This window comes from Coloeus monedula (assembly GCF_965178545.1).
Source record: "Coloeus monedula genome assembly, chromosome: 15".
Lineage (NCBI taxonomy): Eukaryota > Metazoa > Chordata > Aves > Passeriformes > Corvidae > Coloeus > Coloeus monedula.
Window position 1 is genome coordinate 12,164,299 of NC_138795.1, and position 72,089 is coordinate 12,236,387.

General features: G+C 37.0%; 1 protein-coding gene across 1 annotated transcript; it reads left to right on the forward strand.

Annotated features, from left to right (window-relative positions):
• Positions 1 to 10,236: 10,236 nt before the first annotated feature.
• GABRA1 (gamma-aminobutyric acid type A receptor subunit alpha1) lies at positions 10,237 to 50,616 on the forward strand (the record flags this gene model as incomplete). The annotated part of the gene is made up of 10 exons (XM_082291780.1): positions 10,237 to 10,294; positions 12,778 to 12,865; positions 16,543 to 16,655; positions 26,250 to 26,317; positions 30,796 to 31,016; positions 32,598 to 32,680; positions 37,224 to 37,367; positions 44,020 to 44,172; positions 46,798 to 47,000; positions 50,308 to 50,616. The coding sequence occupies 10 exons, from the start codon at positions 10,237 to 10,239 to the stop codon at positions 50,614 to 50,616; spliced, it is 1,440 nt and encodes a 479-aa protein (XP_082147906.1).
• Positions 50,617 to 72,089: the final 21,473 nt, after the last annotated feature.

A 72,089-nucleotide genomic window follows, 5' to 3' on the forward strand; every position in this document is an offset into this window, starting at 1 on the left:
GGGAAGGGAAAATGGGACTGGTACTAGGATCCCACAGAAAATCCTATATAGGACAAAAAGCAAATCTGATAATGCAAGAAACAATGACTATTTTACACAGCCAAGGCCTATTCTTGCAGACATGAGAAGAAAAAAAGTAAAAAAAAAAAAAAAGGAAAAAGACAAAGGTTGAGCTCCATAGGATGTTGGAAGCAGGGAGACAACATTCTAAATCAGAGAAACTCATGGCTGGCGTAACCATAAACAGATATATGCAGGTCTGCTCCCGAAAATAATTTTGAGTGCTGGGGACATGGATATTGGCATGTCTAAAATCTGTAACATCAGCCTCAAACATATGGCAAAAGGTAAGGTGGATTAACGTAAAATAAAATTTATGATGAATACTTAAATGTCATAGGCTGGCTTTGCATTAAGATGTACCGTAAACCAGTAGATGGAGGTATCCAGAGCAAAATAGCTGATGCTGTGGATCATCACCCAACCTTTATGCGTTTTGAGAGGGTTACTTCTAGTCCAGCCCTGTAGGCTGAATATGCATTACTACTGGACCATATCAGATACACACCTGGAGAACATCATTTGATTATGTTAAATCTGCAATGATTTGAATTTTGACATTTCAAGACTCCTCCCCAATGTGAGCCAAACTGCAGGGAATAGGAACAGCCACATTTGCTTCAAAAGGCCACAAGATACAAATAAGACATTAACATAAATCCTCATTTACATGAGGGGTTGATAAAAAAGGCTATCTTTGAAACATATTCTGATTTCATTTATTTTTCATCATTTAGATTGTAAGAACTTTTAAAATATGTGTATTCCTGCTATGCTATTAGAAAATAAAAACCTTTGAGCTTTAATGGAAAAATCTGAGCTACAATCTGTTACCTGCTCCCTGTATGTTTCTACAGTAATACATTAATGGAAAAGAAGTTTTAGCTTTAGACAGTAGGAATGATTATGCTTGATGAACATGTGTTCCAAAACGGGGAAAATGCCTGAGTTGCTTGGGTGACTGATACTTTTTCTATGTTACTTAATTTCAAGGTAAATGAAAAGATAGAACTAGAAAAATTGCACAGAAAAACCATGTGGGAAAAAGTGTGAAGAGTGCATATTCTGTTCTTTGAAGAGAAAATTGGTAGAAAAATAAAAATTATAGGCAGAATTATTTCCTTAAGCACCTTCTGGCTGATTCGCCTAAATTACAACAAAATTTGCCATTTTGACAGAACTTACATTTTACAGCAGATATTTTGTGATAGTGAATTTTTGCCTTCAGGAGACTTCTTTAGCTTCTCTCTTCTGTTTTGTTTCTTTCTGGGAAGAGGAGTAGTCCAAGGCTGAGCCCTTCCTAGTTGCTACCTGCCAAGATCAAGCATTAGGAGGTTGGAGTAACTACAATTCTGTTGACTGAACAGTTTTATTTACAGGCATGTGCTGGTTTGCTGTCCCACTTGATAAGTTTGTATCACTGTCTCTGGAAAAGGACCTCCAGTCTCTAGTATCCAAGGTAAAGCATACCTTGATATATTTTAGTTACTAAAGCAAACCACTCTGCATACTAAAGAAAATACCAGGAGTTTTGTAGTCATGGGGGCATTGGCATCCCCAGCTGATCAGAGAAATTCATGATACCACTACAGCTGAAGGTTTTGTCACAGAATTTTGGTAAAGCAAATGTCACATGCAAATTGTTGTATTGCAGCCTTAAGTAATTTCAACACTTAGATGTCTCAAATTATTGTTTGAATTACATATGTTAGTGAATAACACTGCTTTTAGTTTGCAAGGAGGAAAGTATTTCCACTCTTGACAAGAGATCCCATACACCGATATGGTTTAGGGTTTTGTCCTGAAAAAACAGAAGATATTGTCATGGCATCACACATGGCTCAGTATCAAAATATTGTTGTGTTGCATATTTGTCCTCAAACTCTCAGTTGATGAGATACAAATTTAAAAAGTGTAAAAAGCACAACCCACCAAAACTGCTACAAAATAGCAGCAATATTTTATAGGTCTGACTTTGCATTATTACATTTATGCAACTAAGTTTTAGCTAAATGTTTATTGGTATTGTGAGGGTACATCTCATTTTTTGTCAATTAAAAATGGTGTCTGCATAAGGCTTTTAGGCATCTAATTAGTCACAGCTGGAGATGGGTGAGATGAACCCTGCCTTTAATAACCAGCAGAACTGTTATACTTTGAAAATGAATAACTTACTGCTTTAGTGGTTACCTTCCCACAAAATGAGAAAGTCACAATAACTTTTTAGTCAGTCTGTGAAATATTGCTAATAATAGCATTGTGTTGTCCAAAGCCTGTGCAGTCTCATTCTCTTTGCTGAGAGTAGACCATGGCAATCAAGAGGATGGTTCCATAACCATGCCAACAAGTTACTCTCAAAAATACAGACCTCTTTTTCCCACAACTGAGCACAAGAGCAAAAGTGGCTTCCCTAACAGTAACACCAGTAACTGTTAGCTCAAATATTCCTCAAATTTCTACTTCCTTGCTCTTGATTGGCAGCAGTCAAAAAGACAAAAAAGCTCAATAACCCTTTTTAGGGAACCAATATGGACCTAGGAGGTACTGTTTCTATGCAGACACGTTTCCTAATTTTCATAAGAAACAGTTCAATTTCTAAACCAAAACCAAATTAATATTGGGAGTCTCAAAAGGTAAAAATGCACACCAATATCCCCACAGCAAAGACTTGGTAAATATTACAGTTTTTATGAAAGCAGCAAGTAAAGACTATGGAGGCTAAATGTGGCTCCATATGAACTTGGCTGCTGTTTCACATACTACCTGAGCAAGCCTCCTTGCTTTTTATCCCAGTTTGTTTGAACAGCGTGGTGGGTAGGAACCAGATCGAGCTGTAACAACCCAGGTGAACTCAGCTCAGCTGGGCCAGTTACATGTACGGGGCAGCTAATCCTTACACCTACAAAACTGTGGATACTACTCAACAGTAAAAAACAAAACAAAACAAAACAAAACAAAAACAAACAAACAAACCAAAAAAAACCCCAAAAAACCCCCAAAAACCAAAAACCAAAAAAACACTTGGATCATCTTGGATTATTAGAGACCTTCAGAAATTGTATTTCTAGAGTTCTCCCTTAGAATAAAGGGCAGAATTAGATTGCAAAACAGTTTCAATTCCAACTAAAATTTACATTCATTAATAATGTCCAAAAAATATTGAATTTCAATTGTTTGGGGTTTTGCCTCTATAGCCCAGTGATTATTTTGTCTGCTTCTGGGTGAAAACAATAATTTCCTAGTATAATATAAGCATCCATGCAAACTATCGCAAATGCAGATTTGATGTTGCAAAGCTTGCCATACAAATATAACAATTGTGAGGTATTTTTCTATGAATTAAATAGATGGAATAGGAATTGTAGTTGAGTCAGCATGGTTCAATGAGCAAGAAAAAAAAATTAAAAGTTCATCAAGCAGCTCTCTAGCTTATATTATATTAATCAATTTAAAAATTTCAGTACTGCCTGACTAACACTGGGGGCTCTGCAAGGAGATTCAAAACATATAAATCATGATATAATCTGTAACAGCCAAAAATAAGCTACACAAACTAGAAAATAAATCAGGAGAAGTCCACCTGAGAAGGCAAATGATTAGAAACAAGGAGCCCTGGGCAGCAGAACTTCCATCTACCCTGCCCTGCTCTTCTATTGCCTGTAAATGTCTGCCACTAACACCCGGAGCTTTCATTTTGCAGCAGAACTGTTCTGGAAAAATTACATAGGTTTTGCCTGTGTAATTTCAGTAGGTATAAAGCTAAACATGAATAATTTTAAAATAGGAGGAAAATGCAGAAGAGACTCTTTTAGATAAGGACTATAAAGGAGATGAGTACAAAATCTAAACTAAAAATCGTATCATTACATCACCCTGTTAATGATTGCCCCCGTGTATTCCCCATCTCCATTTGCTAACCCTCACTACACTTGGATTTTTTGCACTAAGCAGGTCATGCAAAAATTTAATTTGAAAATGTGAATATCACTTAAAATATTTATGTGGCTGTTTCTACAGCAGCCTTCAACCTCTAGAACAGGACAGTGCATGCAGGGGAACTCTGACAGTGCACTGCAGTTGAGCAAGCAGAGCTCTATGCAGTGACATCAGCAGTCAGGAAGCATATGGTGCTTCCAACTGGAAGATAAAATCATCTGATGAGTCTCCTTGTCACTATCTCTAGGAAGTGAGGAAGGCACTGGAGTAGGAGGAATGGGTGAATCAAACACTGTGCCTCTAACTGTGGGTGGGATCAGCACCTGATAAGGCAATGTGTTCGTTACCTTTGCTTTACAAATTTCTGTGACTTCAAAAATTTGCAGAAAAGTTCCAGCTTAACACTGCACCCACTGAAATCTACAGGAATTTGGGCTAATTGAACTTTACAGGCTGCACTCTTCTCAGTCCAGATAAAGGCACCAAGACAGGGAGAGACAGTAATTGTGTCTAAGGTCACCTGTGAAGTCAGCAGGGTATTTGGTTTCCAAAGCACACAGCAGCAAAATTCAGCCTAGAGGGACACATTTAAGTTTAAGAATATTTATAACCCATGGCCTTTAGTGGATTCTGAAATGTTTGGCTGAAAAGGAATGGATTTTAACATGTTTTAAGCATCTATCTGAACATAGATTGAGATATTCTGACTCTACATTTTTTAGTTCAATCAAACGTAAGTATTTATAGAAGGACAGGTGAACTGAAGTTTTTCTTAATGATTTTTTTGTTAATTTTTAAAAATATATTTTATTTTTTCTTATATCTGTTAATATTTATTTCAGTTTACTGCCATTCCTCTCATAGTCACTAATTTTCCTTATCCACAAATGATCAGTATCAAGGGCTTCTTAATGCACTAAACATTGTATGGTTTGATAATTTTTTTAAAGGAAAAAAGTAAAAGTATAGATCTTCAAGAATTTTGAGTAATCTAGAACTTCTCCTTACGTAGATTTTTGTCCTATCCAACTTTAGGAAAAATCATCATTACAGATCAATATTGTTACTTAAGAAGATATGAAGATACAGGTGAGTTCATTGGTCCATAGGAACATGAACTGTCATTAAGTACACCAAACTGCGAGTCATCATTTTAAGATCTGAGTCCTAAACTAATCTTTTCTTCCATCTGCAGATCAGGAAGGACAGTAACCCTCAAAATTATTTACTTATTTTTGAAATGTAACTGACTGACACACCACAATGCCAGGAATACCCTCTTCATTTTCTGTGGGGAGAGCTGCCTTGTTGTTTAAGGACAGCTGATCTTGTACTATGAAAGCTCCAGGAGACTGTAGATCTCTAGTCAAGACTTCACCTCAGCAGCAGAAGGGAGAGTGTAGGAGATAACCACATATGTTGCTTGTAGTCCACTGCAGATAAATCCAGGTGTTGGAGGAAAAGTCTCCTGACAAAGATCTCATCAGTGATCACCACTGGATTTACAAGTCTTGTGTAATCCCCAAAAGTTCCCAGTTGTGACCTTTGTTCTTTTTGGTGTTTTTTGTAAATTCCACAATGGGTTGTTTTAGAAAATAGATGAATATGCCATTCTTCCTTTCTGACACCAAACTAGAAATCCTATTATTATTTAGGAAAGAATACTCCATTTTTGCCTTTACAGATTAAACTTTGTGGTTATGTTTGGCAATAGCATGGCAAAGCATAATAAATTGTTGCCTCTGTGGATTAGAAAATCTGAGAAAATTGTCAGTAACTCTGTTTTCTGTTTGAAATACTGTACTTAAAGACTTTAAAGCTCAAGAGACAATCATCATCTCTGAATTTCTGGGCATCAGCTATTTTACATCTTTATTCCATTTTTAATAGATAATGAGTTCAAAGAAATGTCACTTCCAATTTTCAACACAGTTCTAGAAAGAACATCCAAATGTCTTTAATTGACATTGTAAGTGAGACTGACTCTGGAAATAGTGCAACTTGTTTTCATGAAGATTCTCAGTTGCATTTCCCTAAAAGTTTCTCTCTTTTTTCTCCCTCTACTAATTTTTTGAAGAGGAAAGAGATGATGAATAAAACCTTATTTTAAAATGAAAGAGGAATTAAAAGAGTGAACTGTTTTGTGTATCATTACTTGCCTTTTACAAAAACAAAACAAAAATCCACCACTAAGTGACAAGTATATGTCTTATTTTCTTTACTGTGGCTGTAAATTAAAGGAGGAAATAAAAGTTAAGCCATTGAATTTTTTTTATGTCTACTAAAGGGTTAACAACAGTGCTTTGATATATTACTGAAACATTAAATTGGAAATCAAATTGGAGTCATATATTTTACAAAATATTTCCATTTAATCACAAGAGCAGGACTTGTAAATAAGAGAGTTCAAAGCTTTGGAGCAGATGGTCTTTCTGTTTTAATTCTTCATCTGATCTGCTGTATGCCAGTAAATCTCTGAGTTTCATTTGCTTTATTCAAATCCCTTGGCTATTAAGGACACATTGTGTCAAAGCATTCTGCTGTGGAATTTCAGTTGTGTTATATATTCCTAAACTAAAATAAAACATATGCATATTTTGCATACACAAAGAACAACATGATAAAACCCACAAGACTGGAAAAATATATTCTTTTCAGGTGACCTATTTAAATAATATAGATACGTCTATGTGTATATATATCAAAGGAATAGGCCAGACTTCAAAAAGTGCTTACTAGAAATTTAAAAGCAAAAATAGTTCTAACTAGTTTGAAAATCTTTCTCTATGTCAATTTTAATCCACCACTTAATAAATATATTTTACCAAATTAGGATTCAATTGTTTTAACTTCACTGCTACTAATCACTTGCAATAACATCAGGGTTCAAAGCACTACACAGAGGAGTTGTGCCAAGCTGTTTAGATTTAATAATATTGTTTTTAAAGGATATAGTTCTACATTCCCATGTGACATGAAAGACATAACCTCTTTTGGAAAACTTTATGGAGTAATAAATCTGGCTTGAAAAAAAAAAAGTTAGCCTGACATCTTCCTTTTCCAAATGTGACCGTAAAACTGCAGAGATGCACATCACTTAGTATACTAAGTTACCTGGAGATATATGTTCAAAGGCATCTTTCCTTTCTCATTTGAACAATTTGTTCAAGAATGAAATCATATGACCCTAAGACTCACTGGCACTATGCACATTGCTATATATAGCTTGAGATTTCCAAAGATATCTTCTTAAGTTAGGTGCCTGAAATCCACAGATGGACTTCTTTGATAAATGCATTACCCTTAGTCATGTTTGGATTAGGTCAGTGGAATTCAGATGAAAAAGAGAAAAAGCAAGACACTTAGCTTTTTTCCTTCAAAAGAGCATTTTTGCTGGTAAAACCAATTCGTATTTATTTATTTATTTCTTAAGTATTTGTTTTGATAACCCAATCCATAATAAAAGAGCCTATCTGTTTGATATCATCCAAATATTCTTAGCCTTTACTATGGAATGACATTATAACTACGATAACAGCTTTTGAAAGGAAAAGAGAAAATCTGGGTTATATGTGAGCACTGATGGACAGGAATCTCAGCCATGGAGGAAAAATAGTTTTGTCCTACTTTCTGAGCAGATGTGAATTAGAGAGAGAATTAACAACTTTTCAATTTTAGGTCAATATTTTCACCCAGTGAGAACTCAGGAAAACATATAATCCTTTGGCACACAGCAAGTATGTCCATGGAGGCAAAGAGGCAAAGAACATCATGTGTAACCCTTGACACTTTAGTAAACTAAAAACAGTTGCCATTGTATATATACTAATTAAAATAAGTCAAGAAAACTATAGGATGCAAGGCTATGTCTCCTGGGCTCTGGAACTGCTTCAGCTTTCCACTTGCTCAGATTTAAGTGCACATAGGTACATGAATCTCTGTCCATTCAATCACCCACTTTTTAGCCCATCTTTCTGTCCAGATACCTATCACAGACACACACAAAGAGCAAATGTACTTACAACCTCTGTTCATGAGTAATGAAGGGGAAAATGAAATATTAAAGCTATGTTGAATATTTATTTATTTTTGCAAATACACACTATTCATCTAGAAAAAATAGTTTAAGGTCATTATAAGGATATAATTAATGCCCTATTGACAGGGGAAAGAATCTCAGCGGTTTTACAGCCACAAAATGTCCATGTCCTTTAATAAAAATTCATTGTGTTGTTTTTGTAAACTCAGGCGAGGGCCTCAGTTTACTTGTTGCTTAAGCAAAACTCTCTTGTGCTTCAGTGGAAGAACAAAAACATAGTAAATTGTGTTAGCTAAGAGCAAATGAAGGTGAAAATGTTGCATATTTAAAAACATCCCTCTAGGCACTAAGACTCTGTCTATGTAATAGTGATTTGAAAAGTCACTGCTTGTAATTTCCTTGGAAAGTGGGTAGGTTTTTCTGTTCCCTACTTCTCTGTGCACTGCTAACAGCCTTGAATCAAAATGAGATGAGCTACATTGGAAATGCCAAGAAACTAAGCAAAAAGTCCATTGCAAGCCTTTAAAATAACCTGTGGCTGTTCATCATTGATCATAATGACTGGGTAAAGTTGGTGCACCAGGGCACTCTGATAAGCAAAATTTCTATTCTCCTTGTGCTTAGGAAAATCATTGCAGTGTTTAGGCTGTTATGTCAGGCACTTATCCGAAATGATTGCCACCTTGGAAGTTACTGCCAGCCTTAGCTATGAATGTCATTGGTTTCTTGGGTCAAATCAAAACCTTCTTGTGCTGTTACAGAGACAAACAGATCATGCATTTCATGAGGATGCACAGAATGTGCAATATTTGATTTAAAAATCTGGATAAAGCTTGCAACAGATAGCTTAACTGTAATGCAAGATATCAATTCAGGTTATCTCTGACAAGATATATGGATTTTGATCTCCCTTGGAGCAGCATCATAGGAGGGAACAGAAACTAAATCAGTGATGGCATTGAGAAGAGGGAAAGTAGACGGTATTTGAAATCCAGTAGGTGCATATGATATAAAAAAATTCTTTTTTCCACCCCACAGATGCTGGTAGTGCTTTATAAGGAAGAGATACATTGATGAAGGACTTCATTTTATCTTTACATTAACCAGAGCAAGGACAGCTGACCACGTTGTGCTCGTGGCAGCAATGTCTGGCATCTCTGCAGAAGGCTTGGAGCTGGTGAAAGGCGCCTCGAGCTAAAGGGACCGTAACCTGTGCTGGGCAGGTGAGCGCTGCCTGCATTCCCCCGCACACCGACGCCTCTCCGGACCTGATGCATCCAACTTTCTCGTTGTTTCTCCGCAGAAGTGCCGTCGCCCGCCGGGCTCGCCCAGCTCGTTCCCACCTGAGGGGAGGAGGTCTGGATAGGGGTTAAAGTGACGTTAACGTGGGGCAGGACTGTGCCCCTCGGTCACCACGGGTGGGGCAGGGCAGGGCCACCGCGCGTGTTCGGAGAGCGGCTGAAGCTCCACCCGCCGCGGGAGCGAGCCAGGGGCTCCGCGGGCCCCGCCGGTGCCGGGAAATGTCCCGGCTCCGGTGCCCGGCGGGGCCCTGAGGGACAGCGGGACAGTGGGCAGGGGCTGGCAGCCCCCGAGCACAGTCCTCAGCTGAGCCCCGGGACCGCGTCGGGTGAACGTGGTACCTGCCGACTAAAGGCGTGTGAAAGTGGGGAAGAGCCGCCGGCTCCTGGAGCCTATCCATCTCCTACGGGTCTCGCCCAAAATGCGTGCTACCTACGTTTAATTAGTATTGCACAGCATCTCTGTCCCCGTCTGGTTACAGCCATGGTCTGCCGCCAGGTCCCTATAGGTGCATACAGCCTATAGGCACACGCTCGTAGTGCTGCATCCTCAATACCCCTGGCCAGCCTTCATTCATATTTATGCCTCGACTAAATACTCGATCAAAAGTTGAACGCTAACACAGATCGGTTATATTTTTCATGTACGACCCTTAAAATAGACTGTTTTGTAAACTGCAAGTGTCTATAAAGATGCTCAGCGCAGCCTCCCCCGGCCGCGCAGCCTCCCCCCAGTAATAATAATGCTGCAGATTGTAGAAGGATTTGAGTCTGCAGCCAGAGAGAAAGGGATTAGGGCGAGAGCACTGGAAGTTAAATTGTGCTGCATATAAAAAATGGGCGGATTGGTCTCTAGATGAGAGCTTGGTACCACCTTCCTTTCTAAAATAAAATCTCTCTGGCATGAAGTCACAGCCTATTTCACATCCGGTTTACCCTGGGACGTATTACTACTGTCTTGATAAAGAGAAAGCTTTTGTTGTGTAGCGGCGGTCGGAATACTGGGAAGCGAAATTTGGGTGCTGAGCCCGGAGGAGCGGAGCAGCGGCGGCGATGGCCGAGGCGGAGTGAGCGACGGAGCCGGAGCCGCGCAGCCTCCGCGCCGGCGGGCGGGCACCCGGCAGGGCAGCGCCGGGCAGCGGCGCCGCGGACCCGCGCCCGAGGGCTCCGGTAAGGGCGGCTGTTAGCTCGCACCCCCGGACGCGCGCGCGGGCACATACGGACCCACACGGACACACATCCGCACCCCTCCGGGCGCTCCCGGCTGCGGGCACCGCGTCTCCGCGCGCGGGCGGCTCCTCTCCCCTCTTTCTGCAGGTACCGCCGGGTCGGGGTGGTTTTTTTCCCCCTATCCCTCCAGCTTGAAAATCCGCAGCGATCGATGGGCATTGTCAATTATCTTATTTATTTATTTTTTAGCGCCGACTGATTTCCGCTGGTCCCTCGCAGAAAGGTTTTGGGTTTGGGTTTTTCCCTCCCGCGGGCGCGGTGGGAGGGGTGGCTGCTCCGGGCAGGGGGATGCAAAGTTGAAATGCCGGGAGGAAAACAAGTCTCGATTTGAGCCTCAGAGAGGAGCAAATCTCTCAATCTCTCACCGTGAGTCAAAATGCATCAAAATGCCCCCCTTTTGCCCCTGATTTTGTTTTTAATTATCCTGGTTTTTTTTTTTTTTTTTTTTTTTTTTTTTTTTTTTTTTTTTTTTTTTTTCTTCAGTGGGCGCTGCTGAAACGCTCCCAGAACCGTGGCTCTTGCTCCCATTTTGAATGGGAAAACCGGCGCTGGCTTGTCAGGCAGAGCGGGTGGGGGAGGCCGGGGGCTGTTGGGCTTTAACGCTCATTCAAAGTCTTAGTTAACATCTGCTTTTTCCAGCCGCAAGAAACTTTCCTTCTTCGGGATTTATAGTGCCTGGATGGGTTTATCGAAGCAGGGGGTGATGTTGGGAGGAGGGGGGCGAGCATGGAGCTCAACAGATCAAAATAGTTCAGAATAATTCACTTTCCTTTCTTTATCCCGAGGAGCCTTTTGCAAAGGCAGAAGTTGGCAGGACCGAGAGAAGGTGATTTTTGAAGCCACTGATGTTGTCTTTCCCTATGTAAGGGGGCCGATTACAGAGCAAGTTAAGATGCAGTCTCGTCCCTGAATATCTTTATCCACGCTTTCCTGCCACATCCAGCTCCTTCCTATCCAGTTAGATTAGCTCAGCTCCATTCAATGCTTATCTGATGATCATTTGGCTATAAAGGCATTAATTATATCTCATTGCTTACATACCGCTTTGTAACGGTATTTTATTGATTTAAATTGTCCCTGAGAGTGCACAGTGAATTGGGGAAGCTTTATTTAAAGCTACAACAACATTTTTATGTACGGTGCTTCATTTTCTTGGGCATGTAAAAAGCCCTCCAATTCACTGTTGGGGGAAAATGCAGGCTTCATATTTGTTAACCTTATTTAATGTAAGAAATCCTAAAAATCGGCTGTATCCCAGCACACATTGAATTGATACATAAAGGGACCTGCAACCTCTCCTGGGCAATTAGTTGAATCTGCCACACTGATTCCACAAATATCACCTAACTTTCTATTTTATGGTTTATTAGAAAGCAGAAGAAACTTTCTGAGTTGTGTTACTTTTTACTCAAAGGTAAACTGAAAGTAAGTCAGTGAAGTCTGGAGAGAGTACAGAAAATGCTTGGAGAGGAGGAAAAGGCTGCTAATGCAAAAACATTTCCTAGCAGCGTTCAGAGACTGGTAGAGATTTAGGAGATGATGTGTATGTCGTCAGCACATGGTTTCATTACTAATTGTGCCCTTTAGCCCTAAAGAAGTGCCTATGTAGCAGCAGATCACAGAGCTAGAATCTGCTCATTTTAGTCCTTTTCTGATGCTGTTATTTCAGGGAAGAGGAGGATTGTTGTATCTGTAGAAGAAAGTTGTTTCCGTCACACCAAAGCAGAGCAGTGGCTGTGAGGAAAGCATCACTTTCCCCAATCACACTACCATATACTGACACCTTCCCAGAGGTTTGGAAGGGCTCAGGCTGGTTCAAGTCAAACAAAAAACCAACTACATTTGGTTATCTGTAAATGCTGTGGAGGTGCCTTGAGACATTGTCAGCACAGGGGAAAACTGAGTAAGAATTGCCACAGGGTTTGGGGACAGCAGCTTTTACATGTAATTGTTTTTGTTAAAGTTCAATAGTAATGCAAAAAGAATACACCCTTACCACAAAATAAACCTCATCCTCAGTCTCTGGGTCTAAAAGTAAAAGGTAACCAGGAGAATAACCAAGGCCGTGCACCCTTATTCTGAATGCCATGAGCTCTACTGTTGTGAGGCCATTGCCTGACATCAAATTATTCTGCAGAAGTTTCCAATGTCAGATTTTTTTTCCCTAATACCTGTTTTAATCAGGGGGGATGTTAATGATTATTTTCCTTCTAGTTCCAGAGTCCACCATGAAGGGATTCCTGGTGCTTTGTGACTGCCTCTGGGCCTGGAGCCTTCTCCTGAATGCACTGACTGAAAGAAGGTGGGGAGATATTTTTAAATTTTTTCATATTTTAGGAACCTTTAATTTAGTGTAGCAGCATAAAACAAATTCTGCATGGGCTGCACTACCACTAAGTGTATTGGGGGAAGTTAATCCCTGTTCAAGTCCCAGCTAAATGTAAGGGAAGTTTAAAAGGAAACTACAATTTTTTTGCATGAAAATTTTTTGGTCAATATGGTGAAAAAATAAAGCAAAAGCTTTCTGAAACAAATTGAAACTAAACTAACTCTTAAAAACCTGTGCAATTTTTTTTCTATTCTTATGTAATGACTATTCAGAAATACAAGTTTCTTCAGAGGGAAAAAAAGTGTAATGAAGGGTTTTTTTAAATCTCATGTAAATGCTTTTAGTAACTTAATTGTGCCTGCAAGCAGAGGCATAATTTCACTTCTTTGTTGGTCGGGATTGTGTGCTTTCTTAGTAGTTGTATTGAAAATCTGAAGTAGACCTTCCTGGTGAAGGGAGATTGCTTGCATGAAGAAGAATTTGTAAGCTCAAAGCCCATGACAGTTATGTTTGAAAGACCATTCTGCACTTGTATTTGTGGAATATTTGTTGAAATAATAATCTAAAAATAACGTTAATTAAAGAACAATTTGTAATCATAAAACACCTCATCAAACAACTAGTAGCCTAACTAAAGACTATGAAGCAGTTTGAGGTATGCTTGAAGTACTGTCTCCAATTCAAAATTCAGTGAAGACATTTAAGAAGACTCTCAGATATATTTTTGTATTATAAAACACATTTAATATGCTTGAAAATGATGTTACCTAATGACCAGAAAGCAGTAGACTGTTGTTGTTGCCAATAGTGATCCCTAAAAGATCTATTTGTGCCTTGATCTCCACGGTTAGTCTTGTCTTCTTATGCATTCACAGTTCTAGAGGAACTTATTTTCTTACTGCCTTTGAAGATTTTAAATTTTTGTGGAGTGGGTGATTCATGTAACAGCTGCTGTATTGAATAATGTTTCAGAAACAATACATTTATTTTTATAATATATTAAAGGCAAGATTTGAAGTCTTCCTGAAGCACTTCATCTGACCTAGCTAGGGAATTTTTTGAAAACATGTTTATTCTATAGATGTGCAGGTTGTTAGTAATATCTATGCACAGATATTTATCGTTGCTGTAATGGGTGCATGTGCATTCTTAATGTGAGAATTAAAATGCACTGGACCAGAGTTTAAAAATCCGATGGTGTGTCAGGATTATAATGACCTGTAGATGGAGTCCCTGCACAGTTTTTTATGAGACTGGGGTTTAATGTGAAAACACAATTGCATACAGTCATATTTTTCTCAAAATGTACGCACCTTACAAGAAGCAGATGTGGGTTTAAAGCCATTTTGTCATAGCTAGTAGCCTTGCTTTCCCTCTGGAGTGCTGTGAATGCTTTATGATAAAAAACAATTGATAAATTAGATAAAGTGTGTGAGATACAGAAAGACAGTCTTCCCGTGTCACTCTTTTTATCATAAAAAAGCCCAGCAATAGGACTATTTTAATACGTGGTTTGAATGAAAAGTCACAATCACTCTGGAGTTACAGTCTAGCCCACATGTGCATAAATGTTCAGAATCTTCCTGTTGTGACCATATGCCAATTAAACCCAACCCTCATATGCCAATTAAACCCAGCCCTCATGGTGCTTTTTACCTTTGTTAAAATGGTGGGAAGAACAGGTGAGGGCACTGACAAATGTGACTCCCAGCATGGAAGTGGTGCACAGTATCCAACTGCGCTGCCTCCAGCCCATCTTCCTGATGCCTCCTCACAAACATACTCATTTATTTACCATTAACATTCTGAAGTGTTTTTGTGTCCTTTTTCCACCTTAATACTGATGACCTTCTGATATCCTTGAGATATGTATAAAGAGCAGCTTTTTTTCTGACAATGAGTGTTAATATAAAATTTAATCCACTGAAGGTCCTGTGTTGAAATTCTGGGGAAGCTTTATGAGGAAAGATCCTTTAAAAGATAAAATGCTGGCTACAGACAGCAGAAGAACTTGTTATTTGGTAACAGAGGAATCATAAAAAAAATTAGTATGTGTGACTTGAAATTCAACTGTAGGTATGATCAATAAATATAAATCAATTAATTTTTTTATTAAGTGAAGTTGTATGATACGGTTAGAGGAAATTCATAATGTTTTTTTTTAATTGTTAGGGATTTTGCCTTTTAATTGGAAATAGTGATTTATATGCATTAAAATACCACACCCTATGGAAATAAACCAAAAATTATTAAAACTTCTGTGGATGTCAGTGCTGAAACTGATTTAAATTTATAGTGTTAAATACTTAAACCTGTGCTGCAAAATAAACTTGGAAGCATTTCCAGAGTACCTATATTCAGAGCATCCTTCCTCCTTCTCTCTGTATTTGATCCAAGTGGAATGTAAGCGTAGGATACACAAAGGATGTCTGACTGATGCAGCACACAGAAAAATAATTTCATAGTTTAACAGAACCTGATCATTTCATGTAGCATCATATTCCTCCTGAGAAAGTCTTTGGTGGTTAGAGCAGGAAGGACTGGCAGGGAACCAAGAACCATGTACTCTGAATGGAGACAGGCTGACCAGTGGAAGAATCACTTCTGTCACTAGACCTGATCCTAAGAAGAAGTTTTGGTGCTGCACTGTTTCTCCAGTTCAGTAGTAATGTGTGCAACAAAATGATGTTTTGAAAAGCAGCTTTTAGCCCTGATGACTCCACTTGTTTGTAATGGAAGTCTTCCCAGCAATGAATGAAAAACCTCTACTGGGTTAGGATTTAATCTATCATGTAATCTATGATTAAAAAAATCATCTGTGGCAGAGTATTAGGTAAAGGTCTCAGATTTAAGAAAAAGGTTGATTCTTGTGTCATCTACAGCAGACAGAAACCCTTAAACCTAAGGATTTAATTCTGATTTGTATTGATGGAAGTTTAGATTTTGGTAGCTGAGTTCAAAGAGTTTAAATTTTATCCTTCTTCAAGTAAAATTTCAGGACCTTTGACTGAGTTAGAGACATACATAGGTATCTTTAAGGGAAGCTTTATAGACATGAGAGATTTTCATATCAACAGATGGTTTTGTTACGCATTTGAAAGGCAAAGATGGGGATATTCCTCCAAATATAACTGCTACCAAAAAATGAGAAATAAAAGCAAAATTATATGTCGATCTATGAAAATGCACACTCACTCAATCTACTTCTATATTTAAAAAGAAGATATCTCTATTTTTGTCAGTACTTTTCAGTGTTCTAAATTACTGTCTCTTTGTTTGTATGCAAACCGTTTATAGCTATTATGAATTAAACACATTACTCTTTGCTGACAAATGAGCATTTTCCTGAGAAAAACACATATTAGCACATTATAAACATTAAGGAGTAATGAGATAAACATTAAGGAACTAACATTCTACTTGCTCACCATTTATAGAGGGGCACTGATTTTTTAATGATTTTTAAAAACTTACAATTTAAGGAGAAAATGTAATCGTGCAAGAACTCTATAAAGCACTAGTCTTGTTATATGGAGGAGGTTATGTGACCATAGACCAGTATAAGCGAGATTAAATGGATTTTGGAATTACCATTTTCTAAGGTTATTGGTGGATTACTGTTTTTCAGTGTTAACTGTTGTGTATTTCAGCTACGGACAAACCTCATCACAAGATGAACTTAAAGACAACACCACAGTGTTCACCAGAATATTGGATCGTCTTCTGGATGGTTACGACAACCGCTTGAGACCAGGACTGGGAGGTGTGTTGTATTATGATTTTCAGTATTACATGCTGGATAAAAAATCAGTTAAAACATTATTATTTTTTCCATAATATACTTATTTAAATTCTTTTTATATATATATATAAAGTAATGCTGATACATAGCTTTTTTTTCCCAAAAGCCATGCCTTGCCTGTCTTTCACATACTTGGTTTTCTCACACTTGTACCTAAAAGAAGAAAATGGTTTGCAATTCAAGAAGACTGCTGAATGGGTAGTAAAACTTTGAATGTATAAAGAATAAAAGATAAAAAAATGCAACCTGTGACCTGACAAATGACAAGTTGATGAATGAGGCCTAAATAGCCCATATATCTATGACTATTTTCATAAAATGAATTGGGCTTTTTAAAGTGAAAGTATCAATCTAGATACAATCTAGTAGATTGTCTCAGAGAAGTTTTTAAGATTTTTTTTTCTACTTAGGTATGTAACAATTTGTTTCTGTAACATTTTTTTCTTCACAGTTTGGTAAAAATGCATTTATTTTTCTGCACTTGGTGCTGAATCCTGAGAAAGGCATAAAACCACATAGCAATTATGTCTTTATAAAAACATTGTTACAAAGCCTGGTCTTCATCAACATCTCTGTGTTCACTCTTTGAGTTGTTCTACTGTGACACGATCCCAAAATTGGGTCTTAAATGCTTACTGTTCACAAACATGGAAATTCTAAACAGACAAGCACAAATCTACAAATCTGTTCTTTCCAGTTCATGTAAAGGTTGGCTTTACTTCTTTCAGATTTTTTTTTCCCTTTTGGACCCTTCAGGTAAAATAAAACAGAGCAACCCCACAAAAGCATAGTTCAGATTGTTTTCCTTTAATCACTCTCAGAGGAACTGCAATATAAGGGGGTATTGCATTAAGAATTCTTGTATCATCTCCTGTGGATGAAATGGAAGGTAATTAAGCGTAAGGTTATTCTGTGGTTTGAGGCTACCATCTTGCAGCTGTTATTGAATTGTGAGCCAGGCTCCTCAATAAATTGACTTCACTGATTTTGAGGAATGGCTAAAGATAAAATTCTGTTCAAAAAGTATTAATTAACACATAAAAAAATGTCTTGGTTTGTAAATCTTTGTGTGCAATTTCAGGTAATATACAACAAAAGAGTAATTTTTCACTTTTTTCTACCAGTATTATTGCCTGCTTTCTTGTGAACCCTTGACCTAGGGTAGATAAATGCTCCTTTTTCTTTGTTTAATGGAACTGTAGAGTTCAGTCAGCTACTCTATCACAGTAAATAAAGCACAGAAGACAATAAATAAATGAGACTGTAAACTTTGTAGAGTCTGGTACATGTCTACAAGAAAAATCTGAGCGTATGATGATTTCCTATATGAGTTTTATAGCTATTTTGATTTGTTTAACAGATACTAGAAGAGAAAACAAAGGGAGATGCAGGGAAAGGATTTTCTCTAACTCTCTGGATTGCAATTTAGAGAACTAAGCACATCAGTATAAACTCTTATGTCTGTGTCTTTATCTATATGTTTCTGAATGCAGTCTTCAAAGGTGTACTCATGAAAGAATCATCTGGTCTAGTTAAAATTTACTCCTGACAGAAAGGAAATTAATCTCTTCACAAAGTTACATAGCAATTTGTATGGCTTTTGAAAGCAACAGTGAGTGATGGGAAATATGGGTTGGAGAGAAGGAAGAATTGAGTAATTTCTTTAAGGGTTAGAGAAGTTTGAATAATCTTTGCATCCTTCCTTTTTTGAACTGTGTTGCCTGCTCCTGCCTGTAACCAAGAACCTCAAATATCACAATTTTCCTCCTTCCCAGTATACTATATTTTCACAGTGTCAGTTCAGCAAATTTCTCTCTTACGTTTGTTAGCTTTGAACACGAGAAATAAGAGTACCATGGCTTTAAAAAATAATTCCACATCTGATTAAATTGTGGTCAGTAAATTAATGTTTTAAATCAGGTATAGTAAGAAGCAGATTTACTCTTTTAACTATTGTATAAGGCATTATTCAAAAGATATAAATTACAGATCTCAAAAACTAGAGACAAATACCTAGGCTGATGTTTTCGGTCCTGGTAGCAACTTATAATAAAGGATGTGCTCAGGAATTCAGAAATTCACATCTTCAATACCTTCTTCCTCAGGTATCTAAATCTAAATATGAGTGAAGCACCTCAGGATGACTCAATTGTGACAGTTGATTTAGATCCTTGGTATAATGGGGAAATGTATTCTGGAATGTTCTATGCATAAAAATATCCCGTGAGAAATCGAAATCAATATATCAAATGTAGCATGGGTTTTGGAGTCGGAAGTTCAATAGCTTTCCATGATATCACGACTTGTTACTGGAAATTTTAAAATGTATGGAAAAGCAGTGGTTTCATTTTTCTTCCCAACATAAGTGATGGTTTCTTGTTAAATATTTTGATCAGAACACAGTCTTTATCCATTCTGAAGCAAAAGTTAAGAAATCTACCAATGCTACAGCATTTTTAGATGTATAGAATTAGCTCTAAAACTCATTCCTTCCATATTAGCTGCAATGTAGCTATTTGAGAATTTAAGAGACCAGACAGCCTCCTTATATATTACGCTGATAAATGTTATGCTGTTAAGAACAGTGTAAATCTGTGTATCACTGAGTGCACTATAGCACTTTTCCAATCATCCAAAACGTCTGTTTTGTTCTTTCTATGCCTTCTGAGATACAGCAGATGAGGTAAAACAATGTGTGGTGTAATTACTTTGTCTTACGGAAAAGGGGACATTGCAGAAAACTCTGGTTATCCCGGTACGACCTCTCCTCCTGTAGTGCAGTTTTTACAAATTTCTACACCTACAGAAACAAAATTGTGTGCATGAACAGGAACAGAAACAGAAAAGAGACCAATTTATTTCTCACCTATGGGATAAAAGGGAGACGATAGAATTTCTTCAGTAAGATTTTTTGGTTTTCCTTCCTTGCCATTATGTGTATGCATGAAGAATTCAGTGATGAAAAGCTATCTTTTGTTACTGAAGAATTGTAATGAATTGTGAAAGGGGTTTGATCTTGATCTTGACTCTACTTATTTAGAGGACTAAATTAATCCTTTTTTGAAATAAACACCATGATATTTCTCAATTTCAAATTTGCAAGCATCCTGTTAGTGTGGTGAACAGTTTCACTGTTTGGTAGAACTATTCTGGTGCAGCTCATGAGGTACCATGAAGCCAAGAACAACCTTCTGGAGAGATCTCATTACAAAGATTTGTTGTAGGAGCTATAGTGTATATTCATGAGAAAGCCAGGGTAAAAGCTGGAGCATTAAGATAATGAAAAATTTAGAGGTGCTGAATTTTGAATTCCTCTTTGAGCATGCATAGAATAAGTGATAGATTAAAATTAACTCCACCCTTGCCTTTTTTAATATCTTCTTTTGAGGTATTACTTCAAAAGGGAAACTAAAATTCATATATGCTCCATAAAGAGTATGGGAATGGAAATTATCATTCATCAGATAACCCAATAAGGCCATATCTGAAATGAAATGAGAAACTCTGAACTTTTTACCATTAAACAAGGGGGAAAGAAGGAATTATTTCTCATTAACCAGAATATAAAACAATGGAATTGGTGACCCACAGGGAAAAATTATAGTGATTGAATATGCTCGTTATTCAAAAAAAGACATCATTGATAAAACTAATCTTATTCTTTTTTAAAAGAGCATGCAACACCATATTATGCATTAGCACATTTGCATTTCTTATCAATAATTATTGATATAAATTATATTATTTACTTGTTTTTCCTCCTTCGTGTGTGGGCTTAGTCACTTAGTCAGACACTGCTAGGAAATAGCATCTGTTGTACCCATCCATAAACATGAACAAGTAGTTACATTTAGTTATTTATGCATGGAAAATAGAATTTCCAAAATAAATGTAAAAATGTTGTGAATCATACTAGAGGACACCTATTGACTCTATGAGAGGATAATCATTTACAAAAAGCAAGGAGGAGCATTTGCAGAGAGTAATGTATTGAAGCTGAAAAGAGGAAATCATGTCAGACATTAGAGGGAAAAACCCAAGGGAAGTCATTGAGGTAATGGCATAATTTTCTGTGGGAACTACCTGGACTGTAGAACTAGAAGTGATCAAAATGGCTTAAATAATAAAGATGCTGATCTCTATTCAAAGACACAGTCCTGAAAAAAATGAAGGATCAAATGTGCTGGGAAGGAGTGAAATAAGAAAAAAAATTCACTTCAGTGTGTAGTGATGTCTCCTAGTGAAGCGCTGTGTCTAGATTAGGAGTTAAAAGAATTGAAGAGCAATGAAAAAGGGTGGGAAAAATAGGTTCCTCAGGTAAATGTATATGCCATTCCCTGTTCAGGGTTGTCTTCATGTGGGGCATAAAGATGATCCCTCGGTTGCCACCACAGCAGATTTGAAGTGCCACAGTGGAGACAGGGAAGACTTACTTAGGGCAGGTTGTATTTGGTGATGAGATTCATTAACATGAGATCAGGGGCAGCTACAGATTTTCTAAGACTTTCACGTTTTCATAGCACATCTCCTCTCCCTAAAACTAAAGGATACCACATGCTCTGGGGCCTTTTAAAATAGAATAATGGTAAATGTGGCTTATCCCTTTAATACAGAACAAACAACAATGGTTTGATTGATTTGACAGACCAGAATCTTCCTGAATTAAATTTGGTTTTATTGTTGGGTTGAATGCCCAGTAGATCACCCCAAGTAGATTATCAGCTTGAGTATTAAACAGAATTATACTTATTTTATGCTATTAGTAAAAGGTATTTATTGATGTCTCCTGTGTGATGTTTATCAAAATTGAGTGGGACTGCCCTTAAGTGGAACATCAGTCAATCTCAGGCAATTCTTTACTTCTGCAGAATGGAAGGGATGGGAAAATTAACCTCGCATGTTAATTAAATTTTAAGATTCAGTTGCATGAGAACATTACACATAAACATGATAAAATTTCCTCTTGGTTATTGAGGTCCAAATGGAAATTGTATTTTATTTTAACATATCTGAACTAATATAAAGTTTAGGGAAAATAAGGGGTTTGTTTGTATGCATAACCAAAAATTAAACTTAAGTGTTCCTCCTCTAAATGAAAAGACCTCACCCCCTACACATGATTCTGTAAGTAAAGGACCAGATGCTACACTTTGTAAAACTGAAGGGGCTGATTTTGGTCTTTTTTTTCCACTCTGTAGGCACCACACTAATGTAAAGACAACTGTAAAAAGTGTTAGAAAATCCTAGGAAAATTGATTTAATGAAGGAGTAGGGAAGTAGGTAGGATATGAGCAGGTAGGTAGGATACAGTTTTGAGCTGTTAATTGGCATGTGCAAGTCCCAGTAAATCCAGTGCAGGCTGCAGTGGGCGGTCACAGGACGGCTCCCTCTTCTCCCTTTTGGTCTCTACTCTTACTAAAGCAGCAGCACAAAATTCCTATGAGTGTATTTGTTGTGGTTCTTCAATCAAAACAGTTCACAGGACACAGATGGGCTGATTAGTCTAAGGTATCAAAATTCCTTTTGTTCAAAGCCAGAAGAAAGTCTCCTCCATATTAATAATTGTAGCACAGACGTACACAAGACATGCAGGAAGAACAATTGCATTACCAAAAAATGGAATTAACTTAAACCACTAAAACATGGAATTCAAATAAGCCTTGTGCTCAAATACCAACAGGTCATAAAGGAAAACAGTTAATGTATGGTCTCTCCTGATAAATAGGCTTATTTCCCGCTGTTTAAATAAATCTGTATTTCTTATTTTGTTCTCAATTTATAATCCAGTCACAATTCTAGCAATAATGAGATCCCTGGGAGTTTAAATCAAAATATTTATTGTTACTAATCTTGAGTTTACGCGAGTCTAGCATCATTAGCAAAACACGGTATTTGTGAACAGTAAAATTACAGTAGTTGATGTTGACTGATGCTTTCGTAGCTGTATGTGGATCAGTTGCCTAAAGCTGTGTTCCAGAGTGTCTGGGTATGGTATTCATCTGCTTTTTTGCTGCTCAGTAACTACTCAGACCCTGTGGTTGCCTTATAGTAAAACCAGTAAGTCATTAATAATTTCCTTAGGGTTTCCTACTTAAATAGTTACATGTTCTACAGATATCTCTACATTACTTACTACTGGTTCATGAGATAGACAGCATGATCAAGAGACATACTTAATGCATCTTTAGAACTGCTGGATTTCTCTTCAGCAATCCAGCCAGCTCTTGACCTGTGCCTGTTTTGGTCAATGACTAAGACTTTTCTCTAATTCTCAGTGAAGGTTTTGAAAATAACTCAGGATTTGTGGTTCCTGAAAAATGCATTCTGAGCATTTGAAGCACAATTTAAGCCTTCCCATGATAATCAAGATGCAAATTGAACATGGGTAACCTTGATTCTAAATATATATCCTAACTGTATGAGTAAACACATGTCCTGTGCAGGAATGACTCACAACTTCTGAAGCACTTAACAAAGCACAGTTGAATCATCTAATTAGTAAAACAGTAAACAAAAATTTCAAAACTTCCATATGATTTTGGAGTGGCTAATCTTTTTCTGTGTTGATACACACTTTTTCATTGGTCTTGAAAGTGAGGTACACACCAAAGGAAAAAAAAAATTGGTGGTTTGTATATTGGTTTATCTGCATTAGAAGTGATTAGGTGCACTGCAAAAGTGTAATCAGTGGGAAGACAACACAATCTCTTCTGAGTTCACAATCTGAATTTTCTAATTTTCATGTGATTTACATGCCACTTAAATTATTTTCAACATCATATAGAAATAAAAAGCATTATTTTTTCACTACCTTGGAAATCTTCCTTCTTGGTGCAAAAGTCTTAAGTCTCTGTTTTGTGTCCTCAAGTGATTTCTTTAAGCTTCAGCCTCTCTTCTATGACTACTTGTCTCCCAAAGCCAGAATTGAGGATAGCACAACATGGATTGCTGCTGACTCAAAGAGCATATTCTGTGTTTGTGCAAGGCAAACCAGCTGAATCATATTAAATAGAGCCTTGCTCAGAGCTGAGACTCTTAAGGAGCATCCTTTTGCGTCTGAAGAGCTTCTAGAATCTTCTCTCTCCCAAAGTGCCTCAGAGGAAAGAAGACAGAGGGGTGGGGAAGAACGATGAAAGATATAAAAGCTATTTGAGATTCACTTTTCAGTATTTAAAAGGCCAACAGATTTCAGGATGGTATCAGTTTCTCAGTCTTAAGAAAAGGCAGCTGGATTTGGTAGCTGGAGTCCATTCAGCAAAGTTTTACTGGACCCTGTGAAATCTCCATGTCCTTTTTCTGCCCACTATTTCATACATGACCATAGCCTCTTGAGTTTTTGTGACAGTGATGGGTTGAAAGACAGAATCCTTTCCTCTCAAGCCAAGTAATTTCTGAACAACCATATGCCTTTTTCAGTTCCAGAAAGTCAAATTCTCACCATGAACTTTTTTAAGTCCAGAGACCACTAGATGTCAAGAAAATACTGAAATTTCTTTAAGTCAATTGCAAAGTTTGTAAGCAACAATGAGGTCCCATATTAATTCAACTGGACACCTAAGGAGGAAATTTCACCTATCCAGTGCTTTTCTCAATACTCACTGTACTTTGTACATGTCTCAGTCACAGATATAAAGAACAAAAATAATATTAAGCAGTTCATCCACAACCCAGTATTTTACTTTCCTAGATTGTGAATAATAAATTGGAAATTTCATCCTTTTTATGAGTCCTGAAGATTAATATTGATACCACATAATTTTTGCATTAATTTATTAACAGATTATGGGTCATCCACTGCATTTCTAGATTGACAGTAGAATCAGATCTAATATTACTTCTTGATTTTTGCTGTCTCTCCTATATTTTACTGTATCTATACTAGATATTTATATGAATTCTTTTCTGGTTTTATATATTTAGAAGTTGCACACTTTTTTTGAATGAAAGACCTGTATGAGCATTGTGGAACACTGATTCTTATTAGAACTTTTGCACAGATATAGAAATGTATATTGTAACTGGCTGTTTAACGCTGATTCCTTATTTTATTTCCCTTCAGTCTAAATTTTCTTGTCAGATGAATTAAATCATATTTAAGTAGGCCAAAGTCTTTTGAATTCAGAGGGTTGTATTAAATTGGGGGGGGGTTTCATTAATTATTTTACAATATTTAAATAACATTATACAAATAGCTACCTATATATTTATTAGTCTTAGAAAAAATTTGTCTGCTGCATGTCTGCTTACTATACATGTACTATTGTATTTTCTTTAGGATTACTTTTAATATTCCAGATTGCTCAATTTATTTATTTTTTGAAAGTTATTTCAGAAATGCACACATTTGAAACTTCTACCAAAATCCCCATGCTGACTCGTGAATCACAATAGTAAATGTATTCAGTAAATGCATTCAGACTTATGTCACCGTAACTTTGGAAAGCTGATGGGGTTAGCTCCACTCAACACTGCTTGGATTCCTGCCTCCAGGTGGTGTTACTCCCTGCAGCTATATTTAATTCAACAGGGTTATTTTGATATATGCCATCCTGGGTGAATATTTTGCTGTGTGTGCCCTATAAAATACCAGTATGCTCAGAAGTGACTGATCCTGTGTGTGTGTAGAGGGAGAGGAGAGGAAGGGGGGAGGTGAAGCCTGGGTCTTTCTCAAAGGCTCTTTTGCCAGTCCATCTACAGAAGTCGGATGTTTGATCTCTTTCTTGAGATCAACACCAGTTTAGGTGTCTCAACACCTGTGACCACTAAAGTCACTAGTTTCTTCTGAAATGTCCAAAGGCATTGTGCCATGGAGCAAATGTACATCCTGGAAACCACAGAGGAGTCCAGCTGCATGATACAGCATATACATATAATCTGTGTTATGTACATGTTACAGATTTCTGAAGTATTATTTATACTAATCTATCATTGAGGCTTATAGGACTGGAGAGCTCACTTTCAAAAAACATTTACACAGATTATTTCAGTAGGGAAGTTTAGCTGATGTTTATTTGGAAAAGTTTAAACTCCTTTTTGTTTATTGACGTAAAGGGTAATACAGCCATTTCTAACTCATACCAATAAAGTATATTCATGTTTGTATACACCATAATGTATTCTCTCTTTCTTTCTTCTATGTTCTTGTGTCCCAATACAAAATACATAACTCGCAAGCCCAGGGTTAATTATTAGAGACCTTATTTTAGTTTGCCCAGAAACTGAGTACCCAATGAGATTATAGAGCACTGGTTATAGTGTCAGACAAGATGATTTATCAAATAGTGAAAAGATTTCCACAACAGCATAACTGCAGCTGCTGTACTGTTACATCTCAAAAAGTTCTGTGGAAAACCTCTAATAAAAAAACTGTTGCTGACAATACTGACTGTGAAATTACATCTAGAAGCATTAAATTACCAGGCCCATATTGCAGACCAATTTCAGAATGGCTAATCAAAGCCAGTAATTTTTCTATTTATTGTGAGAATTGGTAGTGGCTAGATCTAATGAAGACTGTTGATAGTCACTCACTGTCATAATTTCCTGCTTCATCAGAGCGTGTAACTGAAGTGAAAACTGACATCTTCGTCACCAGTTTTGGGCCTGTTTCAGACCATGATATGGTAAGTGATGGCCTATATTTCTACAGCACTCATTTTCTCTTTTTTTAATTTGGAGGATGAAAGATCTATGCAATAACTTATTTACCCCTTTTAAGGCTGGGCTTTCTTTAAGCCCTTGATCCAAAAATGCCATCAGCTTTTATGTGCTACCATTCCTGCTGTTGTCCCTGCATTTAAGTGCCCTGAAATTAGAAGCCTCAGTGACTTTAATAACATGATTTAACAGACTTTATATTTGCTACATAATATATTATGAAATGCATTAGGGTTTGGATCAGTATTCTTCTGAGAGTGATTGCTTAGGTCCTTGCTGGCACATCACTGATCCAATTTGCCAAGAAAGATGATCATCTTAAAACACAATTAACACACCTACGGTATGACATCTGTACAGTCTAACCTGCATTTTTATATTAAAAGCTACTGATCAATGGAAAGTGAATTTCCTAGATCTTGGCTGCTAAAGAGAGAAGAGAAGATTAATGAATTAGTGTCACTTCTTTACGGAATGAATATTAAAATCAAATTGCTAGATAACTGCAGGGAATGGAGAAGTTCAGAAAACTGAATGAAGATGCTGTGAGCCCTGGTCTTAAGAGATATTAAGAGTTGTGTAGAAATACGGATGAGGTACTTAAAATTTTGCATATAAATGAGGTTTGCACAAGGACATTGCTACTGAGAGGGAAAGCCTGGTCTGCAGCCACCAGTATCTGGTGGATGCTGTGAATGCTAGAAACATCCTTATTAATTTAAATGAAGAAATGAAAGCAGTTCAAACTTGTAGTTGGCTACATTTAGCTAAATACACTTACCAAAAGAAAGATTAAAAAAAAAAAAAAAAAAGGAAGAAGAAAAAATAATTAGAGGAAAGGAAACAAGTACCATTTCTTACTACAAAATTGTCGGCTGCTTAATTTGAACTAAAAATGTAGACGGGCCTTAAACACCAGGTTATTACAAGTTTCTGACTACTCAAAACAATATTAAGGAATGGAAAACCAGAAAAAGTAACTTTTACAAGACAAGTTTATTTTTCTAAGTGAACTTTATGAAAAGACACCAGTTTTTGATTGCTCGGAAAACAGCATTCATAAAACTACAGTCAAATTTATAATTGCAACCAGTGTCATGATACCCATACCACACTGACTCCTCTTTTTCAGTCAGTTAAACAGGAGAAGGAACCCATCATCCTCTTAGTAAAGTGTGTGGCAAAGAAACACAGAGGCAAGTGTTCATATGTTTTGAAAACTAAAGAATTCACAGAAAAGTATTTAGTCTAAAACTCCTACTCACCTCCCATAAAAAGTAGCATGTGCAGCCTACTCATGTTAAATCTTTTGCTTGAGGAACTAGGTGTGAAATCAGAGACAGAAAGATAAATTAAAGAGTTTACCAGAATGCAGAGTTTATATTAATTTCACTGCACACTTAGTGCAAAGTCCTCTGCATATTACAGGTTGGTTGCAGACATCCTCAGCTGAGGGCTCCCCAGATTCCCCCTGTGTTGCAGCCCAAACTGTGGGGTGTGGGAGGCTGCACAAGCAGCGGTTTCGGCAGGCAAAGGGAGGATGTGCTGTGTCTGAGCCCGGGCTGGGGCTGAGGCTGGCCAGGGGCTCTTCCAGCTCACACTGAGTGTAAGGAAAGCACAGCCACGCTGAGATGCCGGCACACTTCAGCCATCTGTTTGCAGGGAGCCAGTGAGGCACTTCCATGGATAAATCAGGGAGTGCGTGGTATTCCTACCCACTCTCAATACACTCTTCTAAGAGCAGCATAGATATAACCTGTTATTCTATAAAGAGACTGTCCTGGCTTGTTCTTGTGAATAAAGTTAAACAGGAGAAAAGCACTTTCTAAAATGAAACCTTTTTATGGAAGAACTTTGCAGGTTTTCAGGCATGTTCACATGGTGGATTGAACTGATCAACAGCTATTTGGCTGTTCTCATAAAAATCGGCATTTTTGTGAATTTTTTTGAAGTGTATTATTTGGAATAAGAAGCATTTTAAAATTAACTTTTTCATAAAGACAGATTTTTTTTTTCTAGTAACCCTTCATTCCCAGTTTTTCTGTACTGTAAGCTTTTCAGGAATGATTATCTGTCTTGCTATCTTCCTGTACAGCACCTCATGTAGACCACAGAGTGGTCTGTGAATAAAAAAATCTCCAGGTAGAGGTATTAGAAGAATAAATTAGAGAACATTTAAGTCAAAAATATTCAATACCATATAATTTATTCAAATTGCAGATAGGAATCTTCTTTTTTTAACCTGCACACTATGGAATGAAGAGTTTCCGCTGCGGAGAATTAATTCCAACTTCCATCTCACTCATATGTTTGAACATAGGCCACTGCTATTGTACACAGTCTGGAGAAAATCCTTCTGCTCCCTTGTTCTGTATGTCCCCCTGCTGTAGAAGAAAGCCCTAATCAGAGTATCTGACGGCTTGTCCCTAAAGATCAGCTGTCTGTCAGGATCCATTTGAGGAGAATTAATGTACATGCTAAAGTGGGTAGTGAAAGCTGAAAAGCTGAGATATCTCAGCCAAAATTAATTCATTCTATATAGTGCGATGGCCTGGGACAGGGAAAGATTCAGTCTGTGCCAGGCATGACCTGTCAGCTACTTTTTAGTTGATTTTTATCTTAAGCTGTCAGGACTGTTATCAAATCTTTCTGACTCCTTGTCCTTTTCCAGCAAATGAACCTTGTGTTTGTATAAAGTGAAAAGCCATACTCTCTTTTCTCAACCTATTCCACCTCCCACTCACTTCCTTTGCAGTTGAAAGAGAAAAAGGGAATGGCTAACATGCACGCTGAAATATATCACCTTCTGGGCATGTCTTTTACCTTTCCCATGTGTGTAGGAGGAAATGTTCTTTGGTGCTAGTAAAACATGGAGGAAATCCAAAATTTTAATGGTTGATACTGTCTTTTACACCTCCTTCTCTCCTACTCTGCTGCACACCTGGGACAGGATTTTGTCACAATTCAACATAAGGCCGTGACCCAGCAAAATTCTGAAGCAAGTAATTGGTTACAAGCGCAAACTGCTTTCACTGAAGCTGAATAAATTCAGGCTTCAGCAGTTCACTGAGCAAGTGATTAAAAAAATGGAAATACAACTAAGTATGCACCCAAATGATTCACAGGTCTGGGATATAAATAAAATAAAATAAAATTTAAAAATCCACCAAATGAACCCGAAATGATAACACCCCATGTAACTACATTTCCATGTCAACAAAAAATTTATTCAGGCATTTCATACCCTAAAAGCAGGAAAAATACACATCAGTAAGAATCACCATTTTTTCTTGCTAATGGTTGCACAAGGAATAAACAGCTCAAAAGTGCTTATGTAGTATAGAGTGTTGCTGGTTGTTAAAAAGAAAAAACCACAAATCTAAAGGAATTTGCTGTGGAGGCATTTTGCATACTCCTTTCTGAATGTTCTTCTTTACTTGCATGTGTATCAGGACAGCTCTTTTCATGATAGCTCTGTGTGCCTTCACACACGGAAGTTCTCTCTATTTCAGGATTTGTCATCTCCATTGGTGGGACATCTCAGCAAAGGTTCCATTTCTCAGCCAAAAGAGTCTCATTCAGGGTAATTTAGAACCACATTTAGATAACTGCTTTTGATGTTTATCACAATATCAAAGATGGAAGGGGCAGGATAATCCCATACTGAACTCCCATGTCAGGGTGGAATTTTTCCTTAGGAAAATGCTATATTGCACTGCATTCTGTTTTTCACATTTTCACCACACATACCTCTATATTTTGTGTAAAATATTCCAACATATCTTTCTTACTTTCTTTCATATTTCTTTCATATTGTAGTGAGTGTTGGTTGTTTTGGTTGTCCCCATGTCCACTGCTTCTCTCTGCACTGGCCCAGTCCATGTGGAATCAGATTGTAACTTTTGGCCCAAAGCTGTCCTCAGCTTGTGCTCTTTGTAGTCCAATGATTTAGCCCAATGCACCGTTCCACATCTCATCAATGAGACCACATAATTTAGTGAACTGTGAACTTTTTGCAGGTTGATTACGTGTTTATGCTAACGAGACTTTTAGAACAAAAGGTCCAGTCTCACAAGGCTTATTTTACTCTGACACATTTCCTGTGCCACGCATACTGGCCACCCAGCTGCAGCTTTAAATTACAGTTTAAGTGGGAAAAGGGTGAATTATTTTGTTTCCATTTTATCATATCTAACTCATGTGCAAATTTTGAAATACTATTCTTCCTGATGTTTATTCTGTTGAACACAGTAATGATACTGTAACTGTTTAATAACCAGCCTTAGGTACATTGTAAGTAATACAGAAAAAAAACATTCTGCTTATGACGAATTTCATTAATAGTCATCTTGCTTCTAGGGAATGGTAAGAACACACTTTTCAAGTTCTCATATTGCAAGACATGACATCCTAAATATTTCCCTTTTTTTCTGAATTGATGTAGGAATACACTATAGATGTATTTTTCCGCCAAAGCTGGAAAGATGAGAGATTAAAATTCAAAGGACCTATGACAGTTCTCCGGTTAAATAATTTAATGGCCAGCAAAATTTGGACACCTGATACCTTTTTTCACAATGGAAAGAAGTCAGTGGCTCATAACATGACGATGCCAAATAAACTATTACGAATTACAGAGGATGGGACGTTGCTATACACAATGAGGTGAGCCCTAAAAATTACATTGTTCATTTAGTTTTACAATTTAACTTGTGAAAGCATATTTTCCAGATAGGAAACTGGTTCCTTTTTGAGCATAATTTGATTCCTGCTTAATAATTATTTTCACAATAGACCTTGAGATGATGGGCCAACTGAGCTGTTTGCAGTGTTTATTTTTCCTCTCCTGCTGTGCTACCTCTATAGTCCTTGGATGTGTCTTAATGCTTGCATTTAAAAGAGTTCTTATGGTATTAGTAATCCATCAGTTTGCAGAGGATCTTAATCTGGCATTGCTTTCAAGGATTCCATAAGCAAGTATAATAAAACCTGAAAGTTTAATATAATCTGTACTCCTAAATTGTGTGCAAGAGTCTTTAATCTTTGGATCCCATAGAAAGCTGATTCTAACAACTAACAGATGCACACAGAATTCATTGACCATTCTTAATATTTCTTGTGCTTGGGATTATAAAGCATGACAGCATAAAAATAGACATTTCTTATTCCATTGATTAAAGCATTTGGAAAGTTAGGAGAAAAAATTATTTTTGTGCTGACAGCATTCATTGGAAATATATTATTCTCTTCATGGATAACTGAACTTTACCTGTCCAGTTGAGTTAATAAATCCTTTTGAAATAATGATGATATACAGTCATGTAAACATCCTGGATTAAAAACCTACAAATTAAAGAATGAAAAGAACAGTATGTTGTCTCTATAGAGCTGCACATCCCCCCTTTATGTCTCCCATGGAATCAAAACAAGGTATAAAGGGATTCTGTTGACTTCAAGTCAAAATGGATAACTTAGTACACAGGTAAACATTGAGTTTTCTTTAAAAAATTTTAAAGATGTTTTTAAAATCAGAGCAAGGGTTTGGAGAAAACAAAGTCTCCAGGCATTTGGGATGTTCAATTTATTGTGCAACATCTTTCAAGACTGCCTAGACTGAAGCAAAATCTGCTTGGCTGGTAGCTACACAAGCCTAGGTCAATCAATTTTTCTTGTCTTTCTAAATGCTCAGCTGTTAGAGATTTAATCCACAGGAGCACTACCGTGGCAGCATATTGTTCACACGTGTCTCTTCTTTTGATCATAAACATTTCTATTTCCTCACTGTAAAGACAAGTGCCTTAGTGCAATCTTCTGCCTACTATTCAAGTACTACTGTTCACTCCTTGCTGATGTGTGGTATGTGACTGTTTCCAGTTCATTTAATCTCTTTTGTTGAGAAACATGTTCACACTCAAGCTGATAGCAATGAAATGATTTCAGCAAATGTCTGAGCATCCAGAGTGGGCCAATTTAATGATGGCAGCAAGGAAGCAATTGCAGTTGCTAATAGATTTTAATACTCACACCAAGTTAGAAGCCTGAGACTGCCTCTGATGTACTGCGAGGAAGGGCAGAGGGGCAGAGCAGTTGTACCCCTAGCCGGGCAATTCAGGTCCCTTTGTAACTGCTTATGAATCACATAACATGTACTGTGCTATACTTATGCTATGTATCTTAATAGAAATCTATTTGCTATTTCTATGAAACTAGAATAAATGTATCCTTTTGCTCATTAATCCATTATAGATTGACTGTGAGAGCAGAATGTCCAATGCATTTAGAAGACTTTCCTATGGATGCACATGCTTGCCCCTTGAAATTTGGAAGCTGTAAGTTTATTTTAAATTGAGGTTTCTCCCTTTTTAGGCCACTTTAAAAGAGTGTTTTGCAACTGAGAAAACCTCAAGGTTTTAATCTTGTGTATTTTTCACGTTTTTGTCAGGATTGTATTTTTATTCTTTTATATATATATATTTAATATAAAGTATATGTATTATATATATATATTTAATATATATATATTTACTATAATGGAACTCTTTTATTTGTCTTAAATATCCTACAATGTGATGCCTGGACATTCACAAAAGATGAAAATGACAGTGCTTTAAGTAGCTAGAAGAGTAGTTTGTCACATAGAAAATGCTGTTAATCTTACAGTTGCTTTGTTTTGTTGAAACCTAAAGTTGACCTAAAGTTAAAGAAAAGTAGTACACGCCATGGATAACTGAATTGGTTTAGGTGAAAACAGTTCTGCTACCATAGTCTCAGTATGTTTAGATCAACATTTTTCCTAGGATTAGAAGATACTCATATTACACCATGAAACATTTTTGGAAGTGAAAAATCTCAGAAATCTCTAAATAGAGTCCTACACTTGCAGCAGCATACATAGCCCTAGATGAGAGAACATACTGAACAAAGTCATATAATTGAAATCAGTGCAATAACTGACAAAGCTTTTCGTAAGTTGAGAATTTTCCCCAAAATTTCAATTTAAATAGCAACCAACCTGACACTTGGTTAAACATAATATTTTTAGAAATTAAATGTAAAAAAAAAAAAGGGAAGGGGGGAGGGAGACTAATTTACTATAGTTCGTTTAACAGACAGGGAAGTTAAAATATATGGAAGATGTAAGTGTACAAATTGTTTCCTCAATGGCTACTTTTTTTCTAACAGAAATTGGTCGTTTCACTGATAATGGATACTTAGTGGCTTGATCAATTTCAGAAGTCAACAAACAAAAAACACAATTCATTCTTCACATGGTACCCAACAGGGTGATAATTTACTTTGGGCTGAACAGCTCTATGTTTGCCATGAGACAGCACTGATGTTTTGTTTTTAAAGAGCTGCTAATCTCCTAGATAAGGCTTAGAGAACAAAAAGCTCATACAACCTTGGAGTGTAACTGACAAGAATAGTTTACTCCTTGAATGTTTTCTTAGAGCACTTCTAATAAATCTTTCCAAATCTCCCGTGAAACAGAGGGGAGTGGGACGGAGCTTTACTCCAGCTTATAATAGGACAGATACTGCAGTGGGTTCTTGATTAATAAGAGATCTGTGCACCCGAGATCCCAGTGAGATCTGGGCTGCAGGATCAAATTTCTTCTGATGTCCTCATTAAAGTGTCCCTGTGGGCTCCATGCTGGAACTTCGAGGTAGGGAGATGGCTAATCTTGCAAAAAACCTGCTAATGACAATTTAACCAGGAACAGTTTCCAAACAAATTTGACTTACTAGACTAAATTATATAGACTTGACAAGACACGTATCACCACACCTGTGCATCACTGAACCATAGCCCAAATACCAGACCTTCCCTAGTATGAACAATATTTCCCATTCCTTTCCTACACTGAGTTCTTTCTGGCTCACTTTGTCCCAGATTAGTGTACTCTTCATTCTCAAAGTGCACGGCTTTCCAGATTACTGAGGATTTTGCCTCAGTTAAATGACTAAGATTTGCAGAAATTATTAAATAAAAGGGACAGATAATGTGGATCTGCATAAAGTCCAGAACCACACCAGAAGGCAAGAACAAGACAGCAGAAAATCATGCAAGTGTATCTGCATCTTTTGTATCTAAATTGATTTTTTCCTCAAAAAAAATTTTCATAATGCACATAATTTTCTTAATTGACCAAAAAAATCACTGATATTTTTTACCGAAAGACCATTTCTTACATCACTCAAAGGCAATAACTGACATTCTAAGCTCAGAGTACAGCTGTGGACTGTCATGTTTTACAGGTTTTTAAATTTTTTTTTTTGTTTGAACACTAATATTCCATGCAGCTGTCCTAAATTGGGCCTAGAAAAACAAGTAACTCCAAATGCTTGGAAGGATCATTAGACAAAATCAGGGAGTTTTCAGGGTAACTTTGCATTCACCCACTAAATTCAGACGAGCTCCTAATCTGGCATCCTCATGGGGAGGAGTTCCTTCTGTAACACGGTTTTACTGCAAACACTGCATGAAGAATTAACTGTCTAAACCAGCCTTTAAAGCTGGATTTATCCCTTCCTTCTCATCAGATCATATGCCATAATTATCAAGTTACAGAATATTTCTCTCAATATTTATCGATATAAATAGAAATATCTCCCACAGGACAAATGGCTGGACCCAAGCACGTTATGAAAGTGGGACTCACTGTTATACATAGAAAAAGAACAGATCTTATAATTATTTGCCACTTTTTAAGTGAGAATCATATTTAAATACATTTGGGACATTTTTGTCAAACTAAAGCAATTAACTATAATCATCTTAATGGACTGGAAAATTTACTGAAAAATGCATTTAATTGTCACAAAATCCATGCTTAAAGTGCAGACTACAATCTAACACTTAGCTCCCCAAGGTAGTGTTTGCCTAGCTCCATTTGTTTTAGTTTAAATTGGATAAGAGGTTTTTTATATCCTCCACTGTTACTCATCACTTGTTGGAGCTGGATTCCTAAAAGCCTCACAATGAAGAAGTTGTACATCTCCTGTGGACTCTGCCCATACTGTAGGGACCAATAAATGTTTGACCCAGCTCCAAGGCTAAAGTGATTTGCCGAACAGCAGCTTAAGCTAGAGGTTACTCCCGTGTAAATTCAATGTGACAAATGCTAAAGAAATTCTGGAAAAACAAAATGCCATATGTTGGCAAAACAAAATCAGAAAGGCAGATGCTCTCCTCAACTCTTACCACAAACATCTGATTGTCAGTTTAAAACTGCGTCCATTCTGGAAACCAGCAGTGACAGGACCAGACGGCTGGGTTGCTGCTTATGCAACGTGAATTGGAAGCCAAGGGGGGCAGCTGAATCGAGCACCAAATCTGGCAGCTCATTTCTAGTACTGCCCAATGCACTCCCTTCCTTTTAACCCAATCCAGTTGTTCTCAGTAGCTCAGAAAAGCACTCCTCTGTCTTCCAAGATATTCTCCTACTCCAGAACAAATGCTTGAAAATTAGTATTATTTCTGTCTTTATGTGACTAGATTAGCAAGTCAATTTCTCTGTTTACTGTGGCCATTATTTTTAAAGTCAGAATTATTAAGATGCAGATTTGCTTTTGCCATTGATTCCAAAAATATATTCCAAGGTAAGTTACAGTGCTTAGCAAATATGAAGCTCGAGGATCAAAGCCCCCTTCAGCTTCAATAATGCAGAATCAAATGCCATGCAATTAATTTACCAGCACATTCTATCCAACCAACTCGTCAATTACTAGCTGTTATCTCTTACACTGGTAAGCCAAAATTGCTGACTCACAAACGAGGTCAAGTGAATCAGATTCCTCCCTTTCCCTTCCTGCTTGTCAGTCTGAAAAAAGGGAAATTCTCATGTTGTAGGTAGAATCCTGCTGTCATTTTGGATGCCCTAAGATGTTGCATATGACTTCAGCTGCCTTTGTTGGGTGCAAGCTTGATGTAGGCTCTGGCCACACGTTCATTCCCATTCATGCCTTTGGATACTCTTTAGGTGTAAAGAACTACATGAAACGCCTCTGTGTAGTCAATTAACTCCCACCCAAATACTCTGAGAGCTGCCAGATTCCAGACTGCACAAAATGACAGGAGAATTTTACTACGGAATTAGGATTAAAAATATTTATGTGTACCTCGATTCCTGAAATAACATAAATAACAGCACAAAGCCCTCAGTGGCATATGTAGATGGTACTGAACTATCTCTGTAACACACCAGACTGCTTGGGTTTGGAGAGCCCATGGTGCTTTTCTTTTGCCTTGTTCCAAACTCAAGTCTTGAGTGTGAGAACTACTCAGAAATAACCAAAGCAAAAAAAAAAAATAGAGTAATCGTGCTTTAAACGCACTCTCTCCTAGGCAGCCTCAGACATGTCTGCTAGGCCTGTTTTACAGCACGGGCAGTGTGATGGGGGCATGACCAAATGGGGAGCTGTAGCCAGGCTGAGGATGAGAAGATCACTGAAGCCACTCTGAGAAGGACTTACAGAGGTCCAGACAACATCACACTATGAAAAATTGAAAAGTCTGGGGCTCATCTTACCTGAAAATTGCTAAAAGTTAGAAAAAGGGTTGGGGCTCTTACATGCTTGTGAAATTCCACTTCTCACTCTCACTCCTTTACATAGGCAGGAAATATATAAGAGAGAAATATTTTCATGCCATTGAGGACCAAACTTAATCCAGCCCTACAGCAGGTATTTAGCAATCTTATAAAAGTCAATTGTATTTCCCATAGATTAATTCCAGTAAGATAGTTGCGGGTTTCCACAGATAATTAAAGAGAATTAAATATTCAAACTACTGGTAAAAACATTGTTCTGATAAAGCCATAAGGCAACAGAAAGTGCAAAGCTTAAATGCAATGTATTTCTTTTAAATTAGATGCTTATACCAGAGCAGAGGTTGTGTATGAATGGACACGGGAACCAGCAAGGTCAGTGGTTGTGGCTGAAGATGGCTCTCGACTAAACCAGTACGATCTGCTTGGACAAACTGTGGACTCTGGAATTGTGCAGTCCAGTACAGGTCTGTGAAAATTTTTTTGGAAGGGTGATATTTAACTGTCATTACATAATTCAGGCAGGATTAAAAAATACAAAGACATAAGACTGAGGGGTAAATTATAATATAGGTGCTTCAGATTAGGCAAACATGACTCTGAAAAGATAATACATTCTGAGATTATTTTCCTACTTCAACTGGTAGTAAAAATATTTTAACAATTAAAAAGCGTCCTACAGTGTCATATCTAGACAGAAAAAACAATAATTTACATTATAAAGAAGCACTTCTCATGTTCTTATATTATCTGCTTACTATACAGACATAAAAATAGCATAACAATATGAATCTTCAAAGATCATATTTCTGGAGGCAGTGAAGTTGCTAAAAGCAAGTACAGTTTCTCAGGGAGGTATTTAGAGAATGAAAAAAACTGTCATCAAATTCAAAACCATCTGAACTACCCAAACAGTATTTAGTTTAATGCTGGCACCAGATTTAACTCCAAAAATTTAATGATATACAGAAATACAGCTGACATTTTTAGTATGATATACCTGTAACCTTGAAGCTGGCTAGAGCCCCTGATTTTTTAACTGTGCAGTGTTTGTTTTAAGACGTAAATTTTTTTTAGTTTATTTTCTAATAATTTGGAAGATCTAAATGCAGTAAGAAACTGAGCACTGGACATGAACAAGAGCTCTGTTGACCAGATTGACTGGTCAATGGACCAAAAGCAACACTACTTTAGGAGAAGTGGTTGTATTGCTTTGTGAGTTAGAGAGAAGTTCACTTACAGCTGCATAAACCAAATTCCCTAATGTGTTGTTGTTAATGAACATTTAAGGGAAAGTGAGTCAGTTTAAGGTGAGCTGTAATTTATGTCTGAATTTTTTATTTAGCTTGCTAAAATATATTCATATGCTCTATTAAGCCTAGAAAAGTTCTCATAGACAAGTTTCTAGGTTACTGCTTGGAAGCTTCTGTTCAGTTGATATAATTGTAAAAGTAAGTGGGATGGCAATAATAGGAACTTTGCATAAGAACAGCATCAACACAACTGCTCTCATTGCTGAGCACAGAGGTGTGCAACAGGCAGGTAAAAAGAAAAGGGGAGAACTCTTGACCTTCCCACAGATGGAAATGTTGCCATTGGCTTTTCTGCAGCCAGTAATTCACCACAACTGCCCTTTGTTGAAAAGTCAATAGGATTTGAGGGGAACAGAGGGAGCTCAGCTCCTGGTTCTCTCAGAGTGACCTCGCCAGCCTGTGGGGCTGCCTTTGCTCCCTGCTTGCTGTATGTGCTCTAAGGGCAGTAGGATAATCAGAAAAGACTCATGAGTTTGAGAACATAACTAAACCAAATAGAAGTGCCAGACATGGTTCAGGGTAATTAGAGAGCAATGTGAGGAGCATGCTATAAATTGTTAAGAAGGGCAGATAAGAAATTTTCAAACAGAACTGAAACATAAGTGTAAGATTTCTTCATGCATTTCCATTAAAAACCAATTTTTTTTTGCCCATGCTATTTCAAAGGTTTGAATTCTGCCTCCTTTTTCTACCTGAAAAAACTCTTTACCATTCCTATCTATAAAGTTAAATACAGTATAGTGAATATATAAAATATGCTGAGATGAAGATATTGTTGTCTAGATGCTGATAAACCATACAAAGAACTAAATGCAATAGTTACCAAAACTAAAACCAATCTCATTAGAGAATCTTTTTAGTATTTACAAATTTACAATCCTCTTTAATTAGTAGCTGATAAGAATATACAGTTGTGGAAGAAACATATTTATTGCTAGCAAATTCAAAGTCTTCCAGGAAAATTTTTCATTACTTGCTTTGGAAAGAAAAATACTTTGCTTTCCCCATACTAAAGGTGAGGATCAGAAGTGGTTAATAATTCCTTTTCTCCCTCTTGAAGTAGGTGGGCAGGTAGTCTCAACAGAATCTTCCAGCACATCTTTGTCCTCTGATCATCTCTGGTTTAAGATGCGACATAGCTAATGAAAATTATGAAATTCCTCCTCGCTTTCAGAGTCATGGATAGTGACTCATCTTACAAAAAGACAAAAGGAATTGAAGTCAATCTTCACTTAAGAGTTCTCAACACACCTTTATTACGCCAGAAAATAAAGCTCTTTTGCAGCTAACTCAGTGGATCACCAGAGCAATCTACAACATCTTGGGCAACTTTAAGATGATACTCAGAGTTGTGTGGAATTCTAGATACTTGTTTGCCCAAGGATTTGGCTGGAACCAGGTTATTCTAAACATTCTCAAAACTATTAAATGATTTCATGGATCTTGTTGTGGTTTGACACTGGCCCAACGCCAGGCACCTACAAGAGTCGCTCGCTGGGCAGAGGAGAGGAAAAAAATTAACATAGGGTTCATGAATTGAGATAAGGACCGGGAGAAAACACTTCAAGGGCAAAACAGACTCAACTTAATTTGCAAAGTGAATTCATTACCAACAGAATGAGAGGAGGATAATGAGAAGTAAAATAAGCCCTTTAAAACACCTTTTTTTTTTCCCCAACCCCTCTGTCCTTCCCACTGACACCACATGGTGGTTTTTGGTCAGTTCATTTATCCGAGATTTTTTTTCCACTGCTCTGGGAGAGGAGTCCTTCCCCTGTGAGACCGCAGGGTCCCTTCCCATGGGAGACAGTTCTCCATGAACTTCTCAAATGTGGGTCTGCTCTCACAAGCAGCAGTCCTACTGCACCTGCTGCAACATGAGTCCCTCCCACGGGCACACAGTCCTCCCAAAACTGCTGCAGTGTGGGTCTCTCTTTCCACAGGGTGCAGTTCTCCAAGGACAGGCTGCTCCAGCCTGGAAGCAGGGCCCTCTCTCTCCACTGGGTCTTCCACTGGATCACAGCCTCCTCCAGGCACCCACCCACTCCGGCACGGGCACCTCCCCCACGGGCTGTGGGTGGATCTCTGCATCCCCCGTGGATCCCCATGGGCTGCAGGGGCACAGCTGCTTCACCATGGTCATCGCTACGGCCTGCAGAGGCATCTTGGCTCTGGAGCCTGGAGCCCCTCCTGCCCCTCCTTCTTCACTGACCCTGGTGTGTCCATGTTGTTTCTCTCACATGTTCTCACCTCCTCCTCTTCTCTGACTAGAAGAAAAACTGGGTGTACTTTGTTTTGATTTTCTTCTTAAATGTGTTATCACAGAGGTTTTACTGTCATCTCTAATTCACCCAGCTTTGGCCAGCAGCGCATTCATCTTCAGAGCCATCAGGGATTGGCTCTGCTGGACATAGTTGAATCTTCCAGCAGCTTCTCACAGAAGCCACCTCTGTGGCTGCCCTGCTACCAAAACCAGGCCCTGCAAAACCAACACAATCTATAGAGTGCTTTTTTTCTTCTTTAATTTCTTCCTTGGCTAGTAGGCCACCTGCAATTCTTATTTATGGATGTAGAGCAAGATAACTACAAACACTGTTTTTTTAATGACAAGAGAAGCTTGAAACAAGAAAACTTTTTTTATTGTATAGTTTATTCATCTATTCTAGCAATGGAATATGCAGGTACTACAGGCTTAAAAATAGTATTAAGTGAAATGATAATTATTGCTGCTGCTGTTTTGTTTAAGCAGAGTCATCCATTTTTTATTTGCATGTAAAATTTGTGTCACTCTCCAGTTATGGATTCATATTGACTCAGAAAGAGTTTAAAATGATCCTTTTTGTGAGCACTTAACAAACACTTAAAGGGCTTGTGCAAGTTTCTATTTATATAGAATTACTTTGCCACCTTGAAAACATTGTTTTGCACTGAGAATCATCAGGATTCAAACTCAAAACAGTCTATTTTTTTCTTATCTTCTGTAAATCTACAGAGATAATGTTGTTCTTAAGAGTTTTTTTTACTGAGTTACATGGCATAAATACGAAATGATAAATACGTTGTTTTAAATTAACGGCAAGGAAAGCCTATGTCTCTACTTACAGTAATAGGAAAGGTATTGTTATAGCTCTAACTCAGTCCCCACCTCAAACCTTACTTTTGATGTGATGCACATTAACTTTAGGTGCTGATAAATCTGGCTTTTTACAAATAGTTTACAAAACACTGAGAAATAGCTTTAATGTAACTTTACTGAATTATCAACTACTTTCTTCTAAGGGCACAGGTTAGTTTATAGCACCTGCACATTTGACTCAATTATTGCAGTATACTGTAGAATTAAGGGCTGATTAAAAACTGCAGCTACAGAAGCACTGAACACAGATACAGACTCTTCCAGACCTCTGGAAATGTTCCAACATGGACAGTCATTCAAAAATTAAGTTAATATAGATGCAGAACTTGTTTGACAACTTCTAAATGCTTCCTATCATGTATTACATATGAACTAATTTAAACTTCTTGGAATAAATAAAATGAAAACCAGATTTATCTGCACAACACAGTTATTTGTAGACTTCAGGAATTAAGATTAAGCTAAAAAGAAATACCTTTCTAACTTCCTTGGATAAGAAAAGATAAGCGATAAGACAATATCATATGCATTAGCTACAAATTGTGAAATCAGCACTAGCAATCAGACACTGAATATAGGCAATATTTTGCTCAAGAGCTATTTGAAATTTTAGATTGTAGGGAATTTTATGGCTGTATTGCAATGCTTTCAAAATAGAATTACAGAGGAACTGGGAAGTTATAAGAGTCAGATCAGAAGCTGTCACAAATGTGGCAACACTATTCAATTAAAGAAAGCCATAAAATATGGGAAGCTAAAGATTCAGTAAGTAACTGGAGTGCTTTCATGTCCTAGAGTAATTTCAATCAATCTTATCAAACATCTACTACCTTTTAATAAGAGACTGTCCAATAAGTGCAGTCCATTGGTACTGTGGAAACTTAAGAGCATGGTTTTGCCTTGTAACTGAAGTGCAGAGCATTATTCCAGGCCTCTGCTTTGCCTAATTCACTCTTCCCAGCGTTACCTTTAGATAATTTCCAGCTGAGACCTGCTGCAGTGCTTAACAGACCAGAGTAATCCCTGTCTTTTTAATTGCCTTTATGCTTTGGATCTTGTTCTCATTTTTCCAGAGGTTAAAAATACTTTGATAATTTAAGCAGCTAAATAAAGCTTCAGAGTACAGTGGTGTGTTCACTCTGTATTCTTAGCTTGCCATCTACAATCACTAAATTAATTCTGACATACCGTTGTGCACATTCTATATCTGATTGCATTAGAAGAGCTTCCCACATCATATTTTAAGTAAATAAAATTAAATTATTGGCTCTCCTAGCCAAGACTGGCACCCTTCGTAAAATCATAATCTCTGGTACAGAGGAGAAGGAGGTTGTTTCAGTGAAAATTAAAAAAAGATGAGCAAAGTTCAAGTAATAATTCCCACTATACTATAGCCACTCCTATTTTTGAAATAAAAAGATTTCCTTGTATATCCTTTGCTTTCCCTCTCAATTTAAAATTTATTCTCTTTTCCCTCTTTGCTACTGTCTTTTATATTGAAACATACCAGGAGTATTGTTACATCTTATAAATAAGCTTTCCTCGGGGTTAGATGTTGAGCAAGATTGTTCAAATTAATGTTCTTCTGGACTCTGCATAACAGAAATGGGCATTTGATATGCTCAATGCATAAGTAATCAATGTCTAGACATAGTTTTTCGAACAAGTTTAAGCTTTTCTTGTACAAGAGCAGTTTTCTCCTTCCAGCTGCCTGCATTTTAAAATAGAACTACAGTAATTTCACATCATCTCTGATATAGACAGAAGTTTCCATTCAGTTATGTGTCTTCTTGTTTCATTCCTAAGGTGTTTATTGCATAAGAAGAACCAGTCTACTAAAAAAAAAAAAAAAGAAAAAAAAAAAAAGTTTTTTTCAATCTTTGGAGAATATACTGTTTTTCAAAATCCATTTTAAATTATATAAATAATGATCTGAAAATGAGCATTATTTGCTCTGCTGGCAAGAAAAGTTTATGGAACGACATTGGTATATTAGATTATTAAATATATTTATATTTAATTATTAAAAGTATAAATAAAATGTATTTATATATATAACAATTCCTTTTCATAGCATTTGTAGGACCCAGCTCATATGATTTTTTAGATCCAAAAGCATTAGTGCTAGTGAAAATATTGTGTGTTATTCTTGCAGTAATCATTTACTTCAGGAGAGAATAATAATTTACTAAGGTACTAAATTAGCTGAACAGGGACACTTCAGAGTACATAAAGCACTGACAGTGGTAATGCAGATAACATCACATCAGCAATTACATCTTAAGCTTGGCCCAACAAAAACACTTCCGGGAGCCTGTCTTGATTTAGTTTTTAGATGATGTTTACATGGGTATGCTGTGGTGGCTGTCCATCTTCTTCCACAAGAGCTTTGAACAGCCATCAGTTAATGCAGGCTTTCATTCACTATTCAGCAGAGATGAAAATATGTACATTTACTTAGCATTTCCCAGAAATGTCTAATTTTGTATTATTAGGGAAAAATTTAAAAAACCCACCAGGTTTATTAAGTGTTTTCTTTAAAGCTGACCCACTTTGATTTGAGGACTTCTATTTATAATAGGAGTTAATATAATAAAAAAAATACTTCCTATAAAGACCTCTGATTTGTATATTTATAAAAGCTTTAATGTTCTTTTTTCTTGGTTTTAGGGGAATATGTTGTTATGACTACACATTTTCATTTGAAGAGGAAGATTGGTTACTTTGTCATCCAGACTTATCTGCCATGCATCATGACAGTGATACTGTCACAGGTGTCCTTCTGGCTTAACAGAGAATCTGTTCCAGCAAGAACTGTATTTGGTAAGCAAGACCTATAAGCCTCCTGGCAATAATGAGGCAATTTGGTTTCAGAAATGTTATGGTAAAAGCAGTATTGGAGAACGGTGTAAGCCTAGACATGGTACAGTACACAAGAGCTGACAAATTTCATTGTGAAGACATAGGTCCAAAGCTTTTAAACTGATCTTAAACTGATAAACTCTTTGTAAAAAGAGACCTGAAAATACCTCAAGCCATCTATTACCATTTGTATTTTCCAAAGTAATCAGAATATGAATAAAACATCTCTGACAATGGCAATAATGTTAATCATGAGATTATCAAAAAGGCTTTAATCAAAGGGTATCCATCATTTGACATCTTTAGGCCCTCTGGAAATTCTTACTTTAAATTTTTTTTCCTTAATCACTTTTACAGGCTACTGTTGAGATCAGCAACAATTTATTGTGCATCAGTGAATACATGCACTCAAGGAATGCAGTGAGAAGGCAAACTAAAGGACTCTCAAGTTTATACAGCTGATCCCTACAGTTTAACCACTGCTTGCAAATGCTTATCTTAAAATTAGAAACAAACAACTTTCATATTCTTTGAAGATATTAATCCAAGTCAAGTACATACTTAAAAAAAAAAACCCACCAAATTTTCATTAAGGAAAACTACAGCCTGATATTTCTGCTATGTGACCTAGTCTTTGATGATATCCAGATGGGACTGCTGAACACCTTTGTCAGGAGGTAGAAGCACCCCCAGCCAAACTGGCTTTGACACTCATTGCACTGCCTCAGAGCACTGCAAGGGCGGGATGCTTTAGGTCCTCTGGCTTTGCCAAAGAGAATGAGCCCATGTATTCTGGAAATGGCAAAGCCAGAGAGCCAGTGCTGAGAAATGCAGCCTCTGAAACTCTTGTTGAACAAGAGCTATTTTTATGGATCTTTTCTTGCATCCTTCACAGCTCTGCTTTAGTTTTCCAGTTTATTCTAGAAATCAATCACAACTTGCATAACCTTAGACCTCATGAACCAAGCAATGGCTTTCCATTGATATACAGATGTGTATTTAGAGAACAGTGGTTTAGACTATGGTATAATTAAATTTGATTTACATAATATTGTTTAGATTAGCTACTAAAATTAATTCCAAATTTTTAACATCAGCTTTGCTGAGAACTACTCTACTAGGGACTTTTATGGCCCTTTATAGTCAAAGCTATTGAAATTGTAACTATTTTACCTCTTTTTGCACATACCATTTAAAAAGAAATGTCTGATCATCAGTTTGATATGCTGTACTTCACTGTCACTAAATGGAGAACAGAATTTTCTAGTCTCAATGAATAATAAATAATACTGCACAATTTTCAAACTGCTATCTTCACAGGCTCAAGAACCCACAAATTTCTCAGTTTTCCTTTTAGAAGACAGTTATTTAGCAAATACTCTTGTGTTTACTCCATCATTATGTATCAAGATAGCTTTTTCATTTCAAAATGAACAGTTTCAGAACATCTTACATGAATGCATATACACACAGAAGCACAACTTTCATCTTTTACCCCACTTAGTACCACAGATAATAAAAGTTATAATTTTTTTTTTTTTTTTGCTACTATGTAAGAGAACCTTATAATTTTTTTTTTTTTTTGCTACTATGTAAGAGAACCATAAGCTCACTAGTAATAAGTCAAAAAACCCCATTTGGTTGCGTCTCAGGAAAGAGAAATTGCTTCTTCATTAGGCACTAATAATTCAAGCTCTTCACACTACAATGTAAATATGTTGTTCATTGATTGGCCTATTTTAGACCACTGCTCATTTCCACTAACACTCAGTGCAGTGAAGATGAACTCACCAGACACATTCAAGACCTGACAGTGCAGTTGTCAAGGTAACTTGTGGACATGTGATTTGATATAAATGCCTTGTGTGCACCTGGAGATTAATTTTTCTAAGCAGCTGCAAGCAGAGTGAATTCAGTACAGTCCTGCTTGCTCTCTGGGGCCAGGTAAGAGGAAAGGTTCAGCAGTGAGAAGCTCTGATATCAGAAATGCAAATTACATTGTCTTTGTTCTTACATAAAATCTTTGCTATTTTCAGGGAGTCAGTGAACAAAGGGACAGAAATCTGTAAAAACAACAATTTAAAAAAATGAAATAACACATAAATCTTGGTGCCCTTGAGTATACCTTTGAAGTATAATATCCCAAATAAGCTGAAACAAGTTTTTTAGTTTTCTAAGTATCCCAGAAATGCTGCAAGAAAAAACTAAAGATCTTAAATTGTTACATCTGTAGTACAATTTGCAGGGCATGAATAAAGAACAGCGACAATGATCCTTCAAATAGCAGAAAGTGTTTCACAAATCCTTCAAATACAGGTAGTTCACAAATCATATTTCTATTCCAGCTTCAAAAATAGTATTCTACTATAACAACATCGAAAAATAAAAGCAGGAAAAATGTTTTGAAAATCCTGCAACTTCCACAGAACGTGAAATCTGATATCCTCAATTAGAAACTGAACTCAGGTGGTGAAGTTTGTAAGAACCAGGGGTGTAAGAAAAGGCTTTCCCACCTATAGCAGCAGCTGGGAAATGAAGCACAAAAACCAGTCCCTGCCCTGAAGACACAAACTCTTTGCTTTGCAGGAGTGACAACTGTGCTGACAATGACTACCCTGAGCATCAGTGCGAGGAACTCGCTGCCCAAGGTGGCCTATGCCACGGCCATGGATTGGTTCATAGCTGTATGCTACGCCTTCGTCTTCTCAGCCCTTATCGAGTTTGCCACAGTCAATTATTTCACCAAGAGAGGGTACGCGTGGGATGGCAAAAGCGTCGTTCCAGAAAAGGTAACACCCTCATACCCATCCCAAAACATCATACTCGGCCATGCCTGGTCACTCTGTGGGAGAGGGTTTAGCACACTAAAAATTCTTATTATGTAGAGCAGTTATTAGTCCAAAAGAGTTTCCTTCTGTGTCCACACATAGCATTTCTACACCATGATTACTTAGACATTGAGTACCTAAATACTACTTCTGACATACTGGATGATACTTAATGCTATTAATAATGAAATATTCTACTGAGATTTTGACTTCTGCAACTGAGCAGAAAAAAAGATGAATGTGTATAATTTTTAGGGAAGGCAATTAATTTTTTGTGTTTGAACAAGAGAAAGTGTGGATGTCTTAGTATAAATGTAGGAAAAAAATCTTGTGGCTGCAGTATTTGACAGTTCCCAAGGTATAGTGCTCCCCAACATGAAGTTCAGAAGGGCTGCTCTATCATCAGGACCAAAAAAATCATCACAGGAGTTCTTTCTTCCTTTCTTAACTATAGGAGATATGTGTTTGTTTAGAAGGAGACATTGAGACCTGTGCTGGGAGTGTGCAAACCTGATCCATACCTCCCTGAATGCACTAGAGAAAACTTGCACTGATTCCTTTTTCTGGGATGAGACCTGGTCTGTAAATCACAAGTGCATCAAGAAACTGTTGAGGACATTTAGAGGATGAAGAAGTTTCCCATTTCCTATGAGTTACCATGTCAGCTTCTGTGAGCAAGCTTGTTTGGTTGGGTTATTTTAACTTGCCAAACTGGTTATCATGAGCATTCACAGACTAGAGATTCAACAGAACAGATATGTGGAGGAGCAGATGTAACTCACTGGTATGCAAAGATATGTTTTTAATTCAGGATTATAGGCCTATATATTATTTATGTATTTTAGTTGCATAAGTCAGGGAAAAAACCCCCAAATTAAATTAGGGCATTTATACAATGACAACTAATACAAAAGTATTGTAGAACAAACGAGTGAAGTAACAAAACAAATTTACAGTAACGAGTTGCACATCTGCTGCTGAATGTTGAGCTTTCAGTTATTTATGATGCTTTCACTGAAAATAATTTTTTTGATTATTTTTTTCCTGTTTTCATTGCATTTGTTGTAAAAATGAGCTGTACTGATAGAACTGTATCCTTAAATATTAAATACTGCCTTGCTAATTTATCCTCCCTTGTAATGTAGTTACTATAATGAGCTGTTTCATTTGTTACAAAGAAAATTACATTCTAAAAAACACCCACACCAATAAACTCTGTTTAAAACACTGGAAGATTTATGGCTTTGTGTTCCTCAGCAGGTAAGGGGCTTTATGTGTCATTTGCTTGTACCTGGTGGTGTGAGTTTTCTGCAGTGAGGAAAAGCAAGCAAGGCAAGCTCACAATGATCAGAGCATCATAGCTTAAACGAATTTAGAGCTCTAATTAGCTGTCATACTGCTTTTTCATGAAGTTGAGTTTGACATGAAATATTAAGGCCCAGGCTGGTGCCAATGTTTTCTGTGCATCGGATTACTAGTGACATTTAAATCCATAGAAAGGGTTTCCTCTGAGACTTCAGTGAAGCTGCTCTTTGTCTGCTGGATTTATTGCTGCTCTCCAGAGTATCTGAATGAGAAACAAACAGGACTGGCTTTCACACTCAGCAGCCATGTTAGCAGCTTCCCCACTTGGGAGGGGAGGGGGGGCAGGGAAAAAAAATCTGACATGCTTTTTTTTTTTTTAATGCTTTTTCAACCTCTTTGTTCCTCCTTTTCAGTAGAAATATTCTAAAAAGATTTGAAGCTTTTTCTGGCCCAAAGCTAAGAATTTTATTGCCATGAATTAAAGAACATCTACATCAGAGTCATTAGGTGAATCCCTTGCCTTACTAAGTAGCATAATTTTAACATTTGAGCGTACATTTCCTTCCAGCATGGGGCTCCAAGCTGTTCCTTCACAAGCATCTTCCCACTTGCCCTCATGCTTTTGCAGCTTCGTTTCCTGCTCCCAGGTGTCCCACAGGAGCTGTCCACTCCGTGAAATGTTCACGTCTTGAATGAGAATTTTTTATCAAAACTCCACTATTAGGAGGTCAAAGTAGCCATTAACCTACAATTTACTGTGACCACATAAAAAATATTGCCTCCCTGGGACAGCTGCTTCTTGAAAACAGAGAATTGTGTTTGCTGTCTTGTGAAATGACATAATAGATCAAATTCCACTGATACTTTCTCTTCAACCATATCTTTCCCTCCATCCCAAGAGGACTAAAGGGATAACATTTGCCTTTCGTTTTGTGGCAAATACTGCCTGAAGATTTTTCTAAACTGTTAGAATTGGTTTTTGCTATATGTTTTGTTGTTGGGGTTTTTTTCTCATGATTGGACAAATACTTACACTTTCTTAATGACCCACTACCTCTCTCTTCTGTGTTTATCCTTGGGCAGTGGCTGAAGAAGGGGTTTGGTCTGCCAGAAACTGGGACAGTTGAATTCTAACTGGTATGCCCAGATGTCAAAATTTAATTTTTTTCCTACAACTAGATCACAAATATAGAATACTAGAAAATATAAGGACCTAGGGATAAAATAAGTTTAAATAAGATCAATAAGTCCTCCTCCCTCAAAAGATATTCAATATATTCCTGCTTTAACAATATAAGTAGGTGGATGAAAAAGTCATACAGATATTAAAGTCTTTGTATATAGAATACCATCTCAGCCATGATAATCTGACTGTAACACTCAAACAAGAACATTAAGTTCCTAATCCATAATGCACTTGCCCTTGGTGTAAACCATTAGTGAGTAGAATACTGGCAGCTTTGCATCTTATTGCATAAACCACTCCTTTAGTGCATGGTTACATGATAATTTAGTGTGCATTTTTCTGTATGAATTATGTTAAAAGTCTTCATATCATAATATTTGTCGTAATGTTGGAAAGCTACATTAAGAATTTGGCATCTTACAAGTTTTCATCCTGATCAAGGAAAACAGTTGAATAAGGGAATATTGAACTACGAGTGGTTTTTCACTGCTGATTATCTTTAAAGTGATTTTGCCAGTGAGCCTAGCTATCAGGTCTCATTATATTTTATCTATCATCTAATATGGTTTACCTAATACAAGTAATACAAATGGATGATTTTGTCTTTGTTGTCACCTAAATATTTTGCATGAGTTAAATATCCAGAACTAACTTCTCTCTTACAGCTTATTACACTTTGTGGTATGAATTCAATTAATTGCAAAATGTTACAGTGCTTTTTCATAATTTCATCTGTTCAGAAGATATTAAGAATAAAATATTTTCTTCTTTCTTCAGCCAAAGAAAGTGAAGGATCCTCTCATCAAGAAAAACAACACATACACAGCTGCAGCTACGAGCTACACCCCTAATATTGCAAGGGACCCTGGGCTGGCAACCATTGCTAAAAGTGCAACGATTGAGCCCAAAGAAGTTAAGCCAGAAACAAAACCTGCAGAACCCAAGAAAACTTTTAACAGTGTCAGTAAAATTGATCGGCTATCAAGAATAGCCTTCCCATTGCTTTTTGGAATCTTTAACTTAGTCTATTGGGCTACCTATCTAAACCGGGAGCCCCAGCTAAAAGTTCAAACTCCACATCAATAACCTCATTTATTCGTATATTTCTGTTTTGTCTTTTGCTCTGGGAATTGCTTTCCTTTTTCACATATGGCAATTCCCATTTACTTCATTGCCTCTGTCTTAAAGAAAATAAAGGTTTCTTTAGTTAGCTAAAGGTAAAATATATCTGTATATTTAAAAAACCTGTATGTGAGGGAGAGAACATTATAAACTATATACTTTGGAAAAGTGATTTTAGAAATGGAAAAGACTTATAAAGTAATGGGAGGGCAGAAAAAAAAAAAGAAACTCTTTGTAGCAAGCTTAGTACTGAATGTCCCCAAAAGATATTGTATATGTACATGAAAAAGATATTTTTATTCAGAGGATTGTAGGGAGGGGGGAAATACTCTTTATGACATTCCTGATGCACACTCTAGACGCTATCATTTATTCAGCCACTGTTTATAATCTTTTCAAGGATGTAAAATTTTCCATTTGCTGATTCCCATAAGATATGTTATTTTCATAATCCCTTTTCTCTTCTATGTTCCAAACTACCTGACTTATAATATTAAATAGTCTTTAATGAGAAAGGTAATCTACTCACTCTAGGTACAGTTTGTTACTGTATAGCACATAAGATCTAATGGTAACAAATGCTTTAATCTGCTCTCTTACTGCAGGCTTGTTCCAAGCATTAAGTTGTCACTAGACTAGATTAAAAACCTGTTGCACAACCAAGTGCAGATCCCAAATTTCTACTATCACCTGTGTAATCCAAACAATTCCTGGATGCTTTAAAGATAGCTTTTACTCATCACTATGTTTTAGGGGGTTAAAACAAAAAAAAACACACAACAAAATTTTTGCAAGCTCTAGATATGTCCAATGTATTCTTTTATAAAATGATACATTAAAAGAAGCTTTGAACTGAGATTTATGAATAGCAGAAAGATAAAATATAGTATTTAAATAATATCTGTAAATAAGCAGCATGAGATTGTACATTTTTTTACTTTTTTAAAGTTGTGTTCTTAAAACATTGTGTAGGATTCACCTCTTAGCTCTTAATATGTTGTTAAATGTTCTATAAAACATATTTAGAGCCTGAATTAAAGGAGAAGAAATAAATCAGTGGTACTGGAAAGCTTACAAAAACAAATAAGCAGAAAGTGCTTGGAATTTATTCCATTTGTAAAGTGGTTAAGTGTACAGCAGCTTGCAATTTGACAATGTCATCCATTGTATACTATTAGATTAATGACTGGTCTGCTCAGGTCATGCATAAACACTGAAGTATGGGATTATATTTGGTAGGTAAAAATGGTGAAATATTTGTTAAGACAGAAATTCATCTGTATATTACTGCTATATTTCCTGAAACATAACTGTTACAATAAGTGATGTAATATATGTAGCATTAAATACAAAGAAGTCATACATAAAAGAATGTACAGGAAAATAGATTTTATTGAGTAAACTTACTACATTTCATTTTTACTGTAGCAATATATTTGTAGGAACAATATGTAAGGGCTTTAAATACAAGATGTCCATTTTGCAGGTATTGTGCTCCCTTCAAAAAAATTATAGTCAGTATCATTACTGCTGATTCTTAGAAGTAAATTTTCAGATAAAGTTTTTTCAAAGACATTGGAAGAATGGTGGATATTTGCAAGCATCAATTAAAAAAATGTAATATATGGTATTGAATGGATTTTGAAACAATGCTACATGGGCCTCCAGAAAAACAGCTACTGAGAGTCAAGTTTAATAGGCAGTGTTTTCTAAATTCTTAATAAATCAAAAAGTTGATATTCTCTATCTACAAAAGAAAATATTTAATGTTTTATTTAGAGATTTTTTTTTTTTAATAATGCTTCACTGTCTAAAATTTAGTCCTGTCTAAACTTGATAAGTTATCTGATTGGAGCTTATTTAAAAGGGGATGTTTCATCTCTGGTATCATGTGTAGATATATGTATAGAAAAAAATAAACTATGGCTCTTTAACTTCTGTGTACTTGTTTATCTTGTTATTTTTGGCGTTAAACTAGTGTGTTCATTTAGGACATTTTATCTTTCTAGCTACCTTTTCATAGCTACCTTTTGGTCTGCATTTTGCACATTAGATGTGAATATTACTTAACTAGTCTGCTTTTTGCTATGCAATGATTGCATTATATCACCTCTTAGTTAGTCTATGCCAATAGTATTATACTGTATAAACTTGACTGCACAGTTTATCAAAGACAAGGTATTCTCTATGTAGCTTTTTTACAATGCTTTGCTAAACCATGTAATAATAGTAAGTCTTCCTTGAAAATAATGATACACTCTTATAGAGGACAGTTTCTGTTTACTCCTGAGATAATTTTAAAAAGATGACATTGAATGTTTATTGCACCTCAGTGCAGTGATGTGGCAATAAAACCTAAATCTAATAGAGGTTGTTTATGGCAGAAGCATGTATTGCTTTACAGAGTTTAGCAAAAGCTCTTTATTTTATGTCAGACTGTAATTCTATTATAATAATAAAGCTAAAAATGTTCAATAATGAAAGTGAATGTTTTACTTTGGTTTTCTTTAGTTACTGCATTTTATGACACATTGCTTGATTAGGTGCTATTCATTCAAAAACTTAGTTTGAATTTGGTAATGAGTGCATTTTTAATAGATGTGATTTTCTGTACAGTGTTTTCCAGGGACAAATATAACAGGAACATTTCCCAAATCTAATTTGACATTCAGAAAAAAGAGTTCACTCCATACCATGTGTATCCAGTAAGGCAATTAATTACATCAGATGAACAATTGTTAAGGTTTTGTACACAACATTGACTTTAATATAAGGTAGGAACAAAATAAAATGCATTGTCTCCCAGATAAAATGGCAGATTAACCAGAGATTGAGAGTAAAAATATAACTATTTAAGCTAGAGATTTAACTGGTTAAATAAACACACAAATCTAAGAGACTGTTGAAGAAGAACCTCAGGCTGTATAAAATAATATTTCACTTATTAAAATAGTTGTAGGGATAGCTTTCAAACAAGCATATGTATAGCTTGAAAATTTTACTTTTCAACTCCTCTTTCTCCCTCAAATAGAAAAAAAAGAGAGAGGAAAAGTCCTTCCAGTGCATTCAGCCCTCAAATTTTCTCGGAAAATATCCTTGAAAGCAAGGCTTGTCCTCTTACGTAGGGAGAGACAAGCAATTGCAGACATACAGCTTTAGAGGATACAAAAGGCTGATATAAGTGTATATTTGTATATAACAATGTTCGTAGTGTTCTTAAACATGATTCCTAAAGAAGGATTCTTCAAAATGGAAGGAAAGTCTGGAAGGACTCATATTCTATTAATTTATTATGCTTTCCTCTATTTTGAATGAGGATAATGCAGTCTGAATCCTTGTTCCTTGCCTCCTACAACTGACTCCATAGAGATTAATGCCTCTGAAAACCCACATGGGCTTTTCTGGAAGAGGATGGTAAAGAAAGTGTTTGAACACCCACCTCCTATGTTCACAAGCCAGATGCAGAGCATACATGGGGATTTTCACAGCTTTGTCATTGCTCAGACATTTTTAGGCAGAATTTTACTCAAGTAAAAATGAGTCAAAATGTCTAAAGGCAACAAGATTTGACTCAGAGGAAAAAAACCATATAGCACTATTCAGTTTCACAGTGTGGAAGAACAGCCTCATATAATGACAGATTCACAGCTACCAGTCAGTCCAGCATGACACTCCAACACAGGAGTTCTGTGTTTGTTCTGATATTACATCAACAGAAGCTCCTTCAGTTTTCCTTGCAACATCCCTAGAAGCTACTGCAGGATTTTCTTAGTGATCAAGAACCTTTTTTACAACACAAATGACTTTTCGAATGAAATTCTTTCTCTTGGACCCTTAAGACCTAAAAAACCTGATTTTCTTTCCATCTCCTTTTATTTTTCATCCATATGGTAAATAATAACAGCTTATGAAACACCCTAATGTCAGGGAAATGGGGCCCACATGCCTTAAGGAGCAAGTAATAAGATAACTTCTTTCAGCCTGTACTTTGTATTTGAATGACTGTCCAAATAAATTAGTGTGACTGGGCAAAGTCAAACTTATTCTTAGGGGCCGTAAAAATATCAGTCATACTTTAAAATATAAAAATGCTAGATCTCCTCAGACTTTCTAGAGCAGATCCACTGAAGAAAAAAATCCTTGTGATATGCATAAACATGACATAGCTTAAAAAAAAAAGTGTTTACAGTCCTAGCACATGAATTTTGCAAGTGAAGTGTATTATCAGCTTGTCAAGCTGTTGCTGTCATGTTCCATCTGATTGCAAACTATGTCAAATACAAGAAGAGAGGTAAAAGCCTTGAAACCACAAGCTTCTATAGGCTCATTCTCTCTGGCCATAGGCCCACCCAAACTGGCAGGATGACTTCACAGATGCTAATAAGTTTATTTGATTAAACTGCTTTAAGGCTTTTGAAGATGCTCTGAGTGGATTTTGCACTTCCAGCACAGCTGTTACAGGCGTCTTACCCAAAGGCTAGGGATGCTTCCCCTCAAAAACCTGCAGATCAACCAACAAAGGGCACAGCTTTTCCGAATGTGCTCTCAAGGGAGCAAAGATGTGTTTGCTGAACTCTTTCTTCAGCCGAGGGCATTTGAATGTAAACACATACAATGAATTTCTTTTCTAGTGTCCTTATATATGCAGTATTTGATCAGCCTCAAATGGTACAAGCCTAAGGATCTGAACCAGCCCCAAGATGCTAAATTTGTTTAGCCGTGATTTGCTGTTGTCTGCCCAGCACACACCACCTTTGCTACACTCTTTGTTTGATTTTACATGTATCATCCTTTAGCACCAGATCACTGCAATGCCTCATAGGAAAAAAATAATTCAGCTGCCATAGGATTAATGAAAGTTTCTTAAAGACCTCACATACTTGGAGAACCTATTCCATTGCTGCTATTCCCATAGCAGCAGAACCGCACTTGGAAGAAGTGGTTTGTAAGCTCCTAGGATGGCTCTCCATTTTAGTGACATATATTAATGTAACAAATTTACTGCAAGGATATGAAAAATCCCAGAAAAAAATTAAAAGAAAATCTTTTATGGTTATCCAAAACCAAATATAAAACATAGTAAAGCTACTGTAGAGAGATCTTTTTCTTAAATTTAAGTATCTTTTTATTAAATACTTTATAAAAGCAGTAAAATGGATTTTAGCCAAGAATCTTTCAAATGAATCAAAGAAAAAGACAATGGAGGTCATAGTAAAAACCTCTGCTGATTATTAGGACCTGCTGTAGGCACATAAACTTAGGAAAGAAAACTAACATTTTTCAATTACACAGAATCAAATATAACTCATTTCTTTTTCTTGATGAAATTGTTAATTTTAATAATTCAGGAGGCATTTCAGACAAGGTTTTGCTTTGCTTTTCTTTTGTACAAAACCCCACAAAACTCAACATCTGTTTTCCTCCTTCTCCTGCCTGAGGAGCTATGGCAGGCATGAAAAGGTCTGGGACATCATTCTCCAAGATAGTGATGCATTTGTCAGGAAATAGGAATCTTACAATAAATATTTAATATGGTCTTGTAAAGTATTTTTGTAGCTACACATATTGCTCAGCTAAGCCTCATGGACATGACAAAATAATACACAGATTAATGTCAAAACATTGTAGGCTTGATAGGGTTTGGTTTCCATTGATGCACACATCCCTACCTTGCCTCACCAGCCCTGATTTGTAGGAACTCAGCTAATTTAGATCAAGTAAAATGGGGCTTTGGTCCATTAGCGCCTTTACCAGCTTGTTCCTGACCAACCTCTCTCATCTTCTCTGTGGAAGATAAAGAAAACTTTAATGAAGTTGCTGGAGCAATGTATCCCCTTACAACAGTGTAAGGGAGAGTAATTAGTGTACTGATACAATGTTTAATGGCTGCAAAGCCAGAATGCTCTCACATGCAAGCACTTCTTCTACATCCATGTCAGCTCACCCCTCAAAAGATAACAAGATTTCAGAAACGGTAAATAATTTCCAGTTCCAGAGGATGCCAGCCATGACTTCACTAGCAGCTTCTAAAAATGTATTGGAACTCTGTTCTGGTCACTGAGTTCCTGAATTTCAATGTCTATGTTCATCTCTGATCCTAACCTAGGCTTTATTTTCCAACAAAGGTTGCAGGGCCAAAAGTTCTGCATCCGTTTAACAGTTTTTGAACAGACAGATCCCAAACAATATAGAGAATAATAATTTTAAGACTACTGAGACAGAAGAGAAAGGTCATTACGGCCAACTGTACTAGTTTGAAAACAAACCAGTGGGAGGCACCAAGTCAGAATAACACTTTAATAGGGAAATCAAAAAAATAAAGGCAGAAAACACTGGGTTAAACTGACAATCAGGATACAACCTGACACCCTGTTAGTCAGGGTGGTGGTAGCAGTCTGATAAAATGGTGGTTGCAGTCCTCCTGAGTGATGGATGTGGTTCGGTTGAAGCGGTGATCCTTTAGAAAGGGTCTGCTCTTCCTTGGAAAGTCCAATGGTTGCTATGTAGCTCCTGTCCTCTGGGAATCCAGTGGAAAGGTCCCTGTGGTGTTTGGAATCTCAGATTATATCCAGGATGGAATGCTTGGTTCCTCCTTCTGGGTGGAGCATCTCACAATGGATGATGAGTCACAAGGCAAGGCACTGATGGGCCATTAATCAGAAAGATAGTCTGGAAGGAGGAGGCAAGGAAACACTGCCCCACCTGATTTCAACAGCTCATGAGGATGGTAATAGAATACACTACAACTCAGGAACCAATACAAAGAACTGGTAAAGCAGAAAGTCCACTTTCAGATGCTTATTGTAGCTTTAGTTGATGACTAGCCATCCATCATTCAATCCCCTGAGAGCACTGGTCTGCTCCTAGCAAATGAGTTAATAAAAACAACAAAAACACTTTCAAGTGGATATGAGCAGAATGAAACAGGTGCCTGATGATTTTGAAGACCTCATTATTTCTTTCCATGTACAGAATGACTCTTAAAAGCATACTGGTGATGCTAAAAAGCAATTATAACACAATCATTAGATTGTGCAGCAAGTTCTGCAAACAAAATTTTCTGAGTCTGAATTTTACCAGAGCATGCAGCTAAAAATCTTCCGATAGCAGCTATGTGAACAATACCATAAATACTTAGGTGGGAAGCCATGGAAACATGGGTTTCAAGGCTTTGAAAGAGACAAAGAATTCTAGGTTATATTCACATTGCTGCAAAACATTTTATTAATTATATAACAGAGCTTGAAATTTATATTGAGGGTTTTCATAGATCTGCATGGAACCATTGATCAGACAAAGACACAAGTTTTTATGTTCCTATATCAGGCCTTAGTAGTGGCAGTAGGAATAACAATTAAGTAACTCAATTCTGTGAGGTATTTTTACCACATTATTCTAAATTGACAGAATTTATCTTTCAACACAACTTTTTTTTTTCTTAAATATCATCTTGGTTAATTGAAAAGTAAAAGATAAAAAGCGCAAGAATATTAATTTTGTTACAGCCTTAGGTTCAAAAGGAATAAATAAGCTTCGAGAGATATAACCACGTACCTCAAGAAAAGCAGTTTTATCTGGCTGCTGCAAGAAATAAATGGAAAGAAGTTTATAAATAAACATGATTCATTTATTTATAAATGTCTAGAGATAAGAAATAACATTCTCTTGTGTAACAAAAGCTGACGTATTTATGACTAAACATAATGTACTTAACAACAAGAGTTGTAAGACAACAGGCTGTTTTACTATTGCCTCTTAATGGGAATTACATGAATAATGAGTCTCAGGAGGCACTTACCAGTGATAAAGGTAAATATTGGCTCTAAAAAATGTCAGACAAGCTACTGTATCTCTGTATTGCAAGCAAGCTACGCAGATTATTAGCTATTTTGTTTTATTATATATAGCATTTAATAGCTGGGAAGTATATTTAAAAGATAAAATGACTGATAATATCTTAAAGCACAGTCAGTGCAAAAGCAAATAATCACTGATTTCTTTTCACACCATAACTGTAGCTGGATGGTATGCAAGAATAAAAGAAAACAAGTTTACATCAAGGTCAGTGCAGTGAAGGATCGTGAACAGAAACTAACACAGAACAAACAGAATTGCAATGAATCACATAACAATCTTAGATGGAAAATATAACTTGTTTCTACTACTTTTAGTTTCTATGTAGGAACAGGAAAGAACCTGCCTGAGATCTCAGCTCTAGCACTTGACCCATTACACAGAGTGTACTTTGCATAGTTAGAATGGACATCCAATTCTCATCAGTGCACACAGAGAAAAATAACACAAAGGAACTTTGCCCATACAACACCAGAGGGAATAATTAAGGTAAGAAAGGTGTAAAGTCAGAGCTGAAGCAGCTTAACACAGGCTGAGGCTGGCTGGCAAGCAGCAGATGTGCACCTATATGAAGGGAGGAGGAAATGATGCCACAGCTACTGATCCATGACTCCTGGGTTTCACCAGCAGCCAGTGCCTGCATGCCCAAACCACCTGGAAAATGTTCCCCTGCCCACTGCCCTGCCTGGCTGCCCCGACCCAAACAGTCTCCCAGCAGGAGTGACCTGACACAGAGTAGGATTGTGCCTGCCACAGCTTTCTGGGGAAAATCCTCAGCCTTGGTGTGGGGCTATCTCTGTGGTCCCCTCAGGAGGAACATTGTGGCACCACTGAACAATGAGGTTGAAAAGGACACAAAGTTGTCCTTGAACAGTCTTTGCTCCAAAGGCAGACAAATGGATCTCACAAGAAACACTATTCCCTACCTCTGAGTAATTTTTATTTAAATGTATTAACTGGATTATTTCCACAGTTAAACCAAGTGTTTCAGAAAGGCCAAGAAACCATTAACATTGGATGTATGCCAACAGTTTTCTGCCCAAGAAACTCAGACTTCTGCAGGCAAAAAAACAGGCAGACCAGATCACAACCTGTTGGCTGCAATAACTGGTAACTCAGGATGTCTGAGATTCAGGAAATTGCTCAGTTGAACATAACCTTCAGTCCACTTCCACACAGTCGAGAAAAAATTCACCATGGTCACACTACCATATTTTAGGTGATATAACCCAAAGGCTTAGGTATGGTTTAACTGTCCAAGGACTCAAATTACCAAGTCTTTTTCTGGGTGAACACAGATATCTAAGTTGCTTTGTCAATAACGTGAAATAGCAATAATAATGCCAAGTTGCTTGCTAATGCCCATGTTTCCCTCTTTAAATAAATGACTTTTAAGAGGAAGAACTGTTTGCGCTTCACCGGATTTGAAAAAATTATGCAAGTATCTACTCACTTTGTTCTCCCTGGCTTCTTCAATGACCTTTATATTCTGCTGAGAAAAAATGTCAGGTACCAGCTAGGTATTACTGCTATTGTCTCTAATAGCAGCTAGGCTCTGTGGTGTGCAATTGGGACTTCTCAGCAGTGAATGCTGTACAAAGAGCTAAGAGGCAGGTAATTAGAAAAAGGGTGGAAAAGCTGGAAATCTCACCACAGTAATGGTAATGTTCATGTACATTAGAAGTCTCAGTACTGGAATGTGCTATCAATACCCAAAAGTCTAGCCCATACTAGGCAATAGCACACAAGCATATTGTGGCTAAGTCAGCTTTAAAAGAACTCTAAATTAAACAAAAATACATATTGTGGAAGGCTTTTTCACCCCAGCATGTTTCTAGTGAAAAATCCAAGACATTATGATTTTTGAGATAGATGGTTCTCACACAGTTTATGGAATTCTTAGCAGGTGCCTAAAATGTCTCTACAGCCTTTGGGTTTTGTGGTTGCAGGGTAGGCACCTTCCCTTACTTGCAGTGAATTTCTTCATAAAGAAGAAAGTTTCCTAAGTTTGAATGGTCTCTGTGTGGTGACTGATTCCCAGCTGTAATATATTTCAAAAGAACTGTCTCCACTCACTCTACCCATCAGTTCTACTCCACAGTTGTCACTTCCAATGTTGCAGAAATCACCAGTCTGACTTATATTTCTTTTGCCACTCATGTCACTGCTGGCCAGTGCAGAGCAACAGAGGTCAAGGGGCAGAGCTGTAAAAATACACCAAGATGAGGAAAATCAATTCTGGAGCCCAAAAGGCAAAACTACCGATGCAGAAGATTACTAAATACAACCAGTTGCCTTATGGCTCTTGAATGTTCCAAGGAGGATGCTGTGAGACTGCTGTTCAGTAAATACTGAACAGTCTTCTGGCAAGTCAGAAAAAACAGATTATTTTTCATTGCTCCTAATTACTGTTTGCTTGGGGGGGGGGGCTTGGGGGGGAATGGTAGAGTGTTTATCTCTATAAAATACATTAAAAATATTTCCATGGCTAACATAACAGAAAGAGTGCAAAACCTGCTGAACCTTAGAGAAATTTGCATCAGCTCTGGGACTCTGCCAAGGGCACAAAGTCGTTGAGGAAAAATAACTATGTCTTAAATATGTGTATTTAGAGCTTAAATTGTGGGATGATGATAAGGAACTCTCAACCCTAATGAAACAGTTCTAAATCTCTAATCAAATTATTAAAATGCTGTTAACATTTTTTTAAATTTATACACATATATATGAATTTTCTCCCCAAGTTCAAGTGAGTGTTCTATCTGCCATAGCTTCAGTGTTAATTTGCACTTAAACTTTTCTGTCTAGACACCTGCAACACAACAGGATTCATGCACTGTTGCGATCTGGTTTAAACCCAGAAAAGCAAAGAAAGCTAAGTCTCTGAGCATAAACCGGAAAGAACTTAGAAGATTCAAAATATTCCCAGAAATGAAATTAAAACCAAATGAGGTTAGATGTTGACGCCAAAAAATTGATGTATTTAATAGTAAAAGAGGTGGAGGGAAGGAGGGAAGGAGGGAAGGAGTGTGCATGGGGGGTGGGGGAACAGGGAGAGGTGACAGGGGTTAGGTGGAAGCAGATCACCCATCCGAGGGTCCCAACGACGTCTCATTGCTCCCTTCCATCTGGTCTGCTGGTGGTGAGGGTCCCCCATTGCCACACCGCCACACGCCAGAGAGTACAGAATCCCGTGTATTAATATACACTTTGGGCCAGGTGGGAACACCCACGTGCCTCTCTTGCAGGAGCTAGCTTGACACTGTCCCTTGCAACACCGAGGGTCTGTTGCATCATCTCTGGTGCGCTGGTGCAGGGTCTGGGGACCCCTTTGAGGGGGCCCCTGTGATGGGCCATGTCACCCCCTTCTGCTGTGGATAAGCTTCGCACCCCCCGGTGAGGACCCCTCAGACAGGCTCCTCTGCACAGTGGAGGATGGGCAGTCACTGCGCCTCTGACCAGAGGTCTTTCCAAGATACTCAAAGCCTGTCCTCCCTCCACCGGGTACTGGAGGGTCTGTGCAAGCCTGGCAGCTGATAGCCCTGGGGCTGTGGTCTCCACCTTGGAGGTGTTGAGCTTGTGCTTCGTGAATGTCCCCAGCCCTGAGTTGTTACTTTATCTTACCTTCATCAGCGATCCGTGTAAGGCCTCACTCAGGGCCCCATTCAGGGTGCAGTAGTCTTTTCTACAGCTTTTGTAATACAGTTTTAAAAGTCCTTCAAGAAAATGTTTAAGTCATAAATTATAATATTTCAGTTTCTGACATGCACGGAATACGACACTGCATAATTTCCTGAGACGGATGAACAGAACCACGGAACCACAGTTTCTCCTAAACTCTGTGGAAACCAATGGAAAATTTGGGTTTGACACTCACTTCAAGCTTTCCTTTTTACTTAAAGCCATATGTACAACATAACCACAGTTTTAAATGAGCCAGAGCAAGCACCTCATGATCGATGTCCATCTCAGTAACCCCCAAAAATGTGTTCCAATTTCGCATGGAGATAAATGGTGAGCTACTCAAATGCGTGAATTACATTGATTCACGTAATCTGGAAGTCTGATTCTAAGTGGATATTTCAGCATGTACACAGAGGCAGAACTCTTCACTCATTTGCCACTTTCTTCTCCTCTTTTCTCCACAAATTCTTATTGTATGGGCATAATTTGCTTTACAGTCCTGGAGTTTTTTACAAAGCTGTTTTTCAAGCTGTGCATACCTAGACAGAGTTGTCATGAACTAGGAAAGCTAAGGTGGCCAAATATGATGACTGAGCACATGATGGCCAGATATCTAAACCACAGCTAGCAACTGAAATGTGGGTGCCTAAATCAGTCTGGGCTCTTGACTCACGTAGGCTGAAATGTATTGAATTTCACTCTCAACAGATCTTGTTAAAATAACAAATCATGGAAATTCTGTTCTCATTGATATTAATGGAACATTTGAGCTAGAATTCCCTTGCAGATTCCCTCACCTCAATTTTGCTAAACCTTCAATTGCATGCTTTTGTTTCACTCTTGCTTTTGCCAAGACTTGTTAGGACAAGATATAGGGAAAAGACTTAGGAAAAAAAGTGAGATGACAGATTGTTTCATGCCACAAGGGACTATGGGATTAAGAAACACAGGAGCTTGTGGAATGATTTTGTGGCTGCAGGCAACCTATGTCAGAATTAGAAAGCAGTAGTCCTGGGACAGCAGTGCCCCAGAGCTCTGACTTGTAACAACTGTATATGGCCTAAATACCAAAAAACCCACCCCATTTAGTCATGTCCAATCTAGTCAAAGGAGACAGTAAGACATAGAAAGGAATAACTAAGTAGTTGTTGCATTCCAGTCCATTCTGAGACTTTCATCCTGAACTAACACAGCCTTTGTATGTGATTAAAAAATTATCTTCTGGAGCAAAAGTGTATTGTTACTGTCAGTAAGATGCTGAATTACCAAACTGGATCTGTGGCATGAATATAAACGCCCTTTTGGTTTTTGGATTTTTTAATATAATTTTCCTCCCTATGATAAATTGTATTTGGACTTAAAAACTGGAGAAATGAGTTTGACCCTAGTGAGTGTTAAACAAATACTGGAATTTACTCGGATTAGATGATACTAAATGAGCAGGTACTCAGCAGGTACAGAATCAACCTCTGAGTAGTCTACTCTTTATGAATCATTAGTGTACCATTTGAGAAACCTGAATCAGGAAGACCAATGTGCAATTACTCTAGTCTAAACTGAATACAATCCAACCATATGATGTGCAAGATGTGAATATATTTTTACACATCAGTATAAAAAATAGCCTGGTAAATACTGAAACATAAAATTTTACTTTCTGTGCTCCTTAAGGTTTTTTTCTTTAAAAGGTATATTTATACTTTATTTTGAGAAATATATTTTTGCTCTAAAACATATTTTGATGAGATGATGTTGGTATTTTATTTCTAAGTTAATAGAGGATATAAGATGCTATGCAAAAAACGTGGGTCTATATATGATGACTAAAATACAAGGTTGATAATGTAGCAATACTATTATTGGGCTATCAAATGATTCACAAGAAATAGATAGCAGACAAATAAAATCCTGCTCAACTTCAATGAGTTAATAAAGTTAATAAATGTTAGGTGTATTCTGCTATATAAAACATTATCATATCTGCAGTCTGTCTTGTATTTTATACTGAATAGTATAAAAAATTTATTCTGTAGAAAAGACAAAAAGAAAGAGGAAGAAAAAAGCAGCACAGATAATGGATTTCAGAAATTCAGCTGGAAAGTATTAAGAAGTAAAAAAGCCCTATGTGCAATACAAGGAAGATTCAAACAAGCTGCAGCAGAAAAAAATAAGAGGGAATAAGCTTCCATCCACCAGTAAAGAGATTTGAGAATATTCTTGAATCCCAGTACTTTAGTTGTATTTGTATTTCTACATTTTTGATTCATGTTAAGAAAGCAAGACCTAAGTAGTGATTTGAATTAGGACCCTCTCCAGCTACATCACAAAATTTTGCTAGGGTAGTAATTGAGCCAATATAAATATAATTAAAACTTTAATGAAGTGACATGTTCAATTGTATAGAAATAGAGGATTCCAGGGAGATCCAGTGGCCCAGTTGACAGCTTGGGTGGCAGTTTTTAGGCAAAACTCTATCATAATCTTATGAGGTGATTAAAGACAAAGCCTCAATTAATAAGGATTTTTATAATGTGATTTGAAGTGGATTATAGTATCATTTTACTTCCTGGGCTTAGCTGATAGACATAGCAGATGAGTGCAGGATCCTTTTACCTAGCAATAAAAACCTACAAGCCCAAAGTGGGAAAACGAAACACAAAAGCAAGTAGTAAAAGTGCTGACATGAGGTCTAGGCTTATGCTGCTGCAAACTGACATGGTTAGGAATTTGGGAGCTACTGCTCAATACAATGCAGTCATGAAGCAGGAAAGTGAAAATTAGAATCAAAGCTCCAACGAACTGAAGTAGAAAATAAATAAAAAGAATTGGTGGTACCTGCTTTTTTTTTCCATCTACAGCAATAGGATGTTAAATACAGAAATCCTTTTCAATTCTGGATGAGAAAGCTGAAAAAAAAATGAGAATTTATCCCACAGTGCCTGAGCAACACAACTAATATACATCATATGACTTAATACAGATCAGAATTAATTTTTTAAATATAGTAAATTAAAATTAAAAACTGTCTCTGATAGAAAAGGAAAGATTAAAATATGTGGTACAAACAAGGAATCTGCGCAGTAGTTTGAACAACTATACATAAAATGACATGCTACCTGTTTCATTAAGAAGCAGTAATCAAGCACGTTGACTAAACCAATTAATATTATGCAGCAAATTCAAATTAATTGCCCTACTGGGATACCCTCTGTAAAGGCAGAATTATTATTTATCAGAAAAGCCAAATTCCCAATCTGAAGTGAGGAAATTAATCTGCTTCATCACCAAATCCTGCTGACATGTCAAGTGTAAGCCTCTAGGGTTAATTCTCCATCATGGCACACACTGATGAGAAGCACATGAGCAGACCAGTCTGGGAGTCCTCTGTGTCATCTTGACTGATGACCAGTTCAAAGAGATATTTGTAAATGCTGATTTGGCCCGCCATGAGTTTCCGTCAGCACAACAGACAGCTTAGAGCCCCAGACAATACTGTGGCTTCCTTGAAAAAGGCACTTTTACATAAATGAGTTCTCCAGGAAATGACCATTAGCAAAGGAAGAGAAAGAAAGGTTGATAAGGGAGCCAGACACACAGATAAGAGCAGATTAATATAAGAGAAACAATTCTTCCAAGTTTTGCCCAGTGTCACTTCTATACTATACTGTATCTCCATCCCACTCAGAATATAAAAACTACATCTTAGACTCTTCCCCCCGCCACGTCCCTACCTCATCCACCCCATCCGAATCACTGATTATCTCCATGTCTTTTCAGACACTGAAAGATGCTGAGACAACAGATTGGAGGCTCGCTTTCCAGCTTTGCTGGAACAATCATCCAAAGATTCGAGAGAGATTGCATATAACCTCTTTATAAAATTAATCTCCATCCCCCGACAGACCTTGCCACTCAAATACAAAATCAGTCTCTCCTGAATCCCCATGATAATCAAAGTGCTATAGCCTTTGTCATAAATAGACTTAAGTGATCTTAGTTCACTTTTTGCATCACTCTACCAATCTTGCTATAACAAAAGGATTATCATAAATGACCTGGAAAATTCTGCTAACCCACAATGGCTCCAGAGCAGTTACAGTGCAGGGCACCTTAAAGTCATTATTTCTATCCTTAACACTTATTCATAAAAGAAAAATCTGCATTCTTTTTGCTTGAAAAAGAAAGAAAAGTAGAAAAGCATCTACTTTTCTTTCTCCATATCTTACTTACCTTACAGAAAAAACATTCTGAAAACAACAGATATGGTCCTAAAAAAAACCCCAACTGAAACACATATTTCCTTCTTTTGACTTTAAGATACAAGAAGTCAAGGTTAGTTCTAAGGCATTTTTTTCAACATATAACTGAGTCCAAGCTCTTTGCACAGTTACACTCCAGTTAGCCTGTGATTGACAGCTGTCAGACTGGTTCATAATCAGGATTCTTTAGAACAGATATTCAAAGAGACTAAAGAAAAAAAGTAATAGAAATCTGAATTTCTTTAGTAATCAGACTAGTGTTAGCTCACTGAGACTTTGTTCTTGTACATGCTTCTTTATTTATTTTGAAGACAGGCATTTAAAGAAATAGTCAGCTTTTCCATAGCAGAGATATCTAGTGAGGTTTATAGATGAATGAAATCATCCAGGAATGAAAAATTAAATGAGTTCACCTACACAGAATAACACACTTCATGAGTATCTGTGCAATAGCTTAAAATGTTGAAAAAGCATATGCAAAGAAAACAAGTGTATGCAAATATGCAGCAAGCATACATGTAGTGTAATTTTATGAACTACAAAAAGGGAAATGAATACTGGAAATGAACATTTCTAAAATTAAGAATGTCTTCCTCTGCTAGACTTCTGACAATGTAATATTTTATTTATTCAAATAAAGGGAAGTAAGCAGGAATTGTCACCTGTTCTTCATGAATGCCTTATAGATAATGCCTGAGATTATTAATTCTCCCTGCCTTTATCATTATTCATATCATAAGTAGAGACCATACTATGTTGTTCAAAGTACTGTGAAGAAATTACTGTGGTCTTACTGACTTTTCAAGGCAACTTGAAAACTAATTTTTTTAACCAGCTCTTTGACACAAAAAAAAGCACTCTTCTGTTTAAGTATCAGTGTAGCTGGAAATCACCAAATGCATTTTCACACCTTCTCTCAATTCCTGGCCTTCAACAAGGGTCTCACTAGAACAGTAATGTTTAAATTGATATATTCTAGGAATTTTGTTCACTGAATTCAATCCCCAGTAACTAGTCCAGAGAACCAGCTTGATACTCATAAGAAACAAAAGCAGCCATGAAGTGACAATTACAGATAAGATCACATCATTTTGGACTTACACCATTGGCCCTATTTACTGCTCTCTTTGCTTAAAAATTACCTCTGTGTTTCCCCTCGTGCATGTGTTCTCATGTGGACTGAAAGAAAAATCTAAGTATTCTGGAATGTGACAACTAGACACAGTCTGGGAATGGCATTGTCTTACTGTGCTGATTTCATTGTGCTCCTAACTGTAGCATCAGCAGTCATAATTAAAACATCACCAAGAAATTAAAAATGTTCCTACTCAGCAACATAAATGAAGCTCTGTTTATTCAACCAGGAGAAGGATTTGTGACACAAAATACCCTTCTACACTAATTTAATGAGCTCATTTTCTAGGAAGGATTAACCGATAAGATGTTTAGATGGAATTTAATTATTCTTTGTGAGATAAAGTAACAAATTAGGGTAGACTGTGTGGATTAGTAAATAAATAATTTATTCTTCTATAAATAAGACCCAAGTTCAAGCACCAAGTAAGATGAATTGTGTTATCAAGAGAGTGTATGCTACATTTTCCCAACATTCCTGAGTTTCAGCATGTTAGTTTATCATCCAGAATTGAAGGACATTCAAGAAAAGAAGAAACAGTGAGAAAATAAGTGAAACAAAAAATGCTACAAGCTTTCATGATAAATATATACATGTGAAGTGCATTTTGTATTCAGCTTTCAGAAGCATTTGAACTGTAGAGCCCAACTATTTTCAGAATCACAAGATGACAAATTGAGTCTTTTATGTCTGTTCTATTGTATATGTGAGGTTTTTATAAAACAGTAAGTATGAATTAGCTATATCTATATAATCACAGAAAGATTGTTAATACAGATTGTGTAGTTATTCAGACACTTAACACTCAGTAGCATTATACATGATCATTCAGTACTCCATCACGAGGACAGAAGCCATAGACAAAAATTCTGAGACTTTTCCATGGTTTTCTTGCTGTGATTTTAAAGTCTGAAGTTTCATAAAATGCTTCAGATCAGTGAAAGCTCTTGTTTTAGCTAAACTACCCATGTTCAAAATGTTTAAGCTGTATTATCTGTAGCTGGAATACAAAAACCCAAGAACCACAGGACAAACACCAAATCACCTAACAAAAATTGGCAATTTTTCAGTTTGGTTTAATTTGAACTGAAACAGACCCATAATTTAAAGCCGCCTGCTCCATATCATCATTAGAAGTGACACACCTGGATCTATTGAGCAATGCTCTAACCCTGGTTCATTCAGGACTTAAAGCAAACAGAAAGGGCATCAGCATACAAAGCATATTTATTGTGCTTTTGTCAGAGAACTAGAGAGACTGTGCAGAGTGGGCAAACCTAAGTCAATAACACAAATTCATAACCTCTTAAAACTCACTTTGTTCTTCTGCATTAGCATTTGCAATCAAGCTGTTAGCTGCAATTTCTGAAAACAAATGCATAAATAATGATTGATCATGTAAATTAGGTCATCTATTAGAATGTCTCATAGAATTCTCATTTAGAGGGTACATAAATATCTAAAAATACCACAGGGTTCAGTCTACCCATGGCAGGAAGGTGGGGAAGGTCATACCTTTCCCAGTGCCTTGTGCCATTAGAGTTTGTGGATCTGCAACACCATGTGTGTCCTTCTTTAGTGCCCAACAAGAACCATGTCAAAGAGGACACCCACTGCCTTTTGACATTCAGGAAGGCCACAGAATTTACTTCAAGTGTTTTCTCGAATTCTCAAGTTTTTATCTTTGTACTCCTTCCCTTCTTTATTTTTCTCAATAAACTCAACATTGCTGACAATTAACCAACCAACTGGGAACAATGATTAACCTACTAACACACACAAATGAACAATGAACATTAGCTACAAATGGTTTAAAGACAGAAGATATATTTGACTTCCACCTTTTTCACCAAAGCCTCAATATCTAAATGACCACAAAACATAAATGCTCCTTCTCTGATATTTTCATACCCTGTCTCTAATTCTTCTCTAGGTTTAATCATCCTTGTTTTGCTCCCTACAAGTGGATGTGGTATACTAAAAACAGGTACTCAGGTTTCCAGCCTGTTTGATTCTTCCAGGAGATGGCACAAAACCAGCCATCAGACATCTCATGTCCATATTAGACAAACTACTGGGCAATTTATTTAAACAGCACAGGCGCAGAGAGGGAGGCAAATGACTCCAATCTGGTTTCACACTGCTACCTTCCCTTCCACAGATAAAGAAATCTTACATGTTTTTAGTTATTGAGCTTAAATCAATGAGAATATTCAACTCATATTTGGATGAATCCAATTGCAATATTTTTTTTCTGTAAATTTATTATTCTTTTCCTACAAGACAAACATTTATCTTTTGGTGAAATACAGCTCCCCTACCACAAAATTTCATTTCAACAGCTGTTATTTTACCGATGCCTGCTGCTTTTTTTGCCCTAAAGCTTCAATACTCTTTCCTCAGAGTTAACTTCAGACACTCAAAACACCCCAATGTTTATACCCAGACACCTTGTTTTTTTTCTATTGCTCCATACTTGCCAACTGGAACAACAAATAGAGACAGAGTACAATCTGGTAACCATGTGAAAAATACATTATGATACATTACTTTTTTCTGGCTACCATGTTTACCCTATTCAGTTCATAATCTACCACAGCCCTTGAGCCACCACTTCTCAGAGGCAGTCCCCTATTCTTCTAAACTTTGACACATTGTGTTATTAGCTATCTAAACATAATGAAATGCTTATTGCTTTTTCTAACATTCACCTAAAGAATTCAGGTGGTTCTGTATTGGTGAACTTTCCTACCTTTTCATTTACCACCTGTATTTATGGTTCCACTAAAAACAAACAGAACTTCATCTACAGTAACAAATGGTGTAACAGTGCCAGTGCAGTCATAACACAATTTTATAAAATTTATACAGCTCCCATGTTTTGCAATGCTCTCAGTCTCATGGTGGGATTCTTGGGGTTTTCCTGTACAGGGCCAGTAGCTGGATTTCAATGATCCTTGTGGGTCACAGTCTGTTCCCTGCAAAAATATGCAGTTTCCCCTTAGATAAAACTCAGAACAAGTTGCATTGCAGTAATGGTCATAAGAACTACTTATAAAATTATGTTTTGCTCCATTGGAAAATGGGACAGACAAGGGAAAGGAGTTGTTTCAATCCAATTCATAAATAATCTGTCATCATCTATTCTGCTCAAGCCTAAACAGTGTCACCATACCCCTGTTTATTTTGAACTTGTCACTTAGGGCAACCAGAAGAATTACTGATCTCTTCTGATTAATTGCTTATGTTTCTTCCTTGGGAGTGAGGAAATCACTGAACTGCAGTGGCAGATGAGAAGAAGCTGTGAAAGGCTGCTCCCAAAGTCATGAGTGTTCACCTGAAAGTCCTCAGAGGGGATGAACTCTGTGCTTGGGCACTTGTACCTTATTTGAAACATGAGCAACTACTAAAGCATTCAGCTCAAAGTCAACTCAAGGTCAAAAAAGTAAAACTTTGAGAATGCTTATAAATTTCAGAAGAAAGTGCAGCTGAGGCAGAGTTTCCCATATATCACTCACTGAACTAAAACCAGGGTGCTCAAAAAGCTTTTGTCAAAACAAGGTTTTATTCAAAGAAAAAAATTCAGAAAGCATTCATAGAAATTTTTTTGCTGCTGCTGCTGGTTTTAGAAGTTTTTGCTAATATACATAGGGATTTTCAGTGAGACTTTTCTTTAACAAAAGGAATTACACCCCCTTGAATGATTTAAAAGGCCAGGACCCATAAGAAAAAATGAGAAACTCAGCTTGATGGAAGAGGACATAAAGCACCAGCCTCCCCTTGGAGGCCATTGTATTTTTGTGAAAAGTTGAGAAGTTGGAAGTGTCATTAAGAAAATACCCTCAGATTCCCTTTTATCATAATGAAAGGCCTACTCTTCTCTGGGAAATGCTCTTGGATATTTTTCTGGCCTCTTCCCTTTTTTTACCTCTTTTTGTTCTAGCCACTTTTTTTTCCCCTGCAGAAGGAATTTCTTTCCTTCCACTTTTACTTAGCTGCATGTCATGGAACAAAGTTATCATTGATAAGTGAATTGAAATAAATGCAGTGCTTCAGTTTGCAATTCACTAAAGCTCATATGCCTGGGAGCCAACACTGTGCCCACTGAACATTAAGTTTCACAAAAGGTTCACAGAACCATGGCAGGCTCAGAAGTGGAAGACTAAAAGGTCTGAGGCTGAGTGGGTGGAGGTCAGTGACCAAAAGGAAGAAACTTCAACCAATACATGAAACTTGTTTGAGTATCAAATAGCTACACAGGAGACAAATTGAAGAAAAATTAAGAACTGGAATACCTCTATTAGCTTGACCATATTTTTAGGATAGTACTGCGTGTATATATATATATATATAGGCTTAAATATACTTGTCTTTTTTTATTGATTGGATCTCAAAGAAATATTACACATTATTTCTGTACTTCCATTCTTTGGTTGAGGAGGGGAAACCTGAATTCAGAAAAATTAGTTTAGTGAATTTGGAAAAGCCTGAGACATATTCAAGGC